At 46.3% G+C, this 60,948-nt stretch overlaps 1 protein-coding gene across 1 annotated transcript; it reads right to left on the reverse strand.

Annotated features, from left to right (window-relative positions):
- Positions 1-19,106: 19,106 nt before the first annotated feature.
- LOC119402341 (S-adenosylmethionine synthase) lies at positions 19,107-38,931 on the reverse strand. The gene is made up of 9 exons (XM_037669488.2): positions 38,682-38,931; positions 36,405-36,482; positions 36,124-36,246; positions 35,642-35,754; positions 34,455-34,598; positions 33,720-33,938; positions 29,906-30,088; positions 28,752-28,885; positions 19,107-19,939 (listed from the first exon to the last, which is right to left on the reverse strand). Exons 1-9 carry the CDS (start codon positions 38,821-38,823, stop codon positions 19,837-19,839), a joined length of 1,239 nt encoding a protein of 412 aa, XP_037525416.1. The 5' UTR covers positions 38,824-38,931; the 3' UTR covers positions 19,107-19,836.
- Between the last annotated feature and the right edge of the window lie 22,017 nt (positions 38,932-60,948).

Here is a 60,948-nt window from a genome sequence, read left to right on the forward strand (position 1 = left end):
ACAGTAAATTCAAATGGAATACAAGTATGAGGACAGAAGCAGAAATGATGCGGACAGTTAAAAGCAAGAATAAAGCAGAGAGTTTACCTTGGCAGCACGTTAAAGACATATTGCACTAATCACACCGAGGAAAAAAACAATATAGAGACATAGGTAATGTATGGGACGGAAAAAAAGGTCAACAAAGAAATAACTTGTACCAGCACACAAATTATGATCTTAAAAACTATTTGAATAAAAGAAAAACAGACGCACGCCAAGATAGCGCCTGTTAGGTGAATGCTTGTTCTGTTAGATCTAGCATCGGTACCAGTGGTGCTATAGCTGTTAGAATCTTGTTTGCATATAAGTCAACCTCATTGCATATAAGTCGAATTTACTTCCACGAGATCCTTCAAATCACGTCCACATTTCTCGACGGCCCACAAGTCAGTGAAAGCACTGTTGTGTTTTTTGAGAATGACGGGCTTGTGCGAACGCCTCTGGCTCGTGGTGCAATCCCGCACGCTGCAGGGAATGCACTGCATCTCTTCTCTCTCTCTCTCTCCCTTTTTTTCTCTCTTCCCTCTTCTCTATTTCTCGTCTTTCTATTCCCCTTCCCCGATCCCCCAGTGTAGGGTAGCCAACAGAAAGTGTTTCTGGTTAACCTCCCTGCCTTCTCCTTTTTCTGTTTCCTTCCTATGTGCGAAAGCAACGAGACGCAATGCAACCCCCCCCCCCCCCCCCATTCTTGCCTTCTTCAGACTTCGTAACGGATCACCGCGCAAGAGAAACTTCGATAACCATACTACAGCGGCATCAGAATGTGTGCGAAAGGTGCCGCACGCATTGGAGTACGCGGCACAAGACAGTGGCTTAGTATCAAGTGTCATAACACTGGCAAAACTAAAATGAAAAAAAAAAAAAAACAAGAGACAAGGAAACAAAAGGTCGGCCGGGCGTAGAAATTGCCGCGCTAGTTTGTCGAGACGCCACGAGAGCCACCACGTGACCCTTCTTCACCAATAGGGAATGCTCAGAGCTCATCGCCTATCCTCTTTGGAAAACTCTGGCGGAGAGATAAAAAGAATGCCACTGTCCTTAGTTTTATTCAGGTGGTTTAGTGGCAACAGCACCAGCTTGAGAAGCGGAATTCAGCCAACGTTTATTGTTTCGCACGGTGGTGCTGCGATCTCAGTATCTTGTATCTTAAGATACACGATACATTCTTCAATGTATCGGAAATACAGATACATGACTTGCGAGACGTATCGCGATACAGATACAAGATACCCAAAGAGTATCTAAGATAGTATCTAAGATACATGTATCTTCGATACTGCCCAGCTCTGGCATATACAGTAACTCTATCCCAGACTAGAGTTACTACCTTTAGGTAGCAGAGTTGCCCATAGGTCTGGCTAGCAACCACAGCCATGCGGTGAAGTCGCGCTCCGTTTTTGCAGGCGACGTGCGTACCGCATCCCTGATTAACATGTCTGGCGTGTCGAAAACCGGAGATAAGCATGACTATCGATGACTATAGTGTTAATTAAGTTCGCTGCAGCGGGAGCATCGAGAAATACGAAAATTGGCCTGAGCGTCAGCTTCTCGGCAATGCATGGTTGCTAGCGGCATTTGGCAGACAGATGCACAACTCTGCTACCTAAAGGTAGCATATACAGTAATTCTATCCGAAACTAAAAGTCCCGTTCTAGTGACTTTATGCAAAACTCCAGAGTGTGACGTCTATATTGTTCTGCGCTCTGCTGCGTTTTCCCCTTATCCTTGGATTATTTTTCTATGTTTCACCAGGCCCACGGACTTTTATATGCAGTTTGTGCAAACACCAAGACACTTGCGCTGCTTGACTATGGGTACGAGTTGCTGGTGAATTGAGACGATATTGGTACTGATTTCCACGACCTCGTGCTCATTTTATTTAAATTACTGCACGAACTGCCTACTGGCGTATGTCAGCAATAGGCCAGGTGCGGGTATGAGAGAGAATACGGTAACCAAGGCCAACTGCAGAGGCCTACATCCTTTTTACGACCGTTTCTAATGCGAGGCAGCGTTGAGGCAGCCATCACGGGGTCTTGCCAGATACGTGTATATTAAAGGTGTGTGCAGGTCTCACTCCCCCCCCCCCCCCCCCCCCCCGACTACGCAAGAAGCCAGAATATCCTGTTTTACGAATATAGCGTAAAGAGCAATTGCACCTGGTTTAGTGCACTTGATCACTCGGTCTCACCAGTAAACTGCAGTTCAGTATTGCACTACCTCCACGACCAGCCCACTTTCGCGACCCCGTGAGATAACCGGTTCGTGACTCGACAAAAGGTCTGTCCACATGAGATACATCGCTTGGTGGTACAAAGGTAACACCGCATATTTCATTCTCTAGCCACTGAACCATTTCACCAGACTCATACACCCCGTTGAAACGTTATGAAGAGGTGGACTAGAGTGTGCGTACCATGTGGCATGGGCAGCTGGGATATTCCAAATAAAGACGCAAGTATGCTCCACTTGCTGAAGAGGCTCTCGCCTTTCCATGCACTTCTGAAATGTTTTCTTTCGCTATCACGCTTTTTCCCTGGTGACCTTCACAAATACTTCTGCATTCAAATTATGATTAAGACTTATCTACCACAAGTATTTGCCAGATTCTGTAAATATTTTGCATTGTCTGCAAATAAGCTTAATTTTTTAAAATAAAAATAAATGGGGAAATACTTGCCATTTGGAGATAACTCCATTTATTCATGTGCTTTTGTTGCTTTGTGATGCGCTGTTCACGGCCAAGAGCCTAATACTTAGGCAAGTGAATAAGTTCAATCTGAACCTAATAAGCAGTGCTCCTGTTCGAATCTTGCTATCCATGCGCGATATGTCTGGAACTGCGTGCACCATCCCAGGCAGAGGCGAGTCTGTGACGGTATGATAAAAAAATTTCACCATCTCCCACTAAAGGGAACCATGTGGGAATTCGAAGGAGCGCATGGGTCGAATTAAAGTTCCGTCCATCACGGGCACCTTGCCCGATGTTAACGCGTCCTTGCATGTGGAGCACACCATAATTCACTGTAGTTGCTGTTACCCGTCCCGAACTCTTGTTGGAGCACGCCACGCGACGCGGCCGGGTTCATCGCGGGTCTGCAGAATCTCTTTCGCCGACGCCATCACGCCATCACATGAATGCTGAGAGAATGTAAGGGGGAGAGGCCACAGCGTCTTCCCCAGCCCCTTACACAGGCCCGAACGCGCTAGCGCGTGCCAGCACAGGCGATTTTGTCTGCGTTACGCCAAGCTAGGACAGCATACGGCAGCCCGGGCCCCTAAAGTGCTCTGCACGTATCATCATCAAGGCGGTCGAAGACCAAGAGGAAGAAGACTTCTCCTTGGCGCGAGCGTTCTCTGCACGTATCATCATTAAGGCGGTCGAAGAACAAGACGAAGACTTCTTGGCGCGAGCGCGCGCTCAATATGTTACAGCTGGCTATGGTAGGTTTTAGAAAGAGGACGATCGCCAATGGAACTACGGACAAAGCCCAGCGCAAAAGCTGCTTCGCATCTAAAAACTGGGGCAGCTAAGCACAAGTGGTGCGAAGACCGAGGAAAGAGCGGAGCTGGTGGCATTCCCTTCCTCACCCAGTTCCCTTTTATGTTGCACCCTTTTTCATCCTCCTCAGTTTGCTTTCCCACCCCTTGATATAACAAACATGGCTATGCTAGAGCACTGCACGGGCCGTGATTTTCGGCCCGGGCCCGGCCCGGGCCCGGAACTCGTTCAAGTTTACCCGTCCGAGCCCGGCCCGGTGATTCAATGCGCGACCCGGGCCCGGCCCGAACCCGACAAAAATTTTTCGCCTACCCGGCCTGGCCCGGCACGACGGCAGATCAGGCCCGACAGAGGCCCGAGCCAATAATATAGGTGGTGTTGTCAGAACATAGAATCTAGAGTTACTGTATATGCTACCTCTAGGTAGCAGAGTTGCGCATCTGTCTTCCAAACGCCGCTAGCAACCATGCATTGCGGAGAAGCTGACGCTCGGGCCAATTTTTGTATTTTTGGACGCCGCCGTTGTAGCGAACTGAATTAACACTGGTGATCGAGAATCAATGTTCATCGCCGGTCTTCGACACGCCGGATACGTTAATTGCCGAAACGATAAGCATGTCACCTGCACAAACGGAGTGCTACTTCACCGCATAGCTGTGGTTGCTAGCCGGACCTATGGGCAACTCTGCTACCTAAAGGTAGTATATACAGTAACTCTAATAGAATCTACAGCAAAGTGTTAAGTAGCAAATATCTACGCTCTGATGACGAATGTTTCGCTAACAATTCTACTTTAGCCTACGGTAATTTCGTGTAAAGAGGGGCTCACGGTGGAAACAGTTGAGTGGACATACTGGGTGCAATGAATGTTTGCTCGGCAAATGTATACCATAACTTTTTTTTTTTGCAAATGCAATGGGGATCATCAAGAGCGTTCTGTATACAGATATTGCAGCAAGGTAAGTGATTTGCAGCATGAGTTCAGTTTTGATAGGAAGTGCAATAAAAACAGAGGAGACAGAGAACAGAACGCTCTCTTCAGTTTGTTTTTATTGCGCTCTTTGCTGAAACCTAAAACGTTCTAACGACAAAGGCAATAGTGCAACCGGCTTCTGGATATGTAACACCTGTCTTCAGCATTGTAGCACCGCGCCACAGCAAGGTAGAGGAAGAAAGCCAAGTTTATTACCTTTTTGTAAATACACTAACCTAGATAAAAATTACAACGAACCGTGTGCACCACGTGTGCTTTTAGAAATATGTTTAGGCAGATTAAAGGACAAAAAAGTATTTGTGGTAGCAGTCTTTTCATATATCACACCACTGCTACTATATGCACTCCATAAGTCTTTTGTGGCATATTTTATAGTTTACTTCTTCACGTGTTATTGTGCAAAAAATCAAATTATCTAGAGATTCCGGCTTGAAGCACGCCATCCATCGTTGCATCACATATCCTGCCACGCTAAAGTTTTTCGCACTGCATGCGCTATCCGCTGCGGTGCACATCTGCCTTATTGTGAAGGCGTCGGCAGTCGTTGTTCTTAACTTCCACCACTGGAGCAAATTTAGGATGTCTTTGTGGACCTCTGCAGAATGAACGTAGCTGTGCAGCTTTTACCTTCATTCCCGTCGTTTCCGAACGTCGTGACACTATTCAGTATCACCTATAAAACTCTTCTTTGAGGCCTTCTTGCAGTTTTCAGCAGTGTATGTTGTGCACGGCTTGTGCCGCAGTCTTTTTTTTTCCGTATCACAATCCTCTATGACTTCCTAACGATGTTGGGCTGGTAGAAGGTGATCCCTGGACTACGCCGGTAGGACTGGCAGGAGGTGGACAAAGCGATTTCGATCTATTTTTGGTGTTCGTTACAGTTTGGTAATAAAGGCGCAAATAAGCTTCTCGCGGCTTACTCATTGGATGCATATGGTTCGAGGTAAAGGGACATCACCCGGCACGGAATCTGCAATTGTCTTTTCGAACCTATGCTATTCCTGCACGTTCCAACGGTGTTGCGGCAGTATCATGTATGTCTCACACTATACCTGTATAGCTCAAGGGACCCAAACATGCGGCCCGTGGGCCTCCCTAGGGGCCCGCGGCCCGCACATGACTGTCTTCGCCCCATTTCTTTTTCTTTATAAGTATGTTTTTAAGCTACACAAGCATGACAGGTCTCAAGCTTTGTTGTCGTGAGGCATCCCCTGCGGCCACTATGTGTTGATATCTAACCGTGAAACAAAACCTCTACTTCATAATCTGCGTCCAGATTTTCGTCGTGTTGAAGATAGGTATCGATATGTTGTTGGAATCCTGTCGCCAAATACCCTTCAGAAACGACCCATATGTGATATACCGGAAAGCTCTTCTTTAAATGGCAACGTTAGCCGACCTAGCCCCTCCCCTCCTCAACCCCCCCCCCCCCCCCCCGCGCGCTTATAGCTGCGTTACTGTCCTGGCCCTTGCGGAAGTAAAGTTTCGTGATTGCAGCCCGTTAGCTGAGGTGAGTTTGAGACCCCTGATGTAGCGGAAAAAGGCAAAAGTTCAAACCTTAACAAATTTGGCACACAACCAGGCTGTGCATGTTCATCTCGCGTCACATGACCACTCGGGGCCGTGACGGAGCCACGGAAAAAGAACGTGTCTGTGTAGGAATTCTATGTAACGAGACTCCGTGCAGTCCTTTTGTTTTAGTGGAGGGCTGGAAACGTCAAAAACGTTTCCTCGCTTTGCAGCTGTGTGATCGCACATGCGATAAGGTAAATGTATACATTATTTTACATTTATTACTTCGATTACACAACAATATTTGGGATATAAGTTAATAACGAATGCAAATAAAGCACAAAATAACGACACGTTAACTATATATGCGCCTGGTACATCTACTTTTAGCTCGTCCGTTTAAGATACATCAAGTAGCCCCATATGCAAGGAGCAAACAAGTTCAGTACTTGTCCCTAATAAAATTTCTCTAAATAGCTTGCCCCACATATAAAAAAAGCGTTTTTTCGAGAGAAAATGTGAAATATATATATATATATATATATATAATATATATATATATATAGATATATATATATATATATATATATATATATTGTAGAGAAGCATTGGAACGCTCTAATGGGTCGTCCTCTCAAGCGCCTCCTAGTGGGTCATCCTCTTCGCCTATCCTCGGAGAGCACGCCCCTCGTGCTCGTGCTCGTGAGAGTCTGCGAGTCTGCGCTCTGTCGTTGTGCATCGTCGCCGTCAATCTCGCCGTCAATAAACGTCTTAACAAAGTGGTGGAGAGTGCTGTACCGTCACCACAACTTCGGTCTCCATTCGATGCCCCTGGAGCTTCGATCCCGTACCGTGCCATCTACCATGCTGCAAGACGCCGCTCAGCAAACGCCGCCTCCTGCTCCGACCGCTTGTCCCGGTGTCCCCCGCATCCGTGACCCTCCTGTCTTCACCGGCGCGGATGGCACCGACGTGGAGGACTGGCTCACGATTTACGAACGGGTGAGTGTCCCAAATAAATGGGACGAAGCAGGCAAGCTGAGCAACTTGGTTTTCTACCTCGCGGGTGTGGCAGGCATATGGTACAACAACCATGCATCCGATTTCCCGACGTGGTCCGATTTCAAGACCGCCATCGTCGACGTGTTTGGCCGCCCTGCCGTCCGTAAGGTGCAAGCCGAACAGCGGTTGCGTGAACGGGCACAGCAGGCCGGTGAGCTACATTGAAGACATCCTTGACTTGTGCAAAAAAGCCGACGCGAGCATGCCGGAGTCTGAGAGAATCAGGAATGTTATGAAAGGCATCGACGACGATGCCTTCACCATGCTGCTGGCCAAAAACCCTCGCACAGTGACAGAGGTCATCACGCTGTGCCAAAGTTACGAGGAGCTGCGCCGGCAGCGCTTGATGACCCGTCGACCGCCATCACGCGATGCTGATCTCGCGGGCTTGTCGGCCATTTCCGACCACTCCACCTTGCTCGCCGAAATCAAGTCGTTCGTGCGTGAGGAAATTGCCCGCCAGATCTCTCTACTGGCTTTCGCTCCACCGCAGCGTGTTGACCAGCCGCCCACTACCCTCCTGCCTCCTCTCCGCCGAGCGATTCAGCAGGAAATCGCAGAGGTCATTCCTGAATACCACCAACCGCCTCCAGTGCATGCGCCACTAAGCTACGCGCAAGCTGTAGCCAGGCCGCCCCCTGCGATTCCTGTGGCTGCACCGCGAAGTTACGCCGAAGCCGTCATCGGACCCCAGGCCTTCGACGCGGCTGTGCCGCCTACGTACGTCGACGTCGTCCCCAGGCCCCGACTCCTGCCCACAATGCCCTCATATCAGCAGCCGTCTCGTCCGTCCCGTTCTGCGACATGGATGGGACCCGCGAACCGCTGGCGCACTTCCGACAACCGCCCCATCTGCTTCGCGTGCGGTTGCGCCGGTCACGTCGCACGCTACTGCAATCGCATGGAGCCGCCTCGGGTCGCATCAGCCCTCCCCAGCCAATCAAGCCGACCTTATTATGACCAAGCGCCGCCTATGTCACCGACGTCCCGCGCCGCAACATCTACCCGCCGGTCACCGTCTCCACGACGTCGCTCACTGTCGCCCATGCGGCCACGTCCGGTCTCACGTGACCAGGAAAACTAGTCGTCGCAGTCCACGAGGCAAGGGCTGCGACGCTATCGAACTGCGAAAGCCCTCAGCGAAGCCCATCGAACGTGATAGACGTGTTTGTGGACGGTGTTCGCGCATCTGCCCTTATCGACACTGGAGCCGCCGTATCCGTCATGGACGTCAAACTTAGCCGATTACTGCGAAAAGTGACGACGCCACTTTCCGGTCTCTCCCTCCGTACAGCCAGCGCCCAAAGTATTCACCCTACAGCGGTGTGCACCGCCCGCGTCATTATTCAGGATGCTCTGTACGCCGTCGAATTGATCATAATTCCAGCCTGCTCTCACGACGTCATCCTAGGATGGGATTTTCTTTCCCTCCACGACGCCGTCATTCATTGCGCACCAGCCGAAATAGAGCTCTCACCGTTCCCTGATTGGACGCCGGCAGACAAACCATCGGCCGCGGGCAAGGTACATGTCAAAGACGACACCAAGGTGCCTGCAAACTCGTCAACGGCGGTGTCAGTCTACTGCGCAAGTCTTTCCGACACCGTTGCACTCCTTTCGCCATCTGACCGTGTTTGCACGAGGAAAGGCTTGCTGGTGCCTTTCGCGACCGTGCAAGTCACTCAGGGCAGCACCTCTATTTTTGTTATCAATCCATTCCCGTACAGTGTCACGTTGGTGCAAGGGGAATGTCTCGCTAGCGTGGAACCCCTCGAAGACGCACAAGTTATGGACGAACCAGATGAAATGCACTGCCACAGTTCCAGTACGCTCGGTGCTGTTTCCACGTCTGGTTCATCACCCGCTGATGTATTTGGTTCCTCCATTGCTGACAACCTTACGCCAGTCCAGCGTTCCCAGCTTCTGGGCCTGTTGGAAGAATTTCGCTCTTCTTTCGATGTCGCTCAAACTTCTCTCGGCCGCACGTCCGCCGTTACGCATCGCATCGACACTGGCACCCAGCCGCCACTGCGGCAACGTCCATATCGCGTATCTCCCACAGAACGCCGTGTAATCAACGAACAAGTCGACGAGATGCTTCGCCGCGATGTTATTCGACCTTCTAACAGCCCCTGGGCGTCTCCTGTCGTTCTTGTGGCGAAGAAGGACGGTTCTGTGCGGTTCTGTGTGGACTACCGACGACTTAACAAGACCACTCGCAAGGACGTGTATCCACTACCGCGAATAGACGACGCAATTGACAGCCTGCAAGGCGCAGAATTCTTTTCATCTCTCGATTTGCGCTCAGGGTACTGGCAAGTACCCATGGCTGATGACGCTCGACCGAAGACCGCCTTTGTCACGCCCGACGGCTTGTACGAATTCAACGTCATGCCGTTTGGGCTGTGTAATGCGCCCGCCACCTTTGAGCGCATGATGGATACCGTTCTGCGCAACCTGAAATGGCACACATGCTTATGCTACCTCGACGACGTCGTTGTTTTCGCTCCGGACTTCTCCACGCATCTTCAACGCCTGCGGCATGTTTTGACGCGTTTGAGCGAGGCCGGTCTGCAACTGAATCTAAAGAAGTGCCGATTTGCAGCACGGCAGCTGACAATACTCGGTTACGTCGTGTCCAAGGACGGTATTCTCCCCGATCCAGCCAAGCTTCGGGCCGTGACCGAGTTCCCCGAACCTACGTCCGTCAAGGAACTGCGCAGTTTCGTAGGACTGTGTTCCTACTTTCGGCGCTTCATTCGAAACTTCGCGACTATCATATCGCCGCTGACGAAGCTCCTCGGAAGTAATGGGCCGCTCAATTCGTGGTCGTCAGAGTGTGACGAAGCTTTCGCGAAGCTCCGTCGTTTGTTGACGTCGCCTCCCATACTACGCCACTACGACCCTACGGCCCCTACAGAGGTACACACGGACGCCAGCGGTGTTGGCCTTGGCGCTGTCCTTGCGCAGCGCAAGCCAGGGTTCCCTGAATATGTCGTGGCATATGCAAGTCGTACGCTTACCAAAGCCGAGACTAATTACACCGTCACCGAAAAGGAATGCCTGGCGATTATCTGGGCCCTTACGAAGTTCCGACCTTATTTGTATGGTCGCCCATTTGATGTCATCACCGACCACCATGCACTATGCTGGCTGTCATCATTGAAGGATCCATCAGGCCGCCTCGCCCGCTGGGCACTTCGCCTACAGGACTACGACATCCGCGTGCTGTACCGCAACGGACGCCAGCATGCTGACGCCGACGCACTCTCGCGCTCCCCCTTGCCTGACGACAATACCCACAGCTCAATGTCTCACAATGCCGTTTCTTCCATCGACATTCACACCATCGCTACCGAACAGCGCAAGGATCAGTGGATCGCTTCACTGATAGACTTGCTCACTGATCCATCGGCAACACCATCCACTCGCGCGTTGCGTCGTCAAGCCCATCATTTCGCCATTCGCGACGACCTCCTTCACCGACGCAATTATAATAGCTTGCCCCACATATAAAAAGCGTTTTTTCGAGAGAAAATGTGAAATATATATATATATATATATATATATATATATATATATATATATATATATATATATATATATATATATATATATATATATATATATAATGTGTGAATATATTTATGCACAACGTATGTGGAACAAACTAACAAACTGGAAGGAAATTACGATTTTCCAATTCCTAAATCACCACGCTCGCCGGGCCAAGACTCTTGGTAAGTGACAAAACGCGCAAAAAGATAAATGCGGGTGGCGAGGCCCCCTTGAAATTCGCGCATCAGACGCCGTGGCATCTTAGATTCTGACGGCGTCTAATGAGGCCTACGTAGTTCCTAATCTCTAAAAGTGAAGTAGATTGACCTCTGAGGTCAATCTACCGAGATTGACGTCTGAGGACTGAGAAGTAGATTGACCTCTGAGGACTTAACATGCCGAGTGTCAGGAAATTTTGTAGAGCGAATGTCCCCAATGTCGACGACAAATACAGTTTGAAATGCGTGACGTCACGCTCGGAGTTCTGGCGCGAATTTTATAAAATGGAATTTTTACCTTCATTTTCTCGTTTGATAATGAGCTTATGATGGCGAAATAAATGACATTCGAGTTCTTAGAGTACACTTTATCAGTCTAAAAGGATTCAGTGCTTCACTATAGTGTCCATTTAAGAACCGAACAAAGTCCAAGCCCGGCCCGACCCAAGCCCGCCACCTCAAACCCGGGCCCGGCCCTAAGCCCGGAGCTTCAGGCCCGAGCCCGGCCCCGCCGTGGAAACTACTTTACGGGCCGGGCCCAGGTTTCCGGGTAGGCCCGAGCCCGTGCAGTGCTCTAGGCTATGCTATGCTTCACCCTCTGTACTCCTCTCCCTCACTTCCCTTTCCCATCAGCAACGCATTCATATGGTTCCCATAAATGCTTGTATACTCTGTAGTGGGGTAACTGGTTTTTCCTGTCCACAGATTACACCTTACGCTCGGCTGTAACAGCTCCACTGTAGCATGGCGCTTCAGCCAGCATGGGAATGATGGGTACTTGGGCGTCGGCAGGGGGGGGGGGGTGCAAAAGGGGCACTTGCCCCCACCCAAGCTACACCAGCGCTCTCCCCCTCTCCCAGCCGCGATGCAACACAGGACCGGTTCTGTGTGGCCCGCGGAACGCAGGCATCGTCTTCGCGGCGCCGCTTCACCGAACTGCACCGATTGCGGCGCGATCGAAACCCCTGTGCCACCTATTGTTTGACTGTCCGTCTCTCAACACTGCGCGGAAGTGGCTCGCCATGAAGTACCACCTCGTCGGACTGCCGTGTGCGACCCTACAGGACTTGCTCCATCCCACCGGCCACGTGCACCGTCGCCGATCAGCCCGGCCCTACTCGCTTTTCTCGAGGATGCCGGCCTAGTCGAACGAATTTTCTAGCCGCTCACCACGGTGACTCGGACGCCCGTTCTCCTGCCCCCTCCCCACCCCCTCACTGTTTTTTTCCACTCATACCTTTCTTTTTCTTCTTTTACCATACTCTTTTCACTCTCACTGTCCCTTTAATCCCCAATCCCCCGTGAGTGTATCGGTTGTGGTGTCCTCACTTGAGAGACAGTTATCGTACACTCCACACCCAATTTCCATTTTCATTTCCTTATTCCTTTTAAGAATCACCTCCCCCCCCCCCCCCCCCAAGGCAAAATCCTGCCGACGCTCATGGATGATGGGTAGTACACGGACTTGTCTAAACTTCGTTCTTTCGGCTCAGTTTGGCTCCGCGTCGCCTTCATCCGCTTTGTCGCAAAACGAACTTCAGCAAAAGTCAGCAGTTCCGCTTCACCACGAACTTTTTTAGGCTCACCAATTCAAATCTGGTCACGAAGTTCACAACGGTCCATTCCTTTATCCGAAACGAACGCCAAAACGCAGCAATCAACAAAGCCACAAATGCATTCGAAGCCCACAAGTACGATGACTAGGCAAATCGGTGTACTACCCATCATTCCCATGGTGGCTGAACGATCGCAGCACCAGTACCCTCTAGTTAATTTAAGAAACTCTAGGGGTAAAACATGGGTGCAGGAGCCCCGGCTCCTTTATTCTAAGGTTTCGGTGGCGAGCTCTTATTCTGGGTTGTGGAGCAATCAAACAATGAAGAAATCGGAGCGCAAAGTGCAATGAAGCAGAGCTCACAATCAATGTCAAAAAGTAGAATATTTGACACAGAGTAGCACGTTTATGCTGTCCAGCTAAGGATTCTAACTAGCACAGCTGCTTTCCATGTGTTCCCACCGAAGTGTTGCTATTCCACGTGTTTCAGTTTACTTCAGTTATAGTGTGTGCCTTAGCAACACAAAAAAAAGGCAACGGTGTGTTGGCGAACGCCTTGCACAAATCGAATGAATTATTGTTTGAATTGATCACTACTTTAGTGAGAACTCATAATTAAAACTGCGTGCAGAATTTCCCAAGTATGCATGTGAAATTCTTAAAGCTGAACATTTTGACAGATTTGCCTGTCTGGTTGGGTTAATTAATTAAGACTTTCAAAGGTCTCCAACCAACAATGGGTTTATTTCCCGACGTTTCGGAATCAACTCGATTCCTTCTTCAGGGGGAGTGACAGCGGAAGGGTCGAGGTGCAGCTCTTAACTTCTCTTTCGAACCAGCTGTGGAGAAGCAGGGAAGGCGCGTCTTCTTTGGTGGTGAGGGTGTTGAGGGGGTTGCGGTTGCCACGGTTGGCGTGGTTGCGTGGGATTGATGGGCTGGGGGCGGCCGGGGACGGTTTTGCTCACTTGCTCATACAGCTCATACAGGCCTACTCATACAGGCCGCTACCTGCACTTTAATTCAAATCACCCTGCAAGCCACAAAACATCAGTAGTCAACACTTTGGTGAGAAGAACGGAAACGCATTGCACGTTAGAATCAGACAGAAGGAAAGAAAGAAACACCGTGTTCAACGAACTCCAAAAAAACGGCTACCCGCCCCATTTCATTCGGAAAGCAATCCGACGACAAAAAAGAAAAGTACTTAGGGACCTTCCACCAAGAGAAAGAGCGCAAGGCGTCGTCTACAAAATCAAGTGTTCCGACTGCCAGGCCGCATACATTGGCGAAACAAAAAACTTGACCGAAAGAATTAAACAGCACAAAAACGACGTCAGGACGTTCTCAAGACATCGGAACCCCCTTGCAGAACACTCGGAAGATGCCGACCATAAGATTGACTTTGAAAAAACCGAAATCCTAACAACAGAAACTAACCAACAAAAACGGCTGTTATTGGAGTCATGGTTCATTCAAAACACCGAAAGCAACTTAAACCGATGCAAAGGAAACCTGCCGTCAGTATACATTCACGGACTAGCTACAGCAAGAAAAACAAATTCAAACAAAGTCGCAAGTGAGCAAAACCGTCCCCGGCCGCCCCCAGCCCATCAATCCCACGCAACCACGCCAACCGCAACCCCCTCAACACCCTCACCACCAAAGAAGACGCGCCTTCCCTCCTTCTCCACAGCTGCACCTCGAACCTTCCGCTGTCACTCCCCCTGAAGAAGGAATCGAGTTGATTCCGAAACGTCGGGAAATAAACCCATTTTTGGTTGGAGACCTTTGAAAGTCTTAATGTGAAATTCTGCATCACATTTTTTCCAGCTTGCAACATCTATTTATTCTTCCACATTTCAAAGTTGCGGTGCAATACTTGAAGTGCACAGAGTCTACGCATGGATGGTGACCTGTTTGAATATGCACTGTAAACACACAATTGTAATCAGGCGAATATTGTCTTGCAAAATTTGACAGCCTCACTCTGTCCTCAGGCTAGCACAGGAAAAAAAAAAGCTTTCTTGCTTCACTTTGGCCACACTTTTCACTGCACTGACAGCATCAAACAACTGCTCGTTCATAGCATCAGCTGCACATACGCTCTGGCACTAAATGAGTGCTACTTCGTTGAAACCTCTTAAGGGGGGACACTGGTTTTTCAAGATGTAAAATCATGAAAAACAGTTTTTTTAAAACAGCATTTTTGTAACATACAGGCATTGCCGCAAGTACTGACCAAGTTTCTTACACCTTCGATTGATATTTCGGCCACAGCATCGATTTATACCACTAAAACAGGGTATATTTTAAATGAAAAAAAAAGCACAAAAATTGAGCTCTTGATGCTATGAGGCTGTTGAATGATGTATGCTGCAGCAGTACTCATGCAGGTTATATCCCTGGGGGCTACTAATCATCTAACAAAATTTTTTATCATTTTGTGTTGCATGAGGTTCAAAATTGGGCTTATTTGCTTTTCTGCATTTTCTCAAAACCCAAGTTTTTGACTTTCTGGAACCTTTCGGGAGCGATCTTTCAGTAATCAAAGCACCTAGAATTGTAATTCTTGTTGCACTACTGAGCTACACGAGTATTGCCCACAGGGGTAGCAGCAGATATTTGTATTTTAGTTTTAATGCTTTTTTAATTGTCCGTGCATTAAACAACTAGCCACATCTTCAACAGAAAGCTTTGATATGCTGTATAATTCTTAATAGTTTGCACATCAAAAAAAGTATTCCTACCCCTGTGAAGCTTACGTTTCCTAGTATTCGGCTATGTGCCTAAAGCAAGACTTCGATGAGTAGTTCTTGCTCCATTGTTCCCGGAAACAATGCTAATTAATTTTAATTAACTTCGGAACTAATGGACATACTTGAAGAATAATTGCATATTTGGAATTAGCAAAGAAAACTAAACAAGACTGTGCAGTTTCATTAAATTTGGTAAAGGGAATCTGGATGGTTTTTAAAAACCCACTTCCCCCCTTAAGAAAGCTGTTGGCTCGTGTGTGAGGTGTGCAAGCACGCACTAGTCGTGTAGCAAGCTAGAAGCAAGTCTACACGATGCTTTTGAATGCAACATACAATTTGAGCTTAAAAATATGCATGTAGTCAGCATCTCGGCTAATTATTTTCACTAAATAGGTAATCAATGCCAATAAAAAAATTCACCTGGTTGGACAAGGCATATCCCTACCCCTTTAAAAAAATGTTATCTAGGCCAAAGTTAGTTGGGGCATCCGCTACGCATGATAGAGTACACACTAACAGCAAAGCATCTCACAACTGAAAAAACAAATTGAAGTAAAAAAAAAAGTGTAATGGCTGCATGAGAGTGATGCCATGTCGGCATACAATGAACACTCATTAAATTCTGGGATTTTACATTCCAAAGCAACACACAGGCTACGAGAGAAACTATGATGAGTTCTCTTGAATAATTCCAGCCAACTGGACTTCCTGCTAAATGTAAGAACTGCGTTTTTGTATCCTGCCCCAATGGAACACAGCAAGTCTTCAGGAAAAAAAAAACAATGGGTGGCCATTTAGTATTACATTTCATAAATACAGTAAAACCTCGGCGACGCAAATCTCGCGGGGTTACCAAACATATTCGTATCATCTGAAAACATGGAAAGTTAGTATGCGACAAAAGAAAGTTGGCATACGTTTTTAGTTTCTCAGGGCCGCAGCGACATCATGAACAGCTCTGAAAGATTGCCAGTAAAGTTTTTAGACTTCAGCAATCATACTTGTACTCTTAAATATACCGTGCATGCGCGCGTGTGTTAATGAACCAGATGTGTTGTGCCCCGTGACCGCTAGTAGCCCCTTCCTAATCTTACCACGCTTTTCTACATGAAACCAGAGTACTGTGGCAAAAGTGATTTAAGAACCGCTTTGTACACGATAGATAGAGGCCAAGCTCCTTCGCCAAGACCCTCTGCTTCGTCTCTTAGGGTCTTCCTTCGTCCACCTTTAATGGGACTTCATGACAGAACCGCAGCCCAAGTTTCAGTCTTGTTTCATAGAAAGTCTGATTGCGGGGACATAGCTTGCATCGACGTGGCAGGCACGTGCTAACACAGTACAAAGACGCTGCTGCCTCGAGCACAGGAGCACGAGTCAACACGTCGGAAAAAAAAAAAAAAAGCGCGACGTCAACGTTACATGCAACCTAAACGCGAAGGCGCCTAAAGGCCTCCAAGATTCGCGCGCACTATCTCGGAGGCAATGACGCATCGTGGATGGTCGCACAGCACACATGCCCGTGCGTGACTGCCGGGTCTTCCGTAGCAATTGTATGTACATTAGGCAGTTTTAGAACAACGTACGCAAAGCTTTGCGCTGGCTTTTAGCGCAACTGCGCCTGCGTCGTACGCTAAGCGCTTGCGGGCTTCCGGTAAGTGACGGAAATAGCGGGCCGCAAACGCTAACTTAGCGTACGCAATTCTAAAACTGCCTACTGTCAGCGGGATTTTGCGGTCGCCGCTGATCTGTAGAGTCCAAACCGATAACTTCGCTTACGCATCGTCTGTTTCACGTGCGAGTAAATGCGCGCTAGCGCTAGGGACGAACGCTGTTGAAGCAGAGATGAAACGACCCGGCCGTCACCGTCGCGCGAAGGGCACATGCGATAACATCGCTCCGCGTGCGAGGCCTGTCGTCGCTTGCTTACCAGTTATTTCGGGACCATAAGGGGCGCCGTTGAGACGGGGACGGTCGCGAGCGCTGGCGAACGCGCTATCTCGACAGACATCGGCTACCCTTTTAAAGGGTCATTCACACCGAAGGCGGGGCGGCCAAAGCGGCAAAGCGGTGAGGCGGAAAGCGGCAAAACCTCCTCTCCAGGCGGCGAAAGCGGGGCGGAAAACGAGGCGGCAGGTCCGATCGCTCTCGGACCAATTTTTTGCCGCTCGCCGCTACTCGCCGCTTTGCCGCAGCCAATCAGAACGCGCTGCGGCGATGGCGCGGCGGTGGTGCGGGTGTCTCTTTGGGAGAAGCCGTACCACGTGATAGCGACACGTGCGCTAAAGCGCGAGAGGCCCCGCCTCCTCGGCCGCGCGGGCAGCCAAGAGAGCCATGCGGTCTGAACAGGTACGCGCGCTCGCCGCCTCGCCGCCTTGAAAAGCCCGCTTGGCCGCTTTGCCGCCCCGCCTTCGGTGTGAATGTACCTTAAGTGCTGGACTGCGGCGCAAAGTGCACAGCTACTTCGTGCGCAATGAAACTGAGTTGAACCTTTCTACCGTCGTTAAAAAGAAGAAGAATCCTTTCTACTACGTGGCCAGACAACCTTGCTTATGTGGCCAGACAAAGCACTGGACGCGCGGGACAAAACTGGATTTCCGGGAGATTTCTCTATGACCCGTACAACCGGGAGAAACGTTCAAAATCCGGGAGTCTCCCGGGTAATCCGGGAGACTTGGCAGGTATGCTAATGGACCTTGGCCGGGACCACAGAAAAATTCGTATCACCCCAAAATTCGTACGAGCCATGATCGTATCACCGAGGTTTTATTGCATAGTGAAGTCTCCCCAATTTAAGATTTCACTTTGCATTCTTGAGACGGTTTTATGTGTGGCTGCATGCCAAGAATTCACACGTAATGTGCAAGTGCACCAACTTGAAACATACATCAGCACGTATCATGTACAACTGTTCTAGCTTATGCCTGCACTTTCATCGGATGTCAAATGACTTGAGCAGCTGGCACTTCCGCTGCAGAACTCTGAAGGTGTTTGCCCATTTCGTTTGCACAACACTGCACGTGCCTGACAAGGACAGCAAGTAGGATGCAGTCGCATTGAAATGCCCTATATGGCAGTATACAGATTGCCACAGGATAGGATGGCCTCACAGACATGTATTGTACTGCATGCAATGCTTCACTGTTCCAAACATGCACAATCATTGCTGTGTTTCACCCAGTCACATTGCCTTGGCTGTACAAATATGGTAATCCACTGCATAGCACCTATGTTTTCGTAATAAAGCAATTACCAAATATGAATTAGGCCAGCAGAGAAGAATATGCACCGTGGCTGAATATGGTTTCATAACAGTACTTCTGTTCCAAAACAGTTTACAGCAGGCGTTGCACATTGCTCTGCAAGCATAGATCGTAGCAACAGGTTGCACTTGGATACGTGCATCTTTTGGCATATTCTGGGGATCCTACATCGAAAATGTGCTGGTATGGCGTGTTAAAATGAAAACATTTACCAGGGACAGCCAGGTTAAACAAACCGTTTTCCAACACCCTTTGCATTATCAAAGTACCATATTTTCTTGAGTATAACCCTCACAAAAAATTAAAACATTTGGAGCTAAAGTCAAGATGAAAAACTCAAATTCCAGACTGCAAAGGTGGCTTCATGGCAGTGCTTCACAGTTACGCAAGAAATTGGTTCTGCGGCATTACGTCGGGATCATTTTTAGAAAATTTTCCGCAAATCATTCTTTTTAGTGCCGGTCGTACGCGAGAAAATATGGCATTTATGCTTGACCACACCAAAAGAGATTCGATGTGTTACCAAAATGACCGGTGTACAACAGCACCTGGTCTATGAGTATCAACTTGCTAACAATTATACTTACCTTGATTCCTTAACTGGGAAACATTTACAACAAGTGCCACTGGAGATAAAGAGGCCAAGATGACCTTTATTTCGCAGAATTTATTACTTGACAGCAAAAATATCTGCCAAATGAAGAACAATGAATGACGAATAAAAGGAGTTTAGAATCTGCCATATTATATTTGAAATAAATGCAGGTGTATCGATTTCTTCTCAGTGCTATAATAAAATGCCCATGCCACCAATCGCTCAAAGCATATAACGCCTGGCAGATAACAGCACTACAACTCATTATCAATCACTGCTGTGGAGAACACAGCTCTCAAAATGGTACAAAAGATAACAAAAGCCAGTATGTAACAATATAAAGGGGACCATAAAAAATGAGCTAAAAACAAAAGACGCCCACAAAACAGTCCACGGGAGGTTGACTACTATTATAGATCTTCGTAGGATATTGCAGAAATCTTATTATAAAGGAATTGAAAAGCATAAAACAATTTAACAACATGCTTCATAGATTTGTTTCTGCAATTGCGACAGGCTCGAGCAAATGGTAGAAATCACAACCCCAAACCTCCTGGAACACAGAGACGACGATGGTTCTTGTGTAGTCACACACACACTTGCACACAATTATCTGCCAGCTATTGACGACATGCGGGCAAAGAAATACATGGCAGAGGAATTACTTATAGGCGATTACCTCCTTTCGTTTAGCAAGGTGAAATGAATGCAAAACCTAGACGTGGCACACAACAGTGCCCACCTGACAAGTATGCACAAAATGTTGCTGCACACAGCGCGTGTTAAAGAACCAGTTTCTTGGGAATCTCCCATGGGAATTCTTTGCGACCAAAATGTCCATATGCACTGGTGCTCTGGTAGATGGGGTTTTTCAGCTGCAGGTCCCTGAAAGGTAAGAAGTCTACAATTAAGTTCACTTGCAATCAAACTCTGTCAAGCACTGAGTAAATACAAATGGAAACAAGTATACTATCATAAGGCACAACTTCAGAAGGCAGCAGCACTTCCTCCTAAAAGGCAGATGCGCACAAGGCTGCGTCAATTAGTGTGTGCACTATGCTATAGTCGTGCTTTGTTGTCAGATAGCGTGGCCAAGAACATGAGAGGGACTATTTCTTTAGTCACAGAGGCAGTCAGCTGGCATGGTTTGGTCATCTGGGCAGGGCCTCTCACTTTCTTACACTGTACTCAACTATAGGTGCAAGAGTGCAGCATCTCTGCCTACTGAACATGGCAGCCCTATCTGCAGAGTTGCAACACAATGCTATCAGGAATACAAGGGCAGAATACTTGCACGTAACAGGGTGCTAGCAGTTCACCTGCACTGTCTTGGTACATTAAAATAATTGCTACTGGCAGAATCTCTAGATAATTAATTGATCCACATCTGCAATAATAACTACAGCATTTTTCAACTGTGACCACTGTATTTGTACAACCCAAACCTTCAATTATTACAACACCCCCAACAACAAGAGAGCGGGAGAGAACCTACATGCCCACCAACTACAACAATAACACAAGAGTAGTCAGCTCCTTATAATATGAAGTCCTGCAGAAACGGAATGCTATCACCCATCCTTGGCTAGCAGCTCTGTTCCATTCCATGGCAATGCTGATAAGCTGCTGCGTTGTAAAATGATTGCAAGCACCATATGCACTGTTCTATGCCAAGTGAACAGCAAATGCCAATCCATTCTGCAGGAACCTTATTAGAAGTAACTTCAACAAGAAAGTTCCTAAGGAGATAACGAACCTGTTAATGGCAATTGAGTCTACCTTGAGGTGTGTGTTCATGTCAGCACTGCTTACTCCACTGTTAAGTCACACCACATAGCAAAATTTGCATAGTATGATACATTCGAACCCTCATATATTGAACTAGCTATAAAACTTTTATTTAAAGAATTTACCGCATTTATGATGCAAATTTTGGTGCACAAGTTGGCTTCACAGCAGTGCTTCATGATAATGCAAGGAAGGCAGCTTACGGCAATACGCAGGGAAGTGTGTGGTTTTTATTTTTTCTTTGATTTGTACTTGGGGGGTGTGGATTATGTGCAGGGGCGGGTTGTAGGCGAGAAAACACGGAATCAATGTCAACAGCGACTCAACATCTTCAAAAGCAGCTTTGTGCACTCGTAGGGCGCCGGAAGCCTAATTGCCTTGGCCCTAATGGTGGCGTTGTTTTTCAACATCATGCTCAGCGTGCTTCTTGGGATGCCGTATGCAGTGGTGGTGCCAGACTTTTCTTTTATGTTCGACTCTGATGGTTATCACCAGCTTCGCGGACAACAGCCAGATCCTTCCATTTTAGAAAAGTGAATGGCAACCCCGCACGACAGCTGTGACGAGGAGGAATCGTGAGAGAAAGCACGCGATAGTGTCTACTCACTCTGCGTGGCGCCCTCCTAATCACACCACTCCCTATCCCATATGCATGCAGGAAAGTCCCCTTACGTGAGGAAAAGCAAACTTCTTGCGATGGAAAACAAACTAATCGGGGCATATCGCACTGTCCGATCTCCAAACTATTTTTGTTCGATGTAGCCGCAAATTTTCCGATGCACTGACGTTAAAGCATCGTCGTGTTTGAAAACTGTTTAATATACACATAATTCAATTTACACGTGTTCGATGTAGTTGGGTTTTACTGTAATAACGAAGATTTGCTATAACTGACACTGAAGCTGGATACCACATTCCTTCGATGTAGCAGTAAAATGTCGTACTGAAATAGCATCAGCAATGTAACTTCATATTTATTGCATTATACCTAGGTTCAGCAGTATATATACATAGTGTTACGTTTGTTGAAAAAAAGAAGAAAGGGTGACAATGTTCTTGGCACTGTGCCAACAATGCTGTCACTTCATTTTTATATATAGTCCAGTCAGATGCCAAGAGTCCTTTCACACAATTTTTTACGATTTAACACAGCAGAACTGACATATGACAAATATAAATGCGCACTGCAACACGCTCCTTTTATGATGCCTCGGCGGCATTTCAAGAATGAGGATGCTAGAAAAGGCTGTACAGTAGTCCTTTAATGCAAGCATGACTGAAGATGGCTAGTGCCCATGCATATCTACGAGACTAGTTTCATTACAGTGATGCTATTGATTGAAGCCACTTTGGCGCAGCTAAAAGTTATTAAAACTTCACAGCGGAGCAGCATAACCTTTGGAGCAGTTACCTGTCACACATGTTCTTTTTCTGCAATACACTTCATACTTTTAATTTAACGAGGCTTTAGTTAAAGGGTTACTGACACAAAAACTTTGGTGTGGCGTTTTTTTTTAGCCGCAATATGTTGCTGGAGCCTATTAGTCATAACACGGTACACTGCTTGCTGCAGGGCACGACAGATAATTGCAGTCAGTTTATTACCGACCAGTCTCAGTTTCAGTTTGGGAGAGCGGGAACAACAAGCCGCCGTGTGCAACTAACGCCATCTAACGTGTGAAACGGCACACAGAACTGACATACTTCCACGCTGCGTGCATCGTCTGCTCGTATTCTTTAGCACGTAGCACGTGCAGCGCTATGTGGTTGACATCATTGTCACCTGGTGACGACTTTTGAGGCTTCCAAAGACTTTCTAGAGGCTGTCACCTGCTTGCCGTGGGCACAGATTCGCGAGCAGTGGCTGAATAGTAGCCTGCTCGTGCAAGTGCAGCAAAAGTGCATTGGTGACTGACTTCATGATTTAGCTGGGCATCTTGGAGCTCGGCTGCAGCGGTGACAGCGCGGAAGTTTCAGGTCACTTTCAGGTCACTTTGTAGCATGTCAATGTTGCAAGGTGCAGCATGGTTAATAAAAAGTTGTAGCAATCAACTGGACATTTGTATCCAAAAACTACTGTGTTCTACGAAATTTACAGTATTGGAAGGTTTCAATTTAATTTTGAGAAGTTCTTTAACAAACTTTTGCTGCGGTCGAGAATCAGAATAGATACCGGGATACTGTCGTACTATGCTTTCTCAGCAGAATCCCACAAGCCATAGTAGCAAGTGTAATTGTTGACAAATATAGTATCAAAACACAAGTGCCCTGCACGAACTCTTTTGGAAGCCAATTAAAATAAAAGTACTACAAAATTTTATTACCCAAGATCGTTTGCCCAAGCACATACACATGTCACTGCAATTAATGGAATAAATTAAGTAAAAGGCTGCTGTCTCACAAAAACCTGCAACTGCACCAAGGAAGAGTTTTTCTTGACTCCACAACTGTTAGATACAATGTTTACTCAACTTGACAATGTAATCATCTCTCAGTATGGGCTAGCTGACATTGCTTTGCAAGGGTGCCCCCCTGAATTGATCCTAGACATTTAGTGAACAGCAGGAATTAACCTTGCACGTAAAACTTCAAATTTTTATTACAACAATTATTTACAGAGTGCGAGACCCTCAATCGGCCACTTTGGCGCCACCATTTGGGACAGTACGTCAAGCTGTTGTGCACGCTGCAAGCTTACATGTTATGTGTTAAGTACAAAGCAAATGTCCCACGAGAGGTCTTGCTCTCTGAAGTGATGGCGGTACACCTTACAGCAGCTGGCGTATGCTTTTTGATGCTGAAGTCACCACCAAGGTGTCTACCAATTAAAATTTTCCAAATTCCCAGACTTTTCCAGGTTTTCCATGACCATTTCAAGCAAATTCCACGACCGGTACGTCTGCTTGGAAGAAACTACGCACTGGAAACAAACTCTTGAGTGGTAAAATCAAATTAAGAGGCACTATATAAAATGGAAACCATGCTGCTTTATTGCAGTCCCTTGGCTGAAAGCATCCTTTACCCTGAATAAAATATTAAAAGGCACAATAATTGCCCCTCGACAAACAGAAAAGCTTGTTTATTTGCATCGGCAATGCCTTCAATGTTTCAAAGATTCAATCTCTTGCTGCAGCATGGAGACCAGAAGCTGTAAGTCTTCCATCAGTTTTTGCTTCTTTGATTCAAGCTCTTTCACAAGAGCCGCAGTCCTCTTCTTTTTTTCTTTCAGCATCCAATACGCCCAACGGTTCCTTCTTTTTCCTCTCCAAGTCTTCTTTCCATCTGATGTTGGCACTTCTATCATGTCTATCATCTTGCCTGTTACGTCAACTTCTGCAACACCACCTGCTGCAGACACCTCATCGTACACCATAGAGTTTCATACAATAACCTGGACGAAACTGGCGCTGCGATCGTTCAATCACCATGAGAATGATGGGAAGTACAGGCTTCGGATTGGATTTTGTTAGCTAGCAAACTGTCTACGGATCTTTTTCTACAGTTTCAGTTTCGTTCTTTGCGAGGCGTGGGCAGTGGGGTGCGTTGCAAAGCACTCAAGCAGTGCCTTTGTTGTTCAAGGAGGCTGAAGACCGCTAGATCTATTGGTTTGCTGCGACGTTTCAGCTTTAAAGGTTGTATTTGACAGTTTTAGCAAAGCGTCGTGCACTCACCGCTGTGCATAGATGTAGCGTCCCATGCCAGTGCAGAAAATTGCATAGAGTTCACGTTTTGTGATAAGCGCTACTTGTCAAAACTCTTTCAAATCGACTGCAAAACAACGGCGAAACTAAGTAGATGCACCGTCACGCTCCTCTGACTCGACTTCACAACAAAACGAGAGATGCGTTGGGGGCAGACCACTTGGACAGAAGCACCTGGCATCGCAGCAGACGATACGTTAAGTGTTTCTCTTTCAATACATTACTGTTATTTCCATAAATAGATAACACATACTTTCGAGGGAAAAACAAGCGTGTTTGTTTTAAGTGTTGTAAACAAAATAATTCACTATATTGTGACGCCAAATCTGGAACACAATTGCAGAGTAATGCATACCCTGGTGGTTAAATGTTCAGGTTTCAGTTCTATCTCACGGTAGTGCGAACTTTTTGCAATAAGTTTTACGCACAAAAGAATGAAGCCAGTTTTCATTGGAAATAACTTCATTTCGCTTTGTTTTACACTCGGCAAACAAGCGTCGCGAATCTCAAGAACCTAATCCATCCAAAGCAAATCCGAAGCCTGTACTTCCCATCATTCCCATGGTGGTTGAAGCGCCGTTCAAGGAGCCCGCGTAGACACTAGCGCCAGATTCCCCTCTAGGTATTATTGCAAGAAACTATGTCGTACACTAACCTTTGTGCTACAAGTGACTCCTCCTCTATAATTTCTACAAGACATTCCTTGTTCACCAAAAATCCCCGCTCCACAGAAGAATTTCCATGTGAAAGGCACAGCACAATCTTCACAAACAGCAGTAGCTCTTCATGAGAACTTGCACAGAGTTCTATCCACAGCTTCTCCAAGCGCACTCTTGCGCGATTAAGTTTTCGCAAACGCACTTGTGCAGTGCTGTTTGAGCACACTTGTACATATGATCTACTTGCTCTCTCTCCTTGTAGACCTGTCAGGCGCCCGTGCTCTACAAGACCATACCGGCCCTACAACACTCACTGTACGCCGATGACATCACGCTTTGGACCACCACGGGCAACTGTGGCACAATCGAATATACTCTCCAACGAGCAACAAAAACGGTACAAGAACACGTGCGGAGCATCGGCCTCAGCTGCTCAGCTCCTAAATCAGAACTTCTTCTCATTCGCCCCAAAGACCCTTTTCCTCCGGCAATATCAGTATATCTGGATGATCAACTCATCCCTCAGGTAAACAACATCAGAGTTCTAGGCCTCCACATTTCCAATAACGGCTCCAATTCCATAGCTATAGGTGCGGTACGGAGGTCGGTGCAGAATATATCCGCCCTCATAAAGAGGATTTCTAATCGTCACAGAGGCATGCGTGAAGCAGACACGCGCCGCCTTGTACAAGCATTCTGCCTCTGTAAAATGACTTATTCCCTCCCTTATCTGCACCTTTCATCTCTCGAGAGAGATCAAGTAGATCGCCTCATCCGCACAGCATATAAAACTGCTATGCACCTTCCTAAGAGTACCGCCACGAGTAAACTGCTCCAGTTGGGTGTGCATAACACGATTGATGAATTAGTCGAAGCACACCTCATTAGCCATTATACTCGTCTTTCCCAGTCCGAAACGGGAAGGCTGCTCCTTCAGCACCTCAAAATCAACCTCATAGGATGCACCACCCCCACGAATTCACCCCCCGAGTGCGTTAGCGACAGTCTCTTCATCCCACCATTGCCCAAAAATACCCATCCAACCCATAATCATGACCGGAGAATGGCCAGGGCTAGGTCGCTTCATAAGCGCTACGCATCTTCGACCCCGGTCGCCCATGTGGATGCCGCAGAATACTCCCATCGTCCTGCCTTCGCAGTGGCGGTCTCAGATAATTCCCACAAGCTACTCTGTTGCGCCACTTTCGACCGAGTCGCTCAACCAATCGAGGCGGAAGAAGCTGCGATCGCTTTAGCTATTGCTCACACCCAGGCGGAGTATATACTCTCCGACTCAAAAACAGCCATTCGTAACTTTGCTATGCGTCGAATTCATGCACCTGCCTACCGTATCCTACAATTCGTTCCTCCTCCTAAACGAATAATCACTATTTTGTGGGTTCCAGCGCATTGTGGACATCCCGGGAATACAGCCGCCCATGAGCAAGCCCGAGCTCTCGTCAACTGGGCAGTGGACGGTCTGCCTTCCTTTCGCAGCGCGCGGGAATTCCTACTCACCTATCGTGAAATTACTTTACATTACCGCAATTCCCGCATGATCTACCCACCAGCCCATAAATCGCTGTCCCAGGCTGAGCAAATCGTTTGGCGCCGACTCCAAACGGGCACTTTAATATCCCACTTCATCAATTCCCAAATTCATCAGGGTGACGCCTTACCCCATTGTCGTCTCTGCTCGAGTCCGCGAGCCGACTTTAATCACACGTATCGCCATTGTCCAAACAAGCCAAATCCCCCCTTTGAGGGGGCTGAGAGACAGGAGCGATGGGAGGCTGCTTTGCGCAGCTCACGACCGGACGACCAACTCCGGATAGTGTGCTGGGCCATGGGGGTCGCCGAAGCGCAAAGACTTTCGGCCACCTAAAGCGACCCGAGGGCCCATCGGCTACCTTTTCCCTGCACCCATCCCCCCCCTCACCTGACCCATTTCATGGCGTCAATAAAGTTGTATCCTCCTCCTCCTCCAAGTGCAACATTCAGCTGCTTCTGGCCAGCTTCCACAGAAGTGGTACAAACTGCTGGGTTTAAGCAACTGGCTCCCCTTGTCAGCTTGTATTTCAGAGGTGATGCTTCGATTATCTTTGTAGAACAAGCCTTAATAAATAAGATGCATTCTTTTTTGACACTTGCCACCGCAGTGCGAGATGGTTTAGTGATCTTTCGCAACTCACTTTTGGCGGAAAGGCCTATGTCAAAGGCAGCTATACCAATAATGTTGTTCGGGTTCTCCAGATCAATTTTCATCAGTTTTGAAAATGTGCCTGCAGCATCCAGCTTTTCCTTTCACACGATTCGTCCCAGCAGTGACCGCAACAGGCCGTACAGTGCTGTTGCGTGAAAAGGCAGCATCCGCTTCTCTGTCTGAAACTCTGACAAAAATGGTTCCGGAAAGCATAAAGGCCAGCTTTACTGGCAGCATCTCATCTTTCACAGTCATCTCGATATGAGTATAGCTGCCACACGTTGGAGGTTTCTTTTCTTTCTTGACATGCTCCACATATTTGACCACATTTGGGAGGACTTGCAGTGGCCTAGCAAGAGCATTGCCATTTTCCAGCTAGCGCACTAAGCAAAACTTTAGCAGAAACTGTGTGCTCCCTGTGAAATTGACATAGTCACCTCGGCATGCAGGGACATTCTTGAATAAATTGTACATGCTTCTAAGAAACACTACTGTGTTCCACTTTGCGACATTGTGGCCTGTTTTAAATGTGCCACTCACAACATGCAGTCCGCAGCTTCCTATGTCCACAATATTCCGATTTCCATCAGACGCAGAAAACTCTTGCTTCAATGACTTCAACAACTTCAAATTGACGTTTGGACCATCCATCGAAAGTTGAAGTATTTTTGCCAGCTCAATGCTGTAGTGGCCTTTTTGAAAGCAACAGCTAAATCCTCTGCGCGAGTGTGTCCTAAAAAACAGGACGTCTAATTTACGCACCTGTAAACTACACTTTTCGGTAAAAATAATCACAGCTCGCATATTCTGTGCACCTTGGCCTCTGCTGATGGCACTCCTAGCTTAACCAGAAGGCCCTCAAGCCGAGCCGAGATCGTAGCCAAGACAAACATGCACAATTTTATGCGCGTGAGTAACGTTGTACTCGGAAAGCAGAAGCACCACCTATGCACTGCTTTTTTTTTACTATGCTTCTGCTTAGCTGTTCTGTGCAGTTGAAGGAGCAATTTTTTAAGCTTTGATCAATGGTAATGAATATTTTTATGACGATCTCAAAGACTACACCTGACTTTTCCCCGACTTTTCCAGATGTGCTCAAATTCCCTGACTTTGCCAGGTTCTCCAGGTTGGTAGACACCCTGCACCACTTACAAGATGATGTATGCATGACTTGGGTTTGTGCAGGTTAGTTGGGTTATGACAGATATGCGCATTTTTATTTATAATATGCGATATATACTATTTGAATTCGATGCGAAATTATTAGACCAAATCACTATTCGCACAGGCCAATTTTGTCAGTCCTGTCAGGGTTCAATTGACAAAGGTCAACTGCAGTAACTTACCTAATAATAATACCAGGTCGCAAGTCAAAATTCTTGTTCACAATGTCCAACAGTTCCTTCTGAGAGTACTTGGAGGTACCATACGGTAGCACGGTGATAGAAAGTGGTTCAGCAATGCCTATGGCATAAGAAACCTGCATATAAAGAATGTGGAAGTGGCCTGCTCAGACAACACACAACTGAAGGGCAGACATGCAATTTGGCAGATAATATAATATACCACACAGTGATCGCTCCCTGAAATGAAATTTATTGAAAGATTTTTTCAGCACAAGACATCATGATGTTATGACAAACGGCAGCCGTTGGTATGCTTCAGCGCATGGTAGTTAGTCTTCACCACTATTAGAATTCCTCACAACATTACATGATAAAGCAAATCCATTATGGAGCACACAAAGCTGTGCGAACCAACCATATTTTGAGATATATTTCTTGCTCAATTTTCTTCTCTTGCACCGCCCGCCAGATTCGATGCTGTCTGACGCCAGGAGCTAGGCCTTGCAATGTCAACATGTATGACTGTCGAGGGAACACAAACCTGCCAGCTCACCTGGTTTGTCTGGGGGACTTGATTTTATAAGCAGAGCCATAAATTTCCCGAAAAACAGCCCGAATCCCACCGTGAAAAGAAAATAATAATGACAAAGGCCAGCAGTCCGTGTGGAAAATGCTGTCACTTTCACAGCAGTACGCAGGTGCCACGTGGAAAAGCAGACCAAAATTGAGGAGCAGCTACTACTAGCTGTCATGTGACACAGCACTTTTTGTCCCGTAATTGCACACTTGTGCACACACACCGAGTACCAGCAAAACAACTGATGTCTAGAAACTACTGGCAATCATTCAGAGCGATCTACAACATTCCTGCAGCCCTGAGAAAAAACAGAAATGCATGCCAGTTTTCTTTTGTCATAAAGTAGGCGTACTAGTACATACCACGTAGGCATACTACTTTTTCGCATTTTTCGGTGACACCATTGCTTTTTGTGACCCAGTGAGATTCATATCATGAAGATTATACTGTATATCTGGGTTCAACTGTACTTTAATTTTGGAAACACTGTAGCACATGAAGACCACTGCTGTAAGCAAAGAGCAAACCACTAAAATCCTTGAGGCCTCTTGGCTACTAAAGGCGAATGCAAACCCACCTGCACCAAGCATCGCTTGCAAATGCCACCTTTGACGAGTGATTTAGCCACCCAACGAGCAGCATAGGCCGCAGATCTGTCCACTTTTGTAGGATCTTTCCCAGAGAAAGCACCTCCACCATGGGCTCCCCAGCCTCCGTAAGTGTCCACAATGATTTTACGACCAGTTAGACCAGCATCTCCCTGTGCATTCACAAGGCAAAGGAAAAGAACACACACAAGGTAAATCGTTCTGCAAAATGCAGCAAGGAAACATGCAACATTTACAAGAACCATTCATGCTAAAATGCACTGAATTTCTATAAGATCACCTAAAAAGCACACTGAAACTACAACAAATAAATAATGCACAAGAGTTCAATTGTGCATGTAAACACAGCACGGACATTGCTTATATGTAGAAGTCTATGATGTGTGTAATAAATGTCGAGTAGGGATCTCTAAAAGCTCCATCACTCAGACTCTGCAGCATTAAACAAAGTTCAAAATATACAGTGAAACCCAAATTATACGAATGAGGGGAGCACACAAGACTATTGCATAATACAGGCAGTGATCTTCAGTCTTGACCAAAAAACTGGTATAGACAGCCAAAACAAGCCCATGGAATGAGCCTGCACTGCTCCAAGGAAGTTAAAATTAATCTAAAGCACATATTTCTGATAAAATGAGTCTGAAAATTGCCTGCTCGTCAGAGTTTAGTACAAAAACAAAGCCAAGTTCGCAACAGCTTTCCGTCAAAAGGGGTCAGACACAGTGCAGTCACCATCATTCAATGGCGATAAAGCACATTTCTCACACGACTGCAACCTGGTCGTACCTGTTCCCAATTAAGTGCAATTGCTCACATGCCACTTTAATTAAAGTGTTTTAGCAGTACTGGTTTACTGTACAGTAAGTACGAAAGTACTGTACTGTCATGGTCGGCACACAGCTTAAAATTTTCTAGCCATACGGGCTGCTCATTGTGCACAGTAACGTAATGAGATAAAGTAGCTAATGGAAGTCTTGGGGACTAAAAAAAAGCTATGTGGTGACAATGACGGTACAGTGCTTCCGTACTCACCGTACAGTAAGCCGGCACTGCTAAAAGACAAGTCTTACGTCAAGGGAAAGTTATTTTGCAAACTAAAGAGAGGCATGTCTAGACATTTTTGCGTGCCAGAGACCTGTGACCATGAGTTGCTCAAACAAAGGGAGATTTTCCGCTGCAAGTCGACCAGGAGAAGTTTCTAAGGGCCAAGAACGGAAAATATCTGAACCTCGAAGACTAACTTGCTGGCTATTTTTAACAACTCCATGTAGATCAAGCTCTTCTAAGCAATGGCCCTTGAATACGCATGTACTCGAGGTGTATCCAGAACAGATTTTAAAGCGAGGAGTACAGACACAAAATTTTGAAGGCGAGGTAACTTACGACATAGATTTGTGTGAACACACACGCATCATCTATGAAATATCAATGGATAATATAGCCTAGAACTAGGCTTGTGCGAATAGTAAATTGTAGGTTCAAAGCGAACAGTGATTCGGTCGAATAGCACATATCACATCTCTTTTTCTAATCATCAAGATAGGGGCACGTCAGTTTTATATTTAAAAACTGGTATCATTAAATTAGGGTGCACTTTTATTGTGTACCACGAAAATTGGGTGCGTGTTAGATTCGAGTGAATACACTTTTTTCTTCCCTCAGACCATACCAGAGAGGCATCGTGTGAGATGTGGTCAACTTAAAATGGCATTGTATAATCGAGGTTTTTTGATACACTATTTCTAAGGGGGTTTTGCCAGGACCAAAATGATTTATCGTAAAATGCAGGTCGTCGCATATAATCACTGTAATCTTATAGGAAGCCTTTCATTTTTCAGAAGGTATATTTAATCCAAGAGCTGCTCACAACCAAGAGCAGTAGGAAGCACCTTCCCCACTGCAGTTGCCTGTCAGTGTCACAGGGAAATAGCAACGTGTATTCGGTTTCCTTTTCTGGTACTGGCAAATCTTGCTAGTGATAACATTTGCAGCAATTGCCTTCAACTGAACCAACTCTATCACAATGAGCATGTTCAAATATCTGCTTGACAGCACACACGACTTGGTGTTGTTGCAAATGTAAAGCACACTTTTAATAGGCGATAAGTTATAACCAAATGTACTGTTCCCTGTCCCTCTTTTAAAGAAGAATGGGATCAGTCAGCGAGTACTGCTTACAGAAATGAAGCCCACTGCAGCTGCAAAGGCCCCAGTTAACGGCCATACTGCCTGCTTTAACAGCTGTGCAAAATATCCACAGTCGAGTTTGGCCAATATGGTGTACATGCAGTGTGCCATAATCCAGAGTGGTCATCGTTGAATGTACTGCTTCAAGTGCATCCACCAACGAAGAGTGAACCTGACCTCTGCATGACAGATATGTCACTGGCCACTGTTGGCCGGTAACTGCACTTTCAACGGGTGTCCATGTAACGGCACACTATGCAAAGATGGCACTGCTTGTGAATAGCAAGATTTGCTTTTGCTTGCCATACAGAGGATGGGTTAGGCTGCCAGTAACACATTAGCTCTGCTGGCAGTGGGCCGTATGTCAATATTGTCACTAGCCTACTCTGTTCTTGGTTTGACACTAGTATTATAGACTACACGCTGGTCACGTCCCAAAAGTATGCCAAGCGAGGTTTGAAGAGGGAAGCAATTGAATTTGGCATGTCTGTAGTACAGAAGTCTATTGTAAAGGAGTGCTGGCCATATAATTTAGCCAGTTTTATCCGAATGTATCTTGTACCAGAATCCATTGTATACGAAGCTCAATCAATGGAAGAGATAGGAAGATTAACCCAATGCCATAAATTGGTAGTACGTAGTATCCGAATGTCTGTTGTAAGCAGATCCATTGTAATGAGGTTATGCCGTACTGCTGAAATTTACTCGATTGTAATGTGTGTGGCCAAACAAAGCCCTCAGATCTAAGCTGCACCACGGTTTGTATACACCACCTTTTGTAGAAAAGTGTCAACCCAAGTTAGAGCAAATACGTTATTTCACTAGTAAAGAACTGCCAAGTTTAATAAGTTATCTGTGCCACAATGGGCGGCTATATTTTAGGAAGTGCCTCACAGAAACAGGCAAAAAAAAGCACCAGGGACACTAAAGAGAAACAATGAATTGGTTTAGATTGATAAAGTGGGCTCGGAGAACTCTTGTGCAGTTTATTTTACCGCCATAGGTTTATTATTAGAGGAGAAAACCAAGTTCAAAGTTTCGTTTTAAAATTTCGCGCCAACTTTGTAATTCGTGACGTAAAAGATTTCAAAGAGCATTTACTGTATTTTGGTGCCACTGGCTCGACGAAATTTCCACAAACTCGTTATGTCAAGTCTCTGGCCCCCTCAGAGGACAATGTACGTCGATTTAACCGATTAGGAACTACGTCGGCCCAAGCAGGCACCGTAAAAAATATGCGATGTCACGGCAAATGGTGAGGAATTCCAAGGTGGCGTCGCCACATGTATTTTCTTTTTGCACGTTTTCTCGTTTATTAAGCGTCTTGTCGCACCAAGCGTGGTGTCTTTGGTGTCGTGGAAGACTACATTACTAATGCGAGAAAAATCGTTTTGCCCTTTAGTGTCCCTTTAAACATGATGTATACGATTTAATCAAATGCACTGTGTCATTTGTAGCATTTACTGCAATGTCAGACTCAAGTGCCAGTTAAGTGTAATCATTCCTACAAATGACACTGCACATCTGAACTGCCAAATGCTAGTTTCACAACCAGTGTCCTAAAGAATGTCAGGCCAAGTTAATGAAGCTCACCATGGGACCAGCCTGCACAAATTTCCCACAGGGGTTGATGTGATAAACTGTGCGACGGTCCAAATATTTCGCCGGGATCACATCTTTGATAACATGCTCCATCACTTGTTTACGTAGCTCATCCAGAGTAATGTCTTCTGAATGCTGCGTTGACACCACGACTGTGTGGACTCTAATGGGCACTGCCCTGCCATGGTCGAAGTAGTACTCGCACGTCACCTGCAGAGTAAAAATAGAGAAACATAGCTTGAGGACTATCGGATAATTACTGCACACTGGCATATAAACAAAGGTTAACATTAATTTAAAAAAAGAATGGCCGTAGCTAGCTTCTAGAACTAAAGCTAAACTTTCCAGGTTTTCGGTTTATTCCCACTTTCGTATGTATTGTAATTGCACATACACAAAAAAATATTTACTTGCGCAACTGGATTCGCTGTGTGATACAAAGAGTAAGTAGACTTGATCAGATGCTGGCAAGCCCACGCGTGAACTTCAAGGCTGCATTACTACCTGCTCATCAAGAGTAACCTTTCCCATATGTAAAAAAAAAAAAAAAAAAAAAAAAAAAAAAAAAAACAATTTACCATTATAGCTATGTTCAGTATCCCGCTTAAAAATGATACTGTGCTAAATGCAGCAGCTCAAGAGAGGGGAAGGGACTTGGAAGCCAGCAATTATCAAATATTCAGCATCCCACAACGTTCTGGATACATGAACTCCAGCTACACTCACTTGCGTCTTGGAATCGGGTCCTGCCCAAGGAAAGGTGCCATCTCGGCGAAGCTCTGCCAGCCGTTTGTTCAACTTGTGTGCAAGCACCACAGTCAATGGCATGCATTCTTCTGTCTCATCTGTGGCGTAGCCAAACATGAGACCCTGCAAGGAAGGAATATTCTACCGTCAGGTTTAGTCTAAAGCAACAAAACTGCTACAACGCGTCACAGTGAAGGGCTCCAGATAAATGCAATGCAGTTGTGGCCCTTTTATTGTGTGCCTCATCTTTAGCACACAAGGGTTTTTTTCAATCAGCCCACATGTGAATGAATGTAGTGAAAACATATCAATCACCATCGTCATCACCATCCTGACTACACCCATTGTAGGGCAAAGGCCTCCCCCATACTTCAACTCACCTGGGCCTGTTCAATCTGTCGTCACGTTATCCTCGCGAACTTCTTAATCTCATCTGCCCACTACAGTGTCTCCCTCCCCCTGGCACGCTTGCCTTCTATTGGAATCCAGTCTGTTACACTTATCTTGTCCTCTTGCTTCATGGCCTGTCCATGCCCATTTCTTCTTAATTTCGACTAAGATGTCCCTAACATAGATTTGTTTCCTGACCCCATCTGCCTTCCTCTTGCCCATTAAGGTTACACCTATCATTTTCCGTTCCATACCTCGCTGTGGCAGCCTCAATGTAGGCCGAGCCCTTTTTGTAGGCCTCTAAATTTCTTCTCCACGGGTAAGTACCAGTAAGACGCAGCTATTATATACTTTTCCCTTCAGGGATACTGGTAAACTACAATTCATGATCTGACAATACCGCCGTTCTCTTCTGATACAGATGAACATTAGTTTTCTGCACTTTCAAACCACTATTCTGCTTTGCCTGTCTAATTCAGCGATCATTTGTGAATGGGCAAAGTAGTGCAAAAGGAGACGTAGCAAAAGCGAAGGAACACACAGGACGAGCACCGACTAACATGAGTTGTTAGTCTGCGCTCGTCCTATGCGTTCCTTCACTTGTGCTACATCTCCTCTCGCGCTGTTTTTCCCATTTACAAATGTATGACCAACGCCAACAAACCACACTTCTGGAATTCAGTGATAATGCTTTGCAATAATATGGCTATAACGACAACAAAGTGCAAAACTTCTCAGAAGTCAATCTATGTTCCCTGAATCACTAAGTTTCTTACCTGATCTCCAGCCCCAATATCTTCCTCCCTTCTCTGCTGATGAACACCAGCTGCTATTTCAGGACTTTGTTGCTCAATAGCTACCAACACATTGCATGTTCTGTAATCAAAACCTGCCAAAAGGACAAAATTCAAGAAGTTCCATGAACATTTTGAAGATCAAACCAGCAAGTGTAATACCAACAAAAACATTTTGCTTGACCATTTAACAATTGTTGGCACAGAGAAGTTACTTGGGAAACATAAGAGCATCTAACTAACTTTTATTTATTTATTTTTTTTTTTCAGAAAAAGCCCAAGGGTGGTTCCATCATAATCTATTTCCCTACTACAAATGCTTGCAGACTGGGTAGAGAAGCAAGGGACAGGGAATAGCACAACGCTCGTACAAGTCATGCAGAAACAATTAACAATAGTGCAATAAAATGCTTTAGGCAATACGGCATTCTTTTAAAAATGTAAACACACCCCATATGCATTACCTTTGGTGCTGCAGTCGTAACCTATTTTCTTTACGGTTTCCCTCACAATGCGCTGGTAGTCAACTACTGCATCAGATGTGATTTCTCCAAACACCATAATCATCCCAGTTTTGGTTGCGGTTTCTGGAATGGAAGGACTACAATCAACAACGCTGCATCGAAATCTGACGATCAATAGCAAGAGTTTCAAACAGTTGTCTGCTATCATGGCACTGACTTCCATGTGTGACTAGTGGAAAATGCATAATTATCAACACTGCACACATAAAAACAAAACTTACCACATGCTACCTTGGCATTTGGGTCTTGTCTCAGGTGGGCATCAAGTATGGCATCACTTATCTGGTCGCACATTTTATCTGCAAGGAAAGTTGCCACTTTTAAATTCAAATCGACAGAAATAAAATTGAAGGAATCATTAGTATGATGCATAACCTGAAAGAAGTATCAACATGTTTGTTCAATAAACTAATAGTGACACAGGGCATTCTGCTCAAATCTGCCCAGTTCCCACATCAGCACGCCAAACCCCACATGGAGATGTTTTTTTAAACCACCGCGCTACGCTTCTTTTCACAAAGCCGCCACTACGACCACAGGTCTAATGCATGTTATAAATGACACACAGCTCGCAATAACTGCTACAGTGCCGCTATACAGTATTCACAGACTATAATAGTTCACAAACGAAGAAACACTGTCATCCACCTGCTCACCAGGGCAACTTTAGTTTGGCGAAGCCTTCTTTCTGAAAAACGTATGGGTCTCCTTTGCAACTTTGAGCTACGAACGGGTGTATGACAATTATTTCCTTTCATGAACATTCCTCCACCTCGTGGGCTTCTTCATACCCGAAAAATAGTTGCAGTCACAATTAGCAACACCTGCTGCTTATCTCAAAATCCTGTCAAATTCATTTTCTGCAAATTACCCCAAGGTAAATTAAAAACGCTACTACCCATGATGTACTGCATGGCTACATAGCGAGAGGTTGGTATGGAAGTCAAGGACGAATCGAGCATAGCAGAACTCACACAGATTTTACTAGGAGCACGGCAGAACGGTCAAATAATCGCAAAAATTCCCTGCTTGTTGAATATATATGATATGAGCAATACAGTGTAAAGGAAAGTGTGGGGGGAAAAAAAAAGGGAAGAGAAACGTGGAGAAGCAAAGTATGCATGCACACCACTTTGCACGTTTTTCTTCCTTTTTTTTTTCTTGTGTGTGTCGGGGGGGGGGGCACTGTGTCTACTATAAAATGTAAAATCGAGGCCAAGCTAAATGGTGACGGTGGCCATACCCTTTGCAGCCGGTCGCTGCAATCTGAGGAGCCAGGCCAAAGATGTAAAAACTAATGTACTATAAATGACTAAACTGGAAGAACAAAAAAAAATACCATTACTTGAAATGTTCATGCAATACAGGACAACTCGTTATATCACGCAAACGAGAAGTGGAGAACTCCTTGCATCATAGGTCTGTCATTATTACGAAAATTACTCATACTATTTTAAACTAAAGACAAATGCTATTTTTTTTAAAACAAGCTCGCTTTAGGAACTTTAGAACCTGCCGGGGTAGAAATAAACTTCGTGTATAAGCAAGTGATGTCGTGAACACCTAGCCTGCATACTCAAAGCGAGCGAGAAGAACACACAATTGAAATACAAATCCACTTTAAACAGGGCCATCCAGAAACCGTACGATGAATGCACGAGCGTAATAATAAAAATATGCAGGTTTTATTACGAAATTAAAAGTACCACCCACAAACGCTCCACGAGTCCTTCTCCGGCATTCTGTAACAGGCACCAACTAATATATTATTGCAAAAGGCCCCTCTTTATCGCAGAAATTAGCGATCAGTCTCATTCTCGCCGCTGCGATGGCATGCGAGCAGCAGGAGCATCAACAACGCACTGGGAGAGTGACGATCGTGGAGAATCGCGCGCGGATGATGACACCGGCTGAATTCGCGCGGAAAGAGCGGGGTCTGTAGAACAGCACCACGTGATTGGTAATTGAGTGCTGAAGTTTCGGCGGTGTTCAGACTGATGGGTGCATCAACTCTACTGGCACCGCTCCTTGGATGTCGCTCTGGAGTCCGACATACACCCACATATTACGGCGGTGCGCCGCAGTTGGGGCGAAAACGCCGACAAAAGCAGCATGCGTGCCCTTTCATTAAGCGCGCTAACCCTAACACAGAAGCGTGTTCAACACCACACAATAACGCGCGACTCATTGCCGTCGCACACGACGTTGTGCGTATGACTAAATGCCCGCGCCGATTCAGCTCTTCGTAGACGCAAAATACGCGCCGCTTCCTGCGACACTTGTGGACTGGGGACTAATAAATTAATGCTCTTTAAAACCGAATGCGTGCGAGGCACGTTTACTCTGATTATAGGAAAGTTCCTCAGCGCTGTGGCCCGCTCTTAGCGCCAGAAAATGCTCAAATGTCGCAGAACGGTCACCAAACGCATTGAAACCGGCATCCCATCAAAAATGAAGACCAACGACGGCAGGAAACCAAGAATGTATGAACCACTCACCGGTATGTCCCTCGCCGACGGATTCTGAACTGAAGAGAAACGTTTCAAGCGAATCGTCATCAAGTTCTTCATTGTCGTGTACGTCGTGCAACGCTTCTCCGTTTGTAATAACGTGGTTCCCAACATTATTGTTCAATGCCATGATTACAATATAACCGAAATTTTCCGTGCGTGCACCAACGTACTACGTTACGAATAGAGAGCGACGAGAGGGCTGCGCTTGGTTTTATATACTGACGCTTGTGGTCACGTGAGCCGGCAGGCTCCGCCTTCGTGGAAAAGGCGCCATGTTCAACAGCTGCCGGATGGAGACTTCCTGCGTGGCATCGTTCAAAAGACAAATTGACGTCAAACGAAACTGTCCGTTTGAAGTTAGAAAATGTACGAGTGTATCCGCACTTGGAACACTCGTACTTTCGCGCGACAGATCATGCTTGGGGGTTTGATAGAAATTCTTGGAGCGAATCGTGAGCTGAGTTCGGGAGCTGGCTGGCAGAACGATGATCGACAGGAACAGCCAGTGCTTCCAACATACATTTTGATGGCGCCTGCTACAGATCGCCAGCAAAAATACAAAGCTATCAATAGTACGCAGACTACAGCTCTAAGCTTCATTTGAATGACGCACGACACAGTTTATTCCTGAGCATTCCTCGAACTTACGTCACACTTTTCCACCTCGTATTTCTTGAGTTCCGCGGCCCGATTCCCAGGCCGAGTAGAATATTTCATCCCTCCTACTCACCAACCCACCACTTTTTTGTGCACTGCACACGCCTCCCTGAGCGCGCGCGCGCGCGCGTGTGTGTGTGTGTGTGTGTGTGTGTGTGTGTGTGTGTGTGGTGTGTGTGTGTGTGTGCATAGGCGTGCGCAGGGTTCCCCTTCTGAGCGGGGGGGTGGAGGTTCGTCGCAGCGCCGTCAATATGTGGAGCTGGCATTGCGCCCCCCCCCCCCGAGTCGCAGCGCCCCCCCCCCTCCCTATTATGTCAATGTGTGGAGCTGCTTTGCGCCCCCCCCTTAGGTGAATAGGGGGGGGCGCCCCCCTGTGCGCACGCCTATATATATATGTGTGTGTGTGTGTGTGTGTGTGTGTGTGTGTGTGTGTGTGTGTGTGTGTGTGTGTGTGTGTGTGTGTGTGTGTGTGTGTGTGTGTGTGTGTGCATAGGCCTGTGCAGGGTTCCCTTCAAGGGTGGAAAATTTTCATGCCAGCGCCGTCACCCCCGCCCCCTTCCCATCTTCGTTAGTCGAGTCCAAAAGGCAACATGCTTAACAATGTATGAAACAATGAAAATGAAGCGATGAAGTGACTGTAGTGACTCTTGATGTCGAGTGTTCTGATTCTGTAAAGTCTTCCTGTGATTTCCAAGGATTGAAAGCATAGGCGTGCGCAGGGGGGGGGGGGGGGGGGCAAGGGGGCGAGAAGGGGGGGCGCAATGTCAGCCCTATACATTGTAGGGGGGGGGGGCGAGAAGAGGGGCACAAAGGCAGCCGCATACATTGACATAATAGGGAGGGGGGCGCTGCGACGAACCTTCGCCCCCCCTGAAGGGGAACCCTGCGCACGCTTATGATTGCAAGGAAGGCGAATGTGGTTTGTGTTGCTTTCTTCGGTCATCGTCTTTTCATTTGCGCTCCAAATTTTGTATTAAAAAAAACAACGTAGTATCAAGTAATCCACCTATGGATCCTCAAATGATTCGAAAACATATTCAGCGCTAGCAAACAAGGACGTAAGAGAGACGAAACCACAATGCGTCTCTCTTACGTCCTTGTTTGCTAGCGCTGAATATGTTTTCGAGTTCCGTTTACCAACACGCTTAAAAAATGACAATCCTCAAAAGATAAATTGAAGAAGTCAATTCAAATATGACGTTGAATTTAGCTTCCATTTGATGCAATAATTGTTTCTTTTTTCTTTCTTTCGTTCTTTTTAACATTTATGACGTGCTGTGAGGGAAATTACTCTGTACTTTTCCTTGGAAGTCCATTTTGGTGTGTGATATATAATTGCACTGGCATTTCTTAACTCACGGTCTGTTATTACATTCAGCGAAATGTAACAGATTTCAGTGGCTGCAAATACCATAGTTCAAATTTCAATTAACACCCCAGGAATTCTGACACGGATGAACGAGTCAACTGAGCGCAAATGTGTTTCAGATGAAGGTTCGCGTTACTTTCATAGCACATATGCCATTGAATTGACGTTTAGTCCTTAGCGGCTCCGTAAGTCACATGTAAACTGCACAAAACTGCGAAATCCCCGTTAAAATTTTTATGCTCCCTGCCCCGCTTGCGTGGTATTCCCGCGTTGTAGACGCTGGCGGGAGGCTTTCTTTGGAATTTTATTTATTTACTTATTTGTTCCAAAATACTGCAGGACGGTGGCGGCTCAGGAAGGAGGGGCATACGAACGTTTACATAAACGGGACTACAATTCATACATTCATAAAAAGGACACAGTACGTATACAAACATTTTCATGCACAAGCGAGACGACACTTTACACATTCATAAATAAATTTTCAACCATTAAAGGAAGAAATGTGAAAATACACTATATATAAGTGTACTGACCTCAATGGCCAATTTCCCGTAGACTACTTTAAACAATGCACGGACGTCACTAAAAAGAAAAAGAAAACGACCGCTGAGCAAACACACTCATATCAAAAGTTCACTCATATATAATGTTCTAGTTGACGCTGAAAATCACGTGCTTGAAAGATGAACTCTGGAAGCTGATTCCATTCTGATAGTGTTCTTGGCAAGAAATTCTTCTGAAAAACAGCTGCTCGAGCAAATATAGAGCTTTTGATGCATGGCTCGAGGTTTGACTAAACGTAAAGTTCTCAGCACAGTAACACACAGCGGTTGTTTGTTGTGTGGTTTCTTTCCGGAAAACAAGAATTCTGGACTTAATTCGTCCCCTCCAATAAAAACAAAACAAAAATGCGGGTAGTTCGCACTAAGTCGCGCAAAGCTTGGCACAGCGAAGCACGGGCCCGTCACCGATCGTATACTCCCCGTCGACCGACACGTCTAGCTTCGAGATGCGCGGCTTCCTCCTCGGGAGTACGCAGCTAGCTACGCACGCTGCGCAGCGGAAGTGCGCGCGATGTCTCCGTCGGTGGGCATGGCTTAGCTACTGCGCATGAGCGGCTGGGCCATGTGGTGCGATATCACATCGCTACACGACGCGATGCTTGCTTTCTTTTGATCTTTTTTCCTCTCGCTACTTCTTTCTCTCTGTTTCGTCGATGTTCTATGTCTCTCTTTCGTTTCACTTCTGCATTTCTTTCTCTCTATTTCTCTCTTTCTCATTCTTTCTGTGCTACGCTTCACTCTCTCCCCTCATCCTTTCCCCCCACCTCACCGCCACATCTCTCCTTCCAATGGTCGCTTCCTTTTCCCACCCCCTTGCTACACTATACCCTACAAGGCTATGCTACATGCTCTGCTAGCGTGCCTGGATAGCCGATTGGTTAGGACGCTCGCCTTCGGATTGAGGGTACGCGAGTTCGAATCCCGCCTCAAGATTTTTTTTCGGCAAGAATTTTTCTGTTTCTTTACATCTTTCTTTCCGTCTCTCAGTTCTTTTTCTTTCTTTCTCTCTCTCTGTACTCGTTCTTAGGTAGCCGCACAGTGGCACATAACCGTTAAGATGGTCATAGTTTTCTGCGGCCTACTCACACGGAACGATTTGCTAAACAGCCTCGCTGTTAAAATATGGAGGCCTGCCTGCACAAATATTGCATTTCGCAGGCGAACAGACTCCTTGAGGCAAGCGAAGCTGCGATATATGTTAGTTGAGCCTGTAAATTTCCCTCTTCGACATAGCGACGATATTTTAACGTGCACGGGAATAGATACCTCCGATGATTTTAATAATCAATAAGGCGTCTCGACAAGATTTCATTTCTTATTTTAAGAAAGTGTGGTTATGAAAGAAATCAATAAATTTTGGAATAAATACGTTGTAATGGTGATGCTATCCTGTCAGAATATGGAGAAGGGCAAGAGTCATCGCCCACCTTCAGTAGCTCGCCGGGCGATACGTTTCTAGATCGCCCCAACGTTCTAGAAGTTCTAAGAACGTTGGGGCGATAGCAGCTCCTCTGGGTTGTCCGGCACTTTGTCATATAGGTTTCCCATTTGCCCGGTGAGAAGGGTGGGGGGAGGGGGGCTGGTTATGCCGGACTAACTCCGCGTTGAGTGAGGTACGAAATATAAATATGGTATTGTTGTGATCAAAATTTAGAAGCTTGATTACGCAAGGCTGGTTCCACCAGTATTCTTTCTACATGTGTATAACGAAATGAACTCCTTTGTTAGGGCTTGCTAAGGCATGCGGCACCCCCACACTCCCGTGATCGCGGCCAGAGGACGGGGGGGGGGTGGGGGGGTGCGCACCTGACTCATAAATTGGCGCCAAGATTTATTTTGTCCCGCTGACCGTGGAATGTTACTTTTATCACGCACCGCGTACTGGTAAGATAGCGTCCCACAAATGCTGCCGACTCCAGCTGTTTGAGATACGACAGAAATGAGACACTGTGTACAGCAACAAACACGCGCCCGCCTCATGGCTTGCTTGAATTTCCTTGACACGGCGGGGGTTCCATAAGCCTAGCTCCATACACGGCATTGTTACGTGTAATACATCTCTCCTCTTTATTAAATGTAACAAAAAAAAATGAAGTTTAACTACAACACACGAAAATGTAATTATATTAAAAGGTTAGCGTAGAGGGCGCAAATGCGCACATTAACAATCGTCCACGAATAGTTTATCACATCTATGTGCACGAGAAAATCTCGTGGAGAGAGCCAATCTCTGTTTGTTCGGAGCATGACTCAGGGTCGAGCACTTACTATCTAAGCTGCTCAGACGACCGCGAAATGTATCTCGCTGCTTGTCACGTTGCAGCACTCGAGTGAGACAGCGTTCGACAGTAACCTTTATTATTTTGCAGGGTGGGCACTCGTATCACCTCCTTTTTATTATGCGATGCAAGAAGTGAAGAGGCGCTTCGAGTCCCTAGCTGTGTGTAAATACTTTATTAATTTCATGATACAGTAACGAAGAGTCACATTGAAAGCAATAATGAGGTAGTGTTACCATTAATAAAATAACTTTTTCTTCCGAAGTCACGCAGCAACTATACGGCAAAGCAAACTAACTGTTGGTTTGCCAGTGTGAAAAATGTGGACTAATTTACGGGTTCATGTAAAATTTTTATCGACATTAACATCGTACCAGAGTTCACTATAAGAGCTTTCAAGACTGTATCTCTTCTTCGGCTCTTTTTTCTTTTTTGCACGACGGTTTTGTGTATTTTCCTTGCCCTTTTTAGCTATATCTTATTACGGAAGTGATAAGCTTATAGGCGTATATAAGCGCCCGGCAGAAGGAACCACTCGTTCAAACGAGTGGTTCCTTCTGCTGTCATCAGGTTAGACAGTGTTGAACATTGAAAACATTTCGTTAAACTTCGTACATTAATGGCAGTCAAGCGGCGTTTACTGTAATGAAGGATGAAAGCAGAAAGGCGGAAGGTAGGGAGGTTAACCAGAAGAGCGTCCGGTTGGCTATCCTACACTGGGGGATTGGGAAATGGGAATAGAACGTACAGAGGTAGAGAGAGGAGGAGGGAGGGAAGGCGCTCTATTTTATGATACTTGTGGCGTAGTGGTTACAGCATCTGCCTTCGGCACTAGAGGCCCGCGGTTCAATTTGGATTGGGAAAGGGGAATAGTAAGATGATAGACAGAACAGGGGAGGAAATGAGCGGTGAATTCACTGACGTGTGTGGGATTGCACCACTGGCGTTCAGTGGAATTAGATGCACTATGCATGCCACGCAAGAAGCGCATATGCGTGATTGCTGGATGATAAAGCACGAAATGTAACTTGATCAGAGATTTTGATTTACTATACATACCCCATCTGGTTCCCGAGATCCACCGGAGCACACTGAGGGTGTGGTTTATGTGTTTTTCGAGACGCGAAATATGGGCCTTTGCCTTCACGTCCATGCACGGAATGCACGGTTGTACCGCTTTTTCTGTACGTGTAAACTTTCCTCGGACTATATGACGGCTGTAGGCCGTCGTGCGCGCTAAACGGCTCGTATACAAAATATACAATCGCTTTAGGCTATGTGATCGGGGGCTGTTGTCAGCACACAGAAAGCTTGAACTGATGCAGACAGGGACTGATATATACAGGAATACTAGTTCAAAACTTGGCCCTTAAACACATAACCGCAGCCATGCTGTACTACGCCCGTGCCTTCCCGCAAATAACGTCAGCAGCTCCGCGAACTATGAAACAAACCTTTTCCCAGCTGCAGATAAAGAGCTAATGACATCGCGTGAAGGCCGCCGTATTTGACTATTTCGGCGCGATTGGAGTGGCTGACATCGGCACACTCCTTCTACCGCTACTGCGCGCAAATATGGCGCAAATTAAAGCCTTCTGCTTTCTTCCTTTTTTCAGAAGTAGTAGACGCAGTCTCAGTGGCCCGAGAGAAATGAGTGGACAGAGCGTTGTTGCCCCCCCCCCCCTAGTCACCTATGAGGGGGGGGGGGCAAAATCTACCCCATACATTGACTTAGTAGAGAGGGGGGGGGGCGCTACGATAAACCTTCGGCCCACCTTGATGGGGAACCCTGCGCATGCCTATGGTTGACACGACGTCAGGTATAATGAGAGATATAGGAAACTGGGTGCTCCTGCTTGTCTTCCTCCATGCCCGCGACTCGTTGTTCAGCTGGTTCAGCGACAGCTGAGCCGTCGTTGCGGGTCGCATCCAATTTCAGTAGCTCAAGTTCAGTATAGTGCTATTTCGGCTTTCGTTGAAACAAACGGTAGTTTCAGCCGAGGTTTCGCCAGTTTCGCTACCTCAGTTAAACGTTTGCGACTTCGCCTGTATAGCGTATTTGATTGCGCATACGTCTCTCTCATTGAACTTTTCATTCAGTGAAAAAAAAAATGTCCACGCAATTAAAAATAATAATAAATTAATAATAATAATAAGGAGATAGTGCTCGTGTGTATGTATAAACAATCTTTGTCTGTCTGTCTCCGAAATGGTTCTTTGATACGCACAACGAATTGCTAGCAGATCCATAATGGCGAATTTTCGATAACTTGACGACCAAAGCGTCAAAATTAGAAGGCATCGAGCTTGCAGTCCGTAAAGCTGTTGTCAGTGCCGAGGCATTAGCGTATACGTCCACCCGGGAGCAAAAGTATACGGACCACGGGAGCGCGTGCCAAAATTGCCGTGAGCGCCGTCTAGTGGCGAGTCGTCTGCCGTCGAGAGCATTGCTCTGCCGAATGCGCGGCCAGAGCAATGCTCTCGACGGCAGACGACTCGCCACTAGACGGCGCTCACGGCAATTTTGGCACGCGCTCCCGTGGTCCGTATACTTTTGCTCCCGGGTGTACATGCCCACCGATATTAGTGGCTATGCGCTGCATTGATAAGCGCTAGGTCGTGGGTGCGATTCACAGCAAGCGGTGACCGCATTTCGATGGGGGATAAATGCGGTTTTGTTTAGGTGCTGGTCAAAAAAACACCATGTGGCCATAATTACCCTATAGAGTGCCTCATAATGAGGTCACGATATTGGCACGTAATACCTTGGAATTTATTATTATTATTATTATTATTATTATTATTATTATTATTATTATTATTATTATTATTATTATTATTATTATTATTATTATTATTATAGATATGAGCATGCGGAGACGGATGCTTTTACAGTTTAGCTTCAATACGTAGTCACGGCTGTATGCTATAGGAACCAAAGCCACCTTTTCGCTCTCACTAGCCCAGCGCCAGCTGCACAAAGGCAGCAGAGACGATAGGCTCTGTACTTAACAGGTCATGCTGGCCTGGACGGAAACACATCTTTGGACAAAGAGATACACGAGAGGACGAACCACGGCAACTCGTCGGGAGTTATGCACGGGCGCTCGCATGTGCGCGCAGCAGGGGGTTCATCCAGCCGTGATTGCGTGTCGTGTCGCGTACTACGTCACCAGGCAGAAAGAGGGCGAAATAGCCCGAGCGCTGTATTACTCGGGCGCGCCGTAATAATAATAAACAGTCCGCGTGGTCTCGCTGCGACGTTAGGCCGTTGCCTTGCGAGTTGTTCTGCTGAGCATCTGCGTTAACCGCGAGCACATTTCATGCTCGCTGTTATCTCCGCGCTCGGGTATCATTGGAAATGCTGCAGTAGCCAAAAACTCAGTCAGATGCTGTAGTGAGTGAAAAGAGAATCCATCAGTGGCGTAGCCAGGGGGGTGGCACTCCGAGCACGTGCCCCTCCCGAAATGCCATGCAGAGCACAAAATGATGCTCGACCTGCCGGCACCCACTTCGGATTCGGGACGCGCCCCCGCCGAAACAAATTTTTGCCTACGCCACTGGTCTCCATCGCACGAAGTAGCGGGTGATGAAAAGGTGCAAGTTAATCGCGACGCTTAATTGAAATGTAGAAATAACAGGGCACAGGAAAATGAAAGCGAACGAAAAGGTGCCGCAAAGCTATTTCCCACGTCCGGCAAAATTTCGTTCACTTTCGTTTCCCTTCATCTTCATTATTTCCGAATTTCAATCTCAATTTCAATTGCTGCTTTCTGTGTCTTCACTGTCTTTAGTGGTTTGGTTGGTAACAACTTTATTGATAGTCCTGCAGAGCTTTCGCCGACCGGGCCTTAGGTCTCCCACGTGGTTAATTAATTAATTAAACCGATTAACTGCCCAAACGCACTGCAAAACGATGGAGCAAAATAATATTACACGAGACATGCATAGGAAAAAAAAATATTCCGATACATCTCGCACACTGATCTTGACTGCTTGTGTGCCAATGATGGCAGCAACGGAGAAGGTGCAAAGTGATTTCATTCCACGCTGTTTCTTTCCACAAGAGAGTCCTTGTACGAATTAGTGCGACAACTTTCCTGGCCAAGTTTGTAACGGTGGCGATTTTTTATTTGAGATACAGTACAAAAAAGGGGCGAAATATTGTGCCTTAAATTAGGCTAATATATTAATATTAAATGCATGAAACGAAGCGAGTCATGAAGAATTCAGTCTGCGGAGGGGGTCCGTAATCACTTTAGGTTTGTAGCATGCTCGCGCTCCTTTTCTGTGTACGCATTTAATAGGGAATCCCTGGAAGTTGGGAGCGGTGCCATGCCTTCGTGGACGACGTTTGCTTCGTAAAGCGCAGAAAAAAGAAAGTGTGAACACTGACGAGAGCCGCTGCTCTCGCTTGCTCAGAATCGATCGACAGCCATAATTCATATGGCGTGATACCCAAAAAAAAAAAGTCAATGGGTGTCATTTACTTCAAGGCGCTCCTGCTCGATCTATTTAATTCCTACATACCATGAGACATTGTCAGCGTCACGATAAAAGGATGGGCACGTAAGGCATACGAAGGAATCGTTCAAGTCTGTTGCCTTCTCTCATTTTTTTTGTTTTTTCACAACGTGGTCTATATATATATATATATATATATATATATATATATATATATATATATATTTGAACAAAAGCCGTAAGAGCGCCGTGGCCATCCTATCGATAAGGTGTCGCTCAAATACGCGTGCTGTAGCGCATAAGGCGTTGAGAAATTGGCTAAGCAAGGCGAGATAACGGTAAAGAGGCGCGAGTGTCGATGGTCTGTCACAACTCATGCGAACAGTCGACGGTTCAATCAACGCCGCCTGCGACACGGATGCTATCGCCTTCGGGCGAGGACGGCGGTGCGTCTTTCGCAGCGGCGTCCATCCGATAAAGCTGTATCGCTCCTCTCGGCGGATATGACGCATATCAGTTGCAGCTGTCGAGGGGGCAACTGTATACGCGTGCTCGCCATTCGTTTCCGCAGAACGACGAGACCTCCTGTACACCTGAGGGAGCTCACGTGTCAGCCTATTGGGAAGGGACGTGCATAAAGAAGTCAATAGACGTCTACTGCGTCTTGGGCTTCCCGTCTCGTGATCTGTCATCGGCGGATATATCCCCCACCCCCCCATTTCCTTTCATCTAAATAGTAAAAACTATAAGAATTTTTCCAGTGGCTACAAAATTTCTAACTAAGCTCGTTGGTGGAACTACAAAGTGGAACCATCTCAAAGTAAAACCGCTAATAGCGCGGAAAGACCTCGGAGCTCCGCTTTCATGACACCTTCATCGGGGCAGATTAGGTCTCACGTAGGAACAACGAGTAATTTCTATATCTAAAACCGCTAATGCCTTAAATGACATAGCGCCACTCTGCTGTTCTCGTCTCGCCCTCGTTTCTTTTGCGCTACGTTTTAACGCGATAGCGTTAGAGAGCTGGTTTCGCAGAAATTCCGGTGTCGGCGTCGGTGTCCCTGGTTCTGAACGAAAAATCATCATATTGTCGGTGACCAAAAAATCGAGAAACGTGCAAGTACAAAAACCATTAACACTTTCAGTCCGAGTGAGAATCGTACCCAGGCCGTCTGCGGGGCAAGCAGGTGTTCTACCGCAGAGCCATGATATTGCTTGAACCTGTTTCGGGAAAAACAAAAACATTATATGAATGTCATGTAGCAAAAGCAGGGGCGTAGCCAGAAATTTTTTTCGGGGGGGGGGGGGGGGGGGTCAACCAAACTTTATGTATATTCGTGCGTGCGTTTGTATGTGTGCATGCCTATATACGCAAGCAAAACTGAAAAATTTCGGGGGGGTTTGAACCCCCCCAACCCCCCCCCCCCCTTGGCTACGCCCCTGAGCAAAAGGAGTCGCCTTAACGCATGTAATATTGCGTGGTAGGAGCGTAGAATCGCGCCAGGCTTCAAAACATGGGAACTGAGCGACGATTGGGTGTTTTAACGGCCCACCCCTTACAAAGCGCTCAGACATATTTAATCATCATCAGCTGCAACAGCATCAACAAAGTGAGTAGCTGCGCAGGTTCGCGTGTTACCTTACAGACGCGTAGTGAGCCCTTCGCTGATTCGCAAAAGGAAGAATTATGGCGTATAGTGGGCACTTGACAACTGTACTTGCAGTAGGCTATAATTTGAAACGGCCAATGTTACGCGCACAGTCGTTCGTTTCCTTACGGCACGGTTGAGGCATGCACCAAGAACCGAGGCCAGGCTAGCACTTGAGAAGGCGATGAGCACGGGGTCCGATTACACTATTGCGTTCTACTTTTGAATCCGAAGCTCAAGCGTCCTCCAAGTTTTTTTTTTTTTTTCTATCTCTCTTTTGTAGTCTTATATGAAATTGAGTTTGAGCGTCCGTTTCACCGCAGAGCAAGGTTACGCACTTTCAAAAGTATTTTTTCGGCATACAGAGAATCGAACAACTGAAAACACGATCTACGATACTTCAAGGCCAATTAGCGCATTTAGGTGTAATCGGCGCCGCCATAATTCATAGAAAAAAAGGTTATTCGAGGCCTGAAGTGAAGCACGCTCATTCGGCTTCTTAGCGCAGAAGGTCATTTTCAGCACTCCTCTCACAAAGCCCGCCGCGGTCAGCATTGTGCCACTGTAGTCGCTGTCATGGACGTGACAGGTATAGTTGTTTTCACAGCTCTCACCCTGACCTACAGGCCAAGAGTTACAGAAGATGCCGTCCGAGCAAAAGGGCTCGTGGCCGCCTAATTCCACGAAGACACCCATCCAAATACCTTGGTTTTTACAATAAAATTTTCACTCACTCACGTCGTTTCGTTCAATCAGAATGAACATCCAGATTTCAGCGTTACAATGTATGAATGTTAGAAATAACTAATGGTCGATGTAACATCACTGAAAGTGGAAGAAGTCACTACATCTTTTGTAATATCATTCGCCGTGACTTCATCGAGACAGTGTCGTTGACATGTATGAACTATAGTTACTTGGCGCGACAAATGACTTCAGGATCCCAAGTGTGTGTCATTTTTTTTTGTCACTGTGTCGCTCGAGAGATCTTGACATTGTTTTTTTTTTTTTGGGGGGGGGGGGGGGGGGGGGGGGGTGAGATGTTTTATTAGTGCACTGACTGAATTTGTTTCTTTATCTCTTTGTTCTACAAGCTCGTCTCCTGTTTTGTTTGCGTTTTCTTTTTTTAGTTCTACGTTGAAGGAATTAACGTGAATGAAACTTCATTTCTCGTTATCTACCACGTTACAAACAATGAAACGAGACTCACAGTGGAGTAGTCCTTGAGACCTTTGAAACGTATACTGCAAGCAGTATGTTGAGCATCGCATTACTGGTAATAAACAAACTGAAAGAGGCGTCGCACTTTTTGAGCGTCACCACTGAGCTTCCGACTCAAAGAAGAACAATGTCACAACGTCGAGGGGGAAACAAACGAACGCGTTCAATGTTGCTTCGTGTACCTAGCATGGCGCCGATCGAGTTCCCTGTCAACGCAGCGCTTTCGCTGCCTGAGCGGGCCACTCTCAGCTGCCAACGCTTGACCCTGGGCCGCGCTCGCTCGGCCCGACCTCGACACATTCAGGGACGGGCTTCGGGCGCAATGTGCCGCAAGGTGAATGGAAGAACGCCGTGTTTTGCTTCTCGCAGAGCGTCGTTGGATCCAGTGCGTATGAGAAACGGCGCTTACTCGCACCGAAATAAGGACCGCGGTACTTATGCGCAAAAAAAAAAAAAAATGGATGAGGGGCGCGGTGCTGAAAGCATACAGAGCTACCTCTTTCCCCGGTATCATTTAGCGGCTTTTACATCCCAGCCTGCTTTATCTACAAACTACTGGGATATTTTCGGGAACTTGATCTCGCAAACTCCGGCTGGCAGCTCGGCGACTGAGGGTGGCTCCAACCTATAGCATATTGCCCCGCGAGCCTTTTTAACGCGATAGCGTTAAAGAGCCCGTATCACAGACATTCCAGCGTCGGTGTCGGCGTCGTTGGTTGTGAGCGAAAAATTATCATTGTCCGTGACCGAAAAATCGCCAAAAATGAAATACCCGAGGTGGTATCGAACCCAGGCCTCCGGCGTGCCAAGGAGTGCGCTACAACACACCCACGCCAATGCTTGGAACTGCATTGAAAGTAACTTTCATGCTTCACAAACATACGCATCCTGTGTACAGGCGTTACGGTACGAGATGTTATATCGGAGAAAAACGTGGTACACGCGTACATTGCCATCGGGCGTCACACCATGTGAATTGCATAACGAGTTGGTGGTTTAAAACCGGCCACCGATTACCGAAGGCACACACATTACTGCGCGTATTCCCTTACGAACACGTAGTGGGTGCATCGCAGCTTCGAAATAGTATCATGCGCGTAATTGCTGCTAGTTTAAAGCATGCCACCCATTACGAAGGGCACACACATTAGTGCGCGCATTCTCTTACACACATGAAGTGGTTACACTGTTGTCATAAAAGTGCTGTTGTAAAGGGCGGAAACCTTTACAATCGTGTGTGTGCGCGTCCGTGTTCACGTGTGGCTGCCTGGGCGGCTGAACATAATGACAAGAGAAACGGAGGGCGATGAGGATGGCGCAGATATCGCTATCGCGTTCAACTCTTAAAGGCAAAACTTAAGTGCCCCCCCACCCTTTTTTGCCGCTTATCGCTTTATCCACCTTATCATGCATGTTATCGCGATCGCTAGCTTGCAGCTTCAGACACACTGTGAACGTTTTCGCCACGATGCGGACAACGCGTCTAAATGGGCACCGCCTAATCGTAGCGGCAATATTGCGGTCCCATTATTTGACTTTTTCGCATTTGTTTTCTTTCCGCCTTTCATCACTTGCACGAACGCCGCCAATATCGCCGCTGTCGGCCATATGCGGCGAGACGTACTATAAAAAAAAAAGATGAAAGGCGTTATGGATCGTTACAAAACACGATCTCTTATATACCCTAAAATTGGCGCAACATGCGCCGATTAGCGCTATATACAATTTAACGAGCGATGACGGGCTAGAGTGTCGAGCAGTCTTCTTAGATTCGACGATGGCCAGCTGTGCCTGCAGCTATCATTGTCGTTCAAGTGGTGCTTCATCTTTCCAAGCCCACTTTCCTTTTTCCATCTCCCCCTCGACCAGTGTTGCCAGATGCTACCGAGCTAACAAGCAAATAATCATCACAACAGAAGCCAAAACAAAAAAAAACGGTGCGACTTTAGCGAAGTAGCCCGAAAGAAGCGGAAATTTAATGAATTTTCTCATTCTTGAAAATATATTTATTTATAATAATAAATGTCACTAAAATACGAAGGGGAGTTCAAAAAATCACTTTAATTCTTTTGTACAGTAAAAATATGCGCAGCTGTGAACGAAAGCATATTTTTACATTTAAAATTGTCTCCAGGGTAGTATCCATTCGGTTGAATGCACGTTTGTCAGTGCATGAATAACGTCACTTGTTGATCCCCCAACGTATGTTTGACGTCAACACTAAACTACGCAAAGTCAACGACCAACGCGCTATTAGTGAACGACAAACGTGCTATTGGTGAACGTGATGATAACTAAATTAATTATATTTGCTGGAAAATGCACATAAGCCCCCCCACCCCCCCCCCCCCCCCCCCCCCCCAAAAAAAAAAAACACACACACACACACACGACAAGCGACTGTAAAATTGTACAAGCGACTCGACGAAAAAAGAAGCCCAAATCAGCTTATTAGAAGCGTAACTGGCAACCCTGCCCTCGACAGGCAGTTTCCTATAGTTTGAAATGAGCTGAAGATGTCGTCAGCGAATATTATCGCACGACCACGGCGCACACGACTGACGGAACATCGCGAATCCATGGAGCTGAAGGGCAAGGAATGAAAATGTATGCGTGTGCCAGTATGCGACGCAACAAGTTGTAAATATTTGTATCAGGTTCACTTGCGCATTTCACATTTGTTTATATTCTTGCTTCTTATTATTTTTTTCCCTCTCTTTTGAAATGTTTTAGTCCTATTCCCCATCCCTATAAGAGTAGCATGCCAGCGGTTATGTACACGCCGGCAAAAATCTCAGTTTTTTTTAAATTAAAGAGCCTCTCTCTCTCTCTCTTAAACAAAGGGCTTGCAAGGAACAAAGGAAATTCTTCGTAAACTGTCAGGTACGGAGTACTTCAATAGCATCAATACAACTCAATAGTACATCAATAGCAATTAAGATTTCGTGCATAACTTCCCGATTATTGCATCATGGCACATATTGCAATCGCTGAACGCAACGTCTGCTTGGTTTTCGCTGGAGCCCAATTAAGCAGTTTGCGTGAGCGAGGCTCATGCCTTTCGTGCCCTTTAATCCGAAGCTCTCTGTTCCGCTCGAAAGTGTGCAACAAAACGAATGAATCTTCCGCTTATTTTTGCGCTTCAATTACCCATACACACAAAAACGCGCGCGCACGAATGACGTCAACTGATTGCGTTTGACGTCAGCGCAGTGCATAGGTGCACCAGAGAAACATAAATGTTAACAATACTTCGACGGCGTTATTTGAACTGTGTGCCTCTAGTGCCGAAGCCCGATGCTCGAACCACTACGCCACAGGTGCACGCAGCATCATAAAATAGGACGCTTCCACATCCTTCCTCCTTCTTCCTCACTCTCCCCCTCATCTCTCCATTTCCTTTCCGTAATCTCCCAGTGTATACAGGGTAGCCAACCGCAAGCTTTTCTGGTTATCATCCCTGCCCTCTGCTTTTCTGTTTCATTCCTTCTCCTAAGAATACCTCGCACGCAAGAAAGCGCGTTCAGACACTTTGCGTGTTTTCCACAACGCTGATGGTTTCCTGAGGAATTCCCTTCGTGCCAGTGAACGAGTTTAGACGCATGTCGCGTTTACAAAGTTGATAAAGTGTCGTCGAGTCGCCGTTCTGTTATACTCATTGACAATTATAACACCAGTCAATTTGTACTGTAATTTGAACGCGATAGTGTTAAAGAGCTCGTTTCGCAGAAATTCCGGTGTCGGCGTCGTTGATTGTGAGTGAAAAATCGTCACCTTGTCCATGACCGAAAAATTGAGAAAGATGCAAATAAAATAAATGATAAAAATCTTTGGGTTTGAGTGAGAATCGAACGTGGGAAGCTGGTGTTCTACCACAGGAGCCACGCTTTTCCGTGCAACTGCTTCGCAAAAAAACACTATATGAATGTCCTGTAGTGGAAGCCTAGGAGTCTCCTTAACGCATGTAATATTGCGTGGCAGAAGCGTAGAATTGCGCCAGGCGTCAAAACATGTTAACTGCGCAATGAGTGGGTGTTTAAAAGCCCACCCACTACAAGAAGCTCAGGCATATTTAATCATCATCATCAGCAAAACATCAACAAAGTGAACAGCTGCGTAGGTTCGCGTGCTGCCTTACGGACGCGTGTAGTGGGCCCTTCGCTGATTCGCAAAAGGAATAATTATGGCGCAGCTGGCACTTAACAACTGTACTTGCAGTAGGCATTCTAGGCTACTTCGAAACGGCCAACGTTAAGCGCACACTCGTTCGTTTACTTATACGGTACGGTTGAGGCATGCACCGAGAACCAAAGCAAGGCTAGCAATTGAGAAGGGAATGCGCACGGGGCCCGCTTACGCGTTCTACTCTCGAAGGCCAAGCTCAAGCGTCCTCCAAGTTTTTGTTTGTTTGTGTGTTTTTTTGTTTGATAAAAGCTCGGTGGCCGTGCCTTTAAGAGATATGTCACCGTCTTCGAAGGGTTTAGGCCCCAGGCACGGGACGCAGCGTATGCTGAAGAAAATCGTATGTTCAAGGCGCTCTCTTACGCTGAATGTTACTGCCGGAGAAACGTGCAGGGGAACATCACCTGCTCCCATGCATAAACAACGTCCTTGGCGCAAACTATTGAGCTGGTTCCCTTTTTATTCTTAACGGTGCACATCGATTACAAAACTGAAACATGCTTTTCTTTTTGTGCGCATGCTACATGTTTATGGAGCTGTATATGTGGGTAACAGGGTCAGGCAGAGAATTTATGCCTATCGCCTTGTCATCATACACCATCTGTCTCTCAAAGGCAATACTAAATAAAAGTATGTCAACTGAAACAAGAGGAGGGGGCTTAGGGTACAGCGTTTTATGAAACGAAAGCTAGCGCGTCTGATTTCCTTCCATCCCACATTTCATCCCTTAGATGAAAATGGAACGATTTTCCCCCACGATGCGCGTATACCAGACACTGTCGGAAGCGTGCCATGTGTTCGCGCGTCTGAACGTTCACGTTCACAGTGCATTGGTCGGAACGCTGTTCTTTCTGGCGCCTCGCACACGCCGAGCTACAGCTGCGACTTGCGCTCTCATTTGACGGGCAAGCGTTTGCTCCACCTCCTCGTTTCCTCCTCCAAGCTCCGTGCAACAGCTATGCACTGCGCTCGGCGCACGAGAAAACGAGAATAAAACGGGACGCATTCGACGAGTTCAAAAAGCAAGTGAGAGCAGGTGCAGTTTCCGAATTAGACGGCGAGAATATACTTTCGCTGTATAATTTAGAGGGGTTAAATATTACATGAAACGGCAATGAAACGACAAAAAAAAAAACAATGAAATGAAGAAAATGCAAGAGACAGAGCCAACCATGGATGAGTTGGGCTGCTATAAATAGTTACGAATCTCAGCATGGAAAGGAAGTTCGCGATGTCGAGGTCCGATGCACCTGCAGCTACGGCTCTGTGGGTGTCAATATCGGCATTCTTCACCTTATCATCCGCAAACCAACGGCCTAACAGAGCGCACCAATCGTACCATCATCAACATGCTTTCAATGTATGTCTCAGCGAACCATAAGAACTGGGATGCTGTATTACCTTTCGTTACATACGCCTTCAATACCGCAAGACACGAGGTCATAGGATATACGCCTTTTTTTCTTCTCTCTATATATATGCTCGTCATCCTCAAAGCTTTCTCGACACAATGGTTCCTTTCTCGACAAACGAAAATGCCAGTGTTGCGCAGACTTTGGGTCGCACCGAAGAGGCGCGTCGACTTGCGCGACTTAGAACTCTCTCCTCCCATGCTCGTGCTAAAGACCGTTACGACGCAAGACACCTGCCAGTCACCTTCGCCGAAGGTGATTTTGTCTGGCTATGGACGCCCGTTCGAAAGAAGGGACTCTGCCAGAAGCTCCTTTCCAAGTACTCCAGTCTCTTTGTCATTACCCAGTGCTTGAGTGACGTCATTTACGTCGTTGCGAAAGTGACAGCTGAGAACCGCCGTTCGCGAAACACGCAGGTTTTGCATATTGCAAGATTGAAGCCCTACAAAAACCGGTCACTCTGATTCGCTCGGTGCGCTTCGTCTTGCCCGGAGGGAAATGTAACGTGGCGCTGAAAGAAGGAGGAAGAAGAAGGACTGGCGCGAGGGATTGCTGACCGGTGGTTTGCGACCGTCTCTTGTATTTTCTCCAGCTTTTACTTCGCATTGTAAATAAACCAATCACATCCGTAACAATATTATCGCGCACGAACCCAACGTAAGCAGGCTCAATGACTATACTTGAGAGCAAAAGTATTATACTCCTATCACTAAAAGCGTTACCACCTTCAGTCTTGCGTTTGCCCTCTCGTCCTTCCTTTGTCATGGAGCTCCACGAAAAAAATCGCGTGTTGCAGAGAGTGGCCACGATGCAAACTTGCACCACCAAAAAATAACGTCTTGTGAGTGCGCCTCCTAGACCGGCCTCTTTGTCAAAGGACGGGAGTTGCACATTTGCAGGCCCCACAAATGTCGTTCAAAGATGAGCCGCACACTCGTTGTACAGCGAGTGCTGGAATCAGCAGCAAAAGTATAGTGGCTAGAAATAAAAGCAGAACCACAGGGGAGTGCGAAAAAATGGCGTCCATCCTGTCTCGCCGCTCTCGGTGAGAAACGCGACGTGGACTGAGCTTCCAGGGAGCTGGTCAGCGGTCGGTTACCACCAAGAAGAACATGGAGACGGCGTCGCTTGTTTTGAAACACCTCCGTGCGACTCTGGTGCGTGATCGCCCGGTGAACAGCGAGGGCGAGTCTTCTCGGAAAAGTCGTTTGCATGGGGAGGCTGCCGGCTCGCACGGGAGGGCGCTTTTTCTTCAGTAACTCTAACTGAAACTGCCGCGCGTTGCGTTCGGTTGACGAAAGAATGAAATATGAAAGGAAACGCGACTGGCATTGAAATAAATAAATAAATAAATAAATAATAAATAAATAAATAAATAAATAAATAAATAAATAAATAAATAAATAAATAAATGAACGGACACGAAGAACGCCACATTTTCTATATTAATTTTTACTTAACGGCATGTTGCACTGAAGGGTAAGAGAAGGTCATTTTTAATGCTTCCTTGAAGGGAAGGTCCCAACTGCTGTCGCAGAGGAAGCCTGCACGATATTTAAAGCGCAACCACAAAAGGAAACAGAGTAGGCCCGAGAGAATCAATGGATACAACAACAAGTCGAGGAGAAGAACGTGAAAGAGGACAGAGGGAGAAGCCGATGGAGAGCGGAAGTTCCTGCTTCACTGTGTCGCAGAAAACTCGCAAACATGTGGCGGCTGCAAAGTTTCGAGGCATCATATATATATAATGTGGACGGCAGTGACCTGCCCTGGTTGTAACCAAATTTCAGTACACGTTGTTTCAGTAAGGACGCAATGTCCTGAGCACAAGCTGGCTGAAAATTGGATGACTAGAATGAACTCAAACGAATCCCTCGTATATTTCACCGGTTCCGACGACCGAACAAAGTGACGTCAGTATGGCGCATATATAGTTGATTTCGGGGAGCACCGAAGCATTGTTCTCGTCCACCGATACTTCGTGGCGTTTTAACAGACCTCTGTAGAGTGACCGGAGGTCCTTATCGCTGCCTCCAATTACCAGAGCACGTCCAATCTTTTTTGTAACAAGCGCAACTTACGAGTGTGCTCACATATCTTATCGGCATGCGTTGAATGGGACGTCTAAACGAAGAACTAGCGCGAAACCAATCACTGTGGCCTATCTACAGTGGCGAAAAATGGGCGGCCGTATAAGATGACGATTGTGTTTGTCTACTACGTCAGCGCTCTCGACAGCGGTTGCCGCATGGGCGACAAAACCGCGCACAAGTTTGCCATCCTCGACAGCCGTTCACTTTGACGCTGGTTGTACAGACACATGAGTGGGAGGCGTGAATGATATGAGCAACCTTTCGAAATACCAGCACCCCGTTTGCAGCGAAAGAGCTCGGCCGAAAAAGTCCATCAAAGTCCATCATTGGGAAAGCCGGCTGCACGTGCGCTGCGATGGACTCGTGTAGCGTGCTTCGGCTTCGCTTTGCGTAAAGTGTGTTATGGACCAATTTGCATTAAATGAGAGGTTAGCTATTGTTATAAGGTAGCTTATCGCTCTGCAGCCGTAGTACTGCCATGTTGGGGCTTTGGGAGCATAAACTTTGGTGGCCGGGACTGTCGTTATGGCATATTGCAGAGAGGGGATGCAGATTTCAAGTTTTAAGCCCCACTCCTCTGCCAAAAAAATAACATCAAAGGAAAAAAAAAACAAGGCCCTTGAAGCAGACCAGATGTCTCCCGCGTATGTGCTGACATGTCCGCACTGACCTATAAAATATTGGACATTTTTCTATACACGAGGGCCGGCACGTCCGCACAAAACTTCTTTATCCGCAAAAGTGCCTTCTAATTATTCGAGGCTCTCGCTAGAATGACGCTCGCAATCGGTCGGACGACAAAACGATAATCGCGACGCTCACGAATCGCGCTATTCACTTGCACAAAGGAAATTCCAGCTATGCTCAAGGTGATTTCGTCACAACTACATAGAAATCAGTAGCTTTGATATGTGCTCCAGTTGGGTATAAATAGAAAGACGTTTTCTACGTCTAGCCCGACGATTTTACAATCAGGTTACAATCAGGTTACGACGACAGCCGCATATAGTGAGGGGTTCGAAAACAATTTCGGCCTCCCGAGGTTAATCTTTAGTCCGCCCGTTTTCCCATTGAGTCTGCATCGGGTCTACTTGGGACCGCGACCGTTATCCGGAGACATAGCGCATATATATATATATATACACACCTTTCCTATATCTTACATTTCATTTTGTGTTGCTTCTTCTCCGATGAAGAATTGCACACTGCGCAGTTACTGCACTGACCCAATCTGCCTGTAATTGTCCCTTCTCTCTCTAGATCTATAATAAATGTTCAAAATTTTTATTCCGTTCATCGTCTTCTAGCAGTTATTTATATTCGTTATTTTTGTTCATTGCACGAGAAGAAGAGTCGTGCGAATTTAGTGAAAATACTCAAAAACGTCCACGCTTTTATTAGCTCTTTGCATCACGTACCTTTAACATCCGACAGTCGCGAGACTCTGTTTTTGCAAAGACTGAACCCGCATCCTTGTTTTTAGTTTTACTTCTAAATGCCAGTTATATTCGTACTGCAGAAACCATAGCGCAAAAAAAAAAAAAAAAACGAACACAAGGAAAAGGCAAGACGGGATCGTCCTGTCTCGACATGGTCTGTGGGTATGCGCTGTGGTATCTGCAGTGCGATGAACAACCAACACGCTTTTTCTCCCTCCATCAGTTATCTCCTGTCAAAGGCTACAAAACTACGCCTTTATTCTTTGAACGCTTCTGTTATGCTCGCGCTTGAATGACCTCGTGCGTGTTTTTTGTTCCCGCTATAAAGGATGTGCAGTGCGACGATTTTTAAAGGTATTTCTTTTGTCGCTGTAATAAGGCATGATGTATTGGATATAGTTACAAAACATTAGGCGCGAAAGAACGCTTGGTCTTTCTTTCTTTCTTTCTTTCTTTCTTTCTTTCTTTCTTTCTTTCTTTCTTTCTTTCTTTCTTTCTTTCTTTCTTTCCTTCTTTCTTTCTTTCCTTCTTTCTTTCTTTCTTTCTTTCTTTCTTTCTTTCTTTCTTTCTTTCTTTCTTTCTTTCTTTCTTTCTTTCTTTCTTTCTTTGTCGTGTATTCACACTTTTCTTGCCTTGCGTTTTCTATTGTTTTCCTTTCACTTCGGGGGCTCTGTCTTGTACAATAAAGATTTTAATGGCAATCTTTAACATTTTGTTTTTTTACTATTTCGAAGGGCTTTATTCTTGCTTCAACTTAGATTACGTTTCTTGCTCACGTGCCAAAAGTTATTGCGCGACTGAAACGTGCCAAGAAGTATAGCTGAGCATCTTCAGGCATAACACAAAGCTTAATTAATAAAGTGGGAAGTGAGTGGTACGTCGCAAATTAACGTTGAAGCAAGAAAACAAACACACGACGAT

This window comes from Rhipicephalus sanguineus, chromosome 1 (assembly GCF_013339695.2).
Source record: "Rhipicephalus sanguineus isolate Rsan-2018 chromosome 1, BIME_Rsan_1.4, whole genome shotgun sequence".
Classification (NCBI taxonomy): Eukaryota; Metazoa; Arthropoda; class Arachnida; order Ixodida; family Ixodidae; genus Rhipicephalus; species Rhipicephalus sanguineus.

What these genes read in the sequence shown, in the direction of transcription:
- LOC119402341 (XM_037669488.2), bottom strand. Translation starts at nt 38,823, where the DNA reads ATGGCATTGAACAATAATGTTGGGAACCACGTTATTACAAACGGAGAA. An exon ending in ATATTGGGGCTGGAGATCAG is followed by an intron (nt 34,599 to 35,641) that starts GTAAGAAACTTA and finishes CCTTCCTTGCAG; the next exon opens with GGTCTCATGTTTGGCTACGC. An exon ending in GCAAGCGATGCTTGGTGCAG is followed by an intron (nt 28,886 to 29,905) that starts GTGGGTTTGCAT and finishes CTTTATATGCAG; the next exon opens with GTTTCTTATGCCATAGGCAT.